Source organism: Zonotrichia leucophrys, chromosome 15, assembly GCF_028769735.1.
Source record: "Zonotrichia leucophrys gambelii isolate GWCS_2022_RI chromosome 15, RI_Zleu_2.0, whole genome shotgun sequence".
Lineage (NCBI taxonomy): Eukaryota > Metazoa > Chordata > Aves > Passeriformes > Passerellidae > Zonotrichia > Zonotrichia leucophrys.
Genome location: NC_088185.1, coordinates 8,988,361 through 9,060,449, shown reverse-complemented (window position 1 = coordinate 9,060,449; position 72,089 = coordinate 8,988,361). Strand labels below are relative to the sequence as shown.

Genomic DNA, 72,089 nt, shown 5'->3' with positions numbered 1-72,089 from the left:
TTGACACTGCTCTGAGGTCAGGACTGGTTCCAGCACAAAGAGGAAGCGAGTTGTCAGCATCAAAACATAAACCATCTTAACTTATCACAATCACAGCCTGCTGTTAAGTCTTCAGCAACTGTTTTTCGACTTCACACTGAAGTTGTGAAAGATATCTTCAGAATTCTGAAGTACTTTACAGGGACTCTGAAAGGGACTCTTGTCTACTTAGCTAAATATTTTCAGGTTCTGCCTTCAAACACAGATTTCTGTAAGACCTAAGCTCCTGCTAAAACATTCAAGACCATCTTTTTGACTTACATTCTCAAATACCACAGAGGTCCATCAGGTGTGTTAGCAGCACACAAAGCCAGGGACTTTAAAACCAGTCTGCCACAGATGTCATTGGAAAAAAAAAAAGGAGAGAGGCTACTGAGAAGCAAATTCCACTCCTGGCTTTCACAAACATTATTTTTATCTGTGGAGTGCTTTGCCTCAGCACTTTGCTTCTTCCTTCCTAGCTCAGTGACAGTCTTGGTTTCCAGGGAGAATCTCTTTTCCCAAAAAAGAGCCACATCATACCATGGCTTGAGCAGGAGAAATATTTCCTTCTCTCTGACAGAGCCAGTGACAGTCACAGCTCCCAGACACAGGCCAGGCTATGCACAAGTGATGGAAGAAGCATGTGGCTGTTCCAATTTGGAAATGGTGGCTTAGCAGGATCAGGGGTGTCATGGAACCACATGACTTTGAGCCCCACAAACAAGGCATGCAACACATTCAGCCAGTGGAAAACAAAGTGAAATAACTGGCAGTGCTTGGCTTAAATTATACTAATGCCACAATGTCAGGCTGACATTTTAAAATATCCACAGTCATCTGTTCTGTCCTGTCTTTGAGGGAAGCAGAACAAGTAGGAACAATACTGCACCAAGGTCAAGAGTTGAGATTGTTGTTCTTTATAGGACTGGGCCAGAAACCCCTGCAAGTCCCCATTCAGAGAGAGCACATCCCAAAGGGAAGGTGGGGAAAGAGAGGAGAGAACAAGGGCAGGACAGCAGGCGGTCTCAGGACCACTAACTCACAGCCTAGCTGTTGCACAGGTAAATGAGAGGAGGACACACCTTGCTCCCTTCCCAGATGAACCTGCTTCATTCTTTTTTTCTCTCATTCAAAATACACACAGATAGCCTTTGTGCTTTAATTGCATTTTTGGGGAAGGAAAAAAACCTAAATATTTTGTTTCCTGTACACTGCTGTGCCTTCCTCAGTTGGGAAAAAAAATATCCACCTTGAGAAAATAACACCTTGTTCCTGCACATATTGGCACTTGTGCTGCTTCCGTGTCATGTTTGCTCTGTCAAAACAAGTTTTCCTCGCCCCTCAGGGTCAACCCAGCTTTTGAAAACCAAGCTGTCGTCTCCAGGCATCATCACTAGCAGTAGCCAGATAACAGACTACAAGTTCACATTCCAGAATGGTTATGACTAGTGATGAATGAGCCAGCTCAGAGACAGCAGGAATTTCCTACAGGTTACACTGACCTTCCAAGGAACACGTTTGTCTGACTTGGGGAAGGCAGCAAAGAGGACATGTTAGGCCAGGGGGGTGAAGGAGGAAGGGAGAAAACCCTAATTACAAAGGAGGGGATAGTACAGCACAAATCACTGCTGCTCAGGGGATCTATCTGCTCCCAGAATGCTGCAGGTGCCTTGTCCAAGGGTAAACGAAATAATTATGTATTAAAACAAGGTAAAGAAACTAAAAGGGCTTTGCCATTGTTGACAGAGAAAAATTGAGGTAAATGTAGGTTACAGGAAGATAGGGAAAACCCATGCTAAATGTATAATGGTTTATGGATAAATGCTTGGTCTGAAGATCACCAGCAGCCAGCTGACAAAACATCACTCCAATCAAAGCCCCAAACCCAAGTGTTCACTCTACATTGTCATAATCCTAATTGTACAGCTTCAGAGACCCTTCCTCCCTGAGGCAGGAACCAGACTTTGGAGCATAAGAAAAGCCAGAACTCATTGCTTGGGCCGTGTTTGGTACCTTTGGTGTGTCTGAACACACAACGGGCCAAACTAGCAATGAAATCCACCCCAAATGTTGCATTTCAAACAGCCCAGTCCTACAGTGCTCGTATGAGATTATGACTAATCCATCAATTGATAGGATCTGCATTCCTAGGATTTCAGCTGCAGCTCTAAACCATTTAGCATAGCTAATAAGCATTAATTCACCATTTATCACTTGCACTTGTAAGAGTGAAAACCCAGCCTTCCTCCATCAGTCAGCCTGAAGAATATTCTGTCAGTCTCATCTCTATCCTCCTCCAGGTACAGCCAGTGCTTGCTGCCTGCTGTGAAGTTTTGAGGTGCTGAGAAAACCCCAGAAGATCCTCTGCAGAGCCATGATGAGGGAACCCCAGGAGAGAGAAGCTATCATATATCTCTAAGAGATACTACATGAAACTACAGATGCTGGAGTAAACCCATGACAAGATATTCCGAGGGTGTCAATCTGCAGAGTTTTCCTGATCCTGTATCAGCCATCAGCCTGAGCCTTCTCATTCATCAGCCATTTATTAGAGACAGTGTGGATGGAGCAGACACTGAAGAAGAAAAAATTATCTTCATGGCTGGTGAGTTTATAATGTTTGGTACAGGCTGAGTTTCTGCCAAATTAAATTTGCTTATTTAACTGGGGACAGAAATGGAGACTTCAGGGAACAGTACCTGCTTCAGTCAGCTGCCAGAGCTGTAGATAAAACACTGAAATTTGCAAATACCTTTAAAACTTCAGAGAAATTAGGAAGGAGAAAAATTAGGAAAATATATTCTCTTTAAAATTGCATTTTCCCACCCTTTATGACTCAATATAATTCTAATTCCTTGCTGAACCAGAAACATGCTGAGAAAAATGTTTTGACTGAGCTATTTTAGGATTTCCTTTCACAGCAAGAAAGAGGGAGTGAGGAAAAACCCCTTGAACTTCAATAAACATCTCTGAGGGAAAGTTCAGATCAGTTCTCATTGTTTGCTGACCTGATGCCTATAATGCCTGGGTTTAGTTTCATATTAAAGAAAAAAAAAAAAACAAAAACCACAAAAAACCCCAGAACAACAACTTGTTTTCAATCAAAAAAGACAACATTAGAAATAAACAGATTTGTTGCCATAAGCAAAGTTTGTCCTGAGATGCAACACAACACCTAGAATTCTTGAACTTCCTTCTGGAATGAATGAAAGCACTTTTTAAACTACTGATGTGCTTTTAATGGATATATATTCAGGCCATTCATTAATGACAGGGTGATATCTATTTGTGACCATTCCTGCTGAAGTCCAGGCATTACCCAGGTACCCCTCATGGGAATTTAGTGACCACCTTGCCCCCAGCCTGACACCAGGGCAGCTGCCTGTGGTGCTCCTGCTCCCAAGACACCTGGAAAACTCCCTTGGACACAGTGGCCATCCCAGAACCTTTCCTTAGGCTCTCACTGAGTGAGAGGAATCAATGTGTGGGATGAGCATTCTCTGCCTTGTTATCTCTTAAGTTTGTGCTTCATCACTTGCCATGGTCAACAAAGACCCCTTGAAGTCCCTCTGCACACGAGTGGAAAGTTCATTTGGAGTCCTGCTGCATGAGGAACACACAGTTTGAGAAGCCCCTGCTACAAATGGGAGGGAGCATCAGTTTGTGAAGGACAGATGTTTTGGAGCAGCAAAAGTCCTGCAGGGACCCCTGACTTGAGTCCCTGTGTGCTACAAACACTAAATATAGCCAGCTCTCAGGGACACTGAATAAGCTGTAAGGAATGAAACTATAAAACCCTGTCCCAAAGTGAGAAAGGGGAGAGGATGAAAGGCCAGGATGTTGTCCTTACCCCCAGAAGTCACACTGCAGCACAGCACTCAGGTCAGCTGTGGTAACATCCATTTTTCCAGCGCTGTAACTATTTCCACTCCTCTTAACCCTCCAAGCATCTCCCCCTCCCCACACTCTACATCCCATCATATGACAAATGAGTTTGACCCTTCTCCAACCCCTCTCTGCAGTCTCTCATGGCTCCAGCACCATTTGCTTCCTGCCTTTATTAAATCAGATGGGCTGTGTGTGCTCCGAGGCCCAGAGCCAGAGGAACACAGAGAGACAGGGAATTAAAGGCCATTCTCTCCCAGCCTCCAGGGCTGTGTGTCCTCCATTTCCTCACTCTGTTGCTTCATGAATATGCCATTCCATCATTTTTTTCTCACTCTCATGATAAAATCACTCCTTCCACCCACTAGAAGGAGAGAAATGCAGGGCTCTTTCCAGTGTCACTCTACACTCCAGGACCGCATTGTGGGCTTTCCAAGGTATTTATTATTGCAATGGCTTACTTTGACAAGGCTGATTTTCCTTCTGTCCCCTGCCACACTGCTTATTTCTCTCCTTTCTCTTTCATTTCCCTGCACCTTTGACCTTTTTTTCCTTCTTCCTACCCAACCCACTCTGACAATTTGCCCCTCTCCTAACACCAATTACCCATCTCTCAAAGTGAGACCATTACCAAATCTCTGGTATTACCCATCTCTCAAAGTGAGACCATTACCAAATCTCTGGTCACTAGAGATTTCTAAAATTTTATCTCTGACTTTTGAGAATCTTATTTGCTTCTTATCTCACTGTGTTGGGACACTTGGATCCCTCTGCTTTCTCACTTATGTTTGGATGGGATGAAGAAAGATTGAGAGAAGAATTCAAGCCAAATATTTCTTTTGGAAATTAATAAACAAAGATTCAGCAGGTATGGATTGGTCTGTCTCATTTCTCATTTCTCCTGGACAGCCTTGGCTGGGACTTCTGCAGCCATGAGGACCTGAACACTCCCAGCTGTGGTCTCTTAGGGAGCCCATCATTGGGGCTGTCCCTGCTGATGATCTCAATACCTGTTATACCAAAGGTGGGTGTTTCATTTCTAACTTGAACCAAACCAAATGCAAAAATATCAAGATCCTTCACAAAAGCTGAGTTCCTCCCTTCTCCAAGCCAGGCAGCCCAGTGCTCAGGGCATCGTGGTAGAACAGCACCAGACCCTCATACACCTGAAGACAGCACTCACCTCTTGCCAACTCTGACAATTTCTGACAGTTCAACATTCTGAAGTGACAGATTTGTGCCCCCCATTAGAGTAAGTGGGACTTGAAAGCAGATCCTGGAATTGAATTCCACACTTTCTAGGGTGGCGGATGTATAAATACTGCATGGAAGATCAATAAATGATTACTAGCTCTGTTAACAAGTGGCTAATGTCTTGTTACAGACTTTTACAGAGTCCAGTTGGTCAATAGGTTGCATTTAACCATGACTTATGATCACCTATATCACATAATAACCATGCCTGTAATATGCTTACACAGTCTATTCATCATGCATTAATCCTTTTAAATTTATTTATGAATATACTCTTACTCTAATGTTTCACCAAATGGAGTAATAACAACTGGCCAAAGAAGAAGAGCTGTGCATTTTGCAGCCATGTTTTACCTGGCCCAAGGAAATGATTTTGAATCACAGGTTGAGTTTAAACCCACTCCTGGGGATTACACCTAACTCCCTGAATGCAGTGGGAGAGAACACTATCAGCCATCTCAGAGGTGAACAACAAGGAAGGAAAAACACCAAGATGCCCAGAGAAGCTGTGGCTGCTGTGGCCCATCCCTGGAAGTTTCCAAGGCCAAGTTGTCAGGGACTTGGAGCAGCCTGGGATATTGGAAGGTGTCCCTACCCTGGCAGGGGATGGAATGAAATGGGCTTAAGGTCCCTCCCAACCCAACCTTTTCTAGGATTCTCCAGCTCAGTGATTCCTGGGAGGAAAACATCAACCATGAATGAATAAATGGAGGCACAGACTCCAGTAATAGAACAATATGTTGCAAATTCTCTGTTTAATGTCTGTGGACTAGAAACTCTAAGTGTCTGTGTGCCAACTCCAGCTCTGCCTAGAAAGTCCTTCACTGATGTACCCACCACTTGGTGAACCTTGTGATTCAATGGAAGTGTCTCCCTTATTCCCTTCTATCCTTACTCTTTCCCATTCTTACCCTTTTTCCATCCCCAACTTCCAGGTATATCATTTTAGGTTGATTTTAGTTTTAGGTTAATTGATTTAAATTTTAGTCTGATTTTTCTCTGTGTGCTTTCACCACCTAGTAAGTAGGAGAGTGAACCTAGCCAACAAGTTCTGCCGCACTTTCACTTTACTGTTAAACATGGTTTTGCTGATACCTTTGCTCTGAGTGACCCAAACCACTCATTTGTGACACACTGGTGACAGAGCTGTGGCTGTAGAGGAACAGGGAACCCCCTGGACTATCATCTCCAGCGATGGAGCCTTTTCCACACAAAATAGATCTTTGTTTTAAGAGCTCTAGCTCATACCTCTTGATTCATTGTTCCACCTGTAAGGGATCCTAAACTGACTCATCCCAGTGCATTTTCACGGAACAGAACAGCTTCAAAGCTTCAGTAATTTATATTAAAATCAGGGCCCTCCACACCCTCCACTCAGCAAAGCCATTAAAATACAAGACTCAGTATCTATTTTTTCCCCTTCACATCTCCAAACTGGTGAGTGCACGAGCTATTGTACATATAATTGTGAGGAGTGTTAAGTTTTGCCTATCATCTTAAAAATCAAGTAGTTAAAGGGTATTTCAGAAATACTTAATAGGATTTTCCCACCAGTAAACCCTGTGCTCAATGGTACATTTTAATAACAGCAGAATCAAAATCTCATTTATGGACTAAGAAGGTTGTACTGAGGGTAACATTAGGGGAGGCTTTGCCAGAGAAAACAGAAGACTTAATAAGAGAAAGGCTCAAGAGTATTAGTAAGAAAAGTTGTGAGCTGCCTACAGGCTTTTTCTCTTCTGGTATCAGAGGGGAAGAAAAGCCCCTGTGGTTGATTCATTATGCCATTTCATTTCTTCATATATAATTTACATGCAATGTAAATACTGTAAATTATTATTTCTGGATTGCATTCTTGGGCCCTGATCCAAAGCCCACTGAAACTGAGAGAATGACTTCTAGGTTACAAAAAATCAAACATTATTGAGAAACAGGCCCGTTCTTTGCCAACATTCATTAGAAAGGGGTCCCAGCAAGGGTTAAAGACTCAGGGCCCTGCTCAGCAAAATGTTAAGTACATGCTTAACTCTAAGGTTATGCTCAAATCCCAAGTGGATCTAAAGCACGTGGTTAATTGCTTTGCTGAATCAAAGCAAGTACAGATTTTTATCTGAATTTAACTGCTGTGTAATCTGGAATACAGTGTGGCTGACACCACAAGGAACTTTCTTGAAGAGATTTGGAACATTCTTATTCTGGATCCATTCAGCCACAAAATACCCCATAAGGAATAATCACAATGACTAGAACTGTTTTTCAAGTCAGGGGAAGAAAAAAACAAAAAAAGTTCTGTATCAGCTTAGTTCTTAGAGGAAGATTTGCATCTGTTTCTCTTTTACATTAACTTTTTTGCTGTTTGACTTTTCTCATCATGCTGCTCCAAGAGCTCAGTGGGTAAATCCTCCTACCTCAGGAGCAGCAAAAATTCTTTATTTGAGTGGCAAAGCAAAGCCAAGTCTCTGAAATCTCCACGCCTTCTGATCCAAATAATCCCATGTTGGAGCAGGATGACTTCAAAGGTCTTTTCAATTAAAATCTCACAGATGTAACAATTCTGCATAAAAGCAGTAATTCAGATGCTGCTCATGGCCTGTTCCCTCCCACCTTTGGCTTACTTTCACTGTCTTGCAGCAAGTGGAGAATATCCTCATGGATGGATGAAGGAGCTCCCTTCACTTCCTTAATTATGTGTGATATATCCAGTTTCTCTATAATTTCATTCTCCCCTCTCCTGAATTTAAGGGCAACTTCACAACTCTTCATCCTCTCAACACTTTTTGTCAGGTGACAAAAAAACAATTACTCCTGTTCCTGAGGTGAGGAACTCAATATCTGGCAAGTTTAACTATGGCTAAACCAGTTGCTGCTCAAGTTATTGTGCAAGTACCAACAGGCTGGCCTGCTCCAACAGTGGCCTTGATTTTTATTGGTCTTATAAAAAAACACATTTCAAAACTCACAATCCTAATCACAGGAACTTTTAGCATTTTGCATGAGATCATGCAGAAAGTTTGTGGCAAACAGTGACAATGACTTGGTCATAAATCCGCCAAGGTCTACATCTCAACCTTGAATTATCCAGCCCTACCACATCGCTTGGGCTCAAGCTGCTGCCAGCAGGGCCTCCTCAGAAGAACAGGAGCATGTCCTGTAGCCCAAGAGCTCCCAAATTCCTTGGTTTTCTCCCTAAAGTGCTCTCAGAGCAATTTCAAGGTTTTCTCCCCATTACTTTGTAAGTAAACAGCAACTTTGAAAAATCACAAAGGGCTGCAAATAAATGTTAAATAAATTTTCCATTTCACCTGTGAGCCCCAGGATTTCACTGCAGGCTCCCTGTTCAGGCTCTCCTGTCCCCCTGGGAACACACAGTGCCCTGATCCTTCAGCTCTCCTTGGATGGCCACGGCTGCCACTGCTTTGAAGAATCTCTGGAGAAATCCTCCAGAGCTGTGCAGGGATTTTGTAATGTCACCAGGAATGAGGAAAGATTATAAAGGAGAATTCACACATATTAAAACCAGAGAGACAACTCTGATATGGGTGCTGGAGGTCTTTCAAGGTTACCATATGCCACTGGATTAATCCCAACAAGCAGAGGTGAGAAATATTCAAATTATTTGATTAACTTCAAAAGGAAAGATTTTTACACCTCTACCTCTTGGCAGCCCACCTCTGCTCCCAAGCCAAGAAGAACTAGAAACCTCACAAGAAAGCCAGCTCCATACCTCTGACCAACAGATTCCAAAAGTGTTGCAATCTTGGCTCACTTAAATCAGCCAGTTTTGAGAAGGAAAAATCTGTGCCAGTGCTACAATAATTGCCTGTCAGGAAACTCTTTATTGAAAAGCCTATTTTTTTCTTTTTAAGTAGAAATTGGTACATCCATGGAGAAATATCAAAGTTCTATTTTGCACCACTGAGAGCTCCTGACAACAGACAACAACCAATTCCCTCCCAGTTTCACATTTGCTATAACAGCCTGTCAGAAACACACTGGGGCTGTCAATGGGCATCCACAGACAATTATTTGTACTGAACCACTGCAGCTGACCAGGAGTCAGCATTTGCCATGAGACTGGAGGATTGTATTCCAAGTATTCCCAGTGAATTTCCTCTCTCCCTTCTTGCCCAAGTGAAAGTGAAGCAGAAGCTGTCTCAGCTGCTGGACCCTCCTTCCTGCTGGCACTTGTCCTGGATGGAGCACCTCAGGGCAGGGCAAGTCTTCTTAATGGGGCAGAACTTCCAGCCTCAGGCAGCCACAGTATGAATAATTCTCCCTCCAAGTATTCCAGCAAACTGGGAGCCTGGAAGCACCAGCCACTGGATTAAAATTCCTCTTGGAAATATCTCTCCATTGTGGGGCAATCAGGGACTATAACAGCTCTAAATCCCCACTGCATCCCATGGCATCTTTTAGCAGTTCAAAAGGAGCAGCAATCCCAGTGCAGTTCAGTCTGTTCCCAGAGCTCTGCTCTGCCACCTTCCATAACCACAGGTTTTCCTCCAGCTGCCAATGAAGAAGTGAGCAAGAGCATTCCCCTTTTACAGGAACAGCAGATAATACTCCATCCCTGAAGGTGTAAGAAGCTCAAACCAATAAATCAGGGAAATTACACATAGAGGTTTGTGTGGGTGCATGGTTTATATCCCATAATCCCACTCCAAATGGAGCTTTCCTGCTGCCACTCCCTAGCAACCCAACAAGCAGCTTGTTTCAGGAGTGTCTGAGTGCCTTCAGGTGTGCAGGGCTGAGCAAGGGGCTGTGTGGGGCATGGCACGATGAACACTTGGGCTCTGAGGGGCTGCAGGTGAAGTCAGGGCACAGACACACCCTGGGGAATGTTCTCCATGGGCAGGAATCCCACATCACGGGGCACAGTCCAAGTAGTTTCCAACCTGAATGGCTGCCTCACGTTCCCAGGGAATGATGCAATGTAACACGCTTGTTTCCAATTTCAAAAAGCTGGAAAGGAACCTTCACTGATGTATTTGGAATTCAGCTGTCTATAGTGTAAATAACATTCCACCTAAATGTGCATTTTAATTCTCATGGCAGCTGATCAGTCTGTTCAGATGGTGTAATTCTCAAGTGTTCTGTGAAGCAATATACGTTATAAATTTGTTTTTTTAATGTAGCACAGTATTTTTTCCTACTGAATTAAAAAAACCCCACACAAGTTTAATCAGAGGTGTACAGAGGACTGAGCCAAAAGTTATTATTTAATTACTGGTGCACAACCTGCGGGTCCTTAGAAATAAACTCTCTCTTCGCAGGAAAGTATGAAGAGCATGAAAATGAGGGGATTACTGAACAGAACAAAGATTTCAAAACAAGGAGAAGTGCACACAACCTAGAAATTTAGCTTGGCAAAGCTCCTTCCAAACCCACCCTCCCCAGCTGCTCCTCCCAGGCCAGTCTTCCAATGCAAGTCACAAGAAACTGCTGTTCAAGAAACTGCTCAGAGGAGAAAATGCTGGGCTGATGCCATGTCCTAGTGCTATTTTGGCCATCAAAAGAGGCTGCTGTAAGCAGAAATTCCAGGATAACACTCACACCTGCTGCTCCCTGGTCTCGCCAAGAAGAGCTTTTAAAGTTCTTCAGAAAACCTTTCTACCCATGTGTAGACACATTGTCACACAGTGTGGTGTGTCAGACAATAAACCAGGTGCTTATTCGTAGGTGTTTTATGGATTCCAAGTTCTTTCTACAGAAGAACAGGAACCATCCACCTCTGGAGGATCCTGTGAGCAAACCCTGACCTGGAACATGCAGGCTCCAACTCACACTTTCCCTCCGTTCCATGCTTGGCTCACATCAAGCTGCTGGCCCCAGATCCATGCCAGCTGGGGAGGAAATCACACTGTACTTCTCTCGTGCCAGCTTTTAGGTGTTGCAGGCTTACTCATCCTCATACCATCATGCTGACACATTCCTGATTTGCCCAGACTAGAGCTGGCATGGCTTGGGGAAAGACTTTACTGGTCAGCTCTAGTTGACTCATTCCCAGTGGCTGTGAAGTCAACAGAACTGACACACAGACATCCTACACTGAACTTCAGCTTTGCTTTACCTCTGCTGGAACAAAAGTGTTTTTTCATCCCTGTAATTGTGCACACTCCAGTCATCCCTTCACACTGCTGGGAGACCTGGTTTCAAATATTACATATTTTAATCAGATTTCCTGTTATGAGAGACTCATTTTCCTTCAGTGTCCTGGCCTCTTAACAAGGGCCTTCATACAAGATATTTCCTGACTCCACTTTATTATGGAGGTGGTGGAGTCCCTATCCCTGGAGGCATTTAAGTAGAGACTGCATGTGGCACTCAGTGCTTTGGGCTGGTTGACATGGTGATGTTGGGTCATAGGTTGGACTTGAATCTCAGAGGTCTTTTCCAACCTAAGTGATTCTGGGATTCTCTCTAGACTGTCCCCATCCTCATTAAGCACAGATGTCTCAAGCTTCCCCCTCCATTTCATTCCCCACAGAGGTGTTATGCCCCTTCAAAATCCCTGTGGGTACACTAGCCAAGGACATTCCCAGTAACTATCCAAGCTCCAGTGGATGCTTGAAGTCCATTTGGACCTTTTGGCAATACCAGTCTCATGCTAATTGTGTCTTCCATACAGTACTAGAAATTCAGAGACCCTGAGCTCACAGAGAGGGGGGAGAGATGCCAGCAGTGCTTTCAACTATGCAGGCAACACCCTTGATGCCAAGGACGACATTTTTCTGGATGTGATTCCTAACACCCAACTAGTGAAAAAGGAAGCATATGCAGATCACTCCACTCATCATGCCCAAGGTGGAGACAAATGCCCTCACGCATCCACCCCTCTGCCAACTGAGACAGCAGAAAAGCCTCACTGGTGACAAGGAGAAGCTGGAGCCAGTGCTGACCTAGCAAGATCCATTCAACATCTGAAGATTCAAATTCTTGCTCAAACAGCAGTGCTCAGGAATACCGGCTAAAATTAATGGAAGGAAGAAAGGCTTTTTGTGTACAGTTTGCAGACCTTCATGATGGTGAATTCACATGCAATGCACATCTCCTTGGAGTGAACTCTCACTTACTGTTTCCTAGAACAGTATCAAACCCAGTGTAAAAGCTGGACTCAGCCAGACTCTCCAGCTCTGCAGGACAATGGATGACAGGGAGAAATAAATCCTCATCTGCACCACAAGTTAATAATAAAGCAAAAGCCAGGATCAATATCTCCAACACCCAACGCTGCATGAACCGAGACACCAAAAAGCAATTCAAGGTTAACATCTGTCACTCTGAACTCCATCCAAAACTGAAACATGGAGTCAGACTATTGAATGAGCTAAGGGTCAGGTTCTTAAAGGACTCAAACCCATCAAATCAGCACCAGACTTCCAATAACTAAACATCTACTGAATCCCTTAGAGAGCAGATTTCCAGAAGAGGGCTGGACACCTAACAGTCTGCTCATTTATTCAGATGGCTAAACAGGAATCAGGACTTCTAAAAGATCCCACTCCCATGTCTGGCAGTCATGAAGAGACGCCAAAGACAATCTAATGGGTGACAAGAATCAGTCAATGATGCAGCAATGGGTTTCATCAAATCAATCCAAGACTCATTTAACTATACCCAATGGAAACAAATAAAAAGTGATCCCTAACACCAGTACTGAATCCTTCTTCACCTGATACTTCTGAAAACAGCGAGGCACAGTGAGGCCTGAGTTTTAGATGCCCACCAATACCCTGTTGCTGGGATTTTAAGCCCAGTCATGTGCCTGAAGAAATTAATATTCCAACCATTTGCTTGCCAGCCCAGCCCAACAGCAGCTGTGAAGCCCCAGGGAGATGACACAGTGAGACTGTCAGTGGTGCTGAGCACAGTGAAAGGAAGCACCCCAAGAGGTGTAATCTCTGAGGAGCAGAAATTAATAAAGGCAACTGGAATTTTTCCAGTTCCCCATACTTGATTAAATCCAGTGATGCCAATGGTTACATGTAAGCAAGTGAACCGCACATTTATAGCGCATTTCTCCACAGGATGTACTTCTCTGAGACACGAGACTGTAGAGGAAGACTCCTTAAACATGTATTTAACAGTCAGGAATTCTGTGATGCAGGGATGGACCTTTCCACTGCTCTCTCCAGATTCCACCCAACTGCAGAGAAGGCCAGAGGGCCGAGGACCCTGTTCCAGGGATCTAAGCTGAAGGTGCAAAGTTAAAATCAATATATCTGCCTGTGGCAGAGCTTTCAGACAGGTTCAAATGCAGCAGGTGAGGAACCCTCTGTACTCAATCATCCTTAGGTGTGTAAATGCTTTTGGCTTTGCTATTACTCACCTGACTCCAAAGCTTTGTGCTCTCCCCACTACATCAATATATAAACAAAGGTCATGGACAGATGGGTGTTACACTGCTTCCTCAAATATTAGTGATTTATTCCCAGTCCCTCGGATATTATTTTAATACATCTTACTTTGTCAATATAATGGTGATGGAATGCCCCTCCAGGTGAAAAGCAAAGCACCTCTGTTCAAAGCAGCAGAGAAATGAGGAAAAGCAAATGAGCAAGATGTGTTGGATGCTGTCTCAGGAACACCTGTGCTGCAACAGGAGTTAAATGGATGTAGGTACAAGGTCTCTCAGGTTTGGATGTCACAGGGCTCTCTCACCACACTCCAACACACTGCACAGCCATGGCAGGTCATGCACAGGAACAGACACTGGGTCGTGCTTCCATGAGGAATAAAATCTACCCTCATTAAACTATTTGCCTTACACATTTTAGACCAATACCTGGAGAAATCCAGGAAGTGAAGGCTTCCTGCATGCTTTAGTTCTAAGGTGACACATATTAACCTAGATATTATAATATACATTTTATAAATGTGAACAAGAACATTAGGTAAAAAAATCCCAACCACCCAAAAAAGCAACTGATACAGTGATACAATTTCATCATTTTAAAAGATCCCAATGGAAGGAAATACAAACACTACTGGTAACTACAACATTCATTCTTTCCTACGGCATAAGTTGTCTTGCACATTCCTGCCTCTTCTGCTAAGTACAGGATTTAATATAGTATTCTCTCTATGAAAAGATGTTTATCAGAAGATAGACATGACACACAGTCAGCCTGAGTAAACATCAGGGTTCATAATTTGTATTTTTTGACATTTTGTGCAGCCTTAATGTTAAATTAATCTTGTTTTATTGCATTTAACTGAGCAGTAGTTGGAGCTGACAGCTAAGTTGCTACCACCATCAGAGCTCTGGGAACTGAATTTCTTTTCTCTTCATTTAAGCCAACCCTCTGCAAGCTTCACTGATTTTGGTAGAGGAACTACCAGATCATACCTTCAACGGTGACAGAAAATGAGGCTCAAAGTCTTTCTGAGATACTTTCACCAAGTGACAGCTCACTCATTTCATTAGAGAGAAGCAGAGTAAATACCTTAAAATCTCTGGGCTTCCCTTGTGGCTTCTCCCAGCTCCAAACCCTAAGGACTTCCTGAGCATCTCTGGATCCAAGTAATGGCCATCGAAGTCAACAGCATCTTATGGGAAGACAGCCCCGACTGCTTTGATCTGCAAATTGGGCCCCGAAGTTCACCTGCCCCAAGCACTGGGCTGCTTGGCCCAGGGCACAGCAGCACTGACCCTCTCACAAAGCCTTGTTTTGTTTTGATTCCCCATTCAGTGGATTGCTAATGGACAAGGATATGCAGGAAGAGATAAGAAGAAGAGTATAAAATATAAATGCACATATATAGTTTTTCTTTAGCTTCCCCCCTCTCTCCATTTCACCCTTTATAAACACTGCCTCCCTCTATATAAATATATAACCATGCATCTTTGTGTACTGGAGCCCAGGGCTAATGTTGAGCTGACAATAGTGGCACTAATGCTAATGAATTCTGATTATTCGGATCGGTCATTAAACTAATAAGCCCATCTCCAAATTAGCGTGGCTGCTTCAGCCAGCGAAAATTTAATCAAATCTGCTTCATTATTTCAGACGTGGTGCACTTGGCGAAAGTGACTGCAGGAAAGGAGAATGGGACCCTCATCTGATAATTTTATCACTTGACTGCCAGACCATGAAAAAATCGGTGTGATGAATTTTTTTTCTCTGGGGGGTGAGGGTGTGGAGCAGAGGGTGTGTGCATGCGTGTGCTCTTGGAGCTTTTGCTCATGTTCCCTCCTAATTAAATGGAACCATCCTCCCTTCTTCTGCCCTGGAACTGTTTTGTTTTTTCAACATCTTCCCCCACCCCCTTCAACATCTTTGCTCTCTTCTCTTCCTTCCCCCAGGTCCTCCTCTGCCTCCATCTCATCCCCTTTGCACGCATGACCAAGGAGCAGCGTTCAGCATGAGACAGAGGTTGATGAGACTTCCCTGAGCTGCACAGCCTCTGCCTTGCCCAGCTCCAGCCTCCTTAGGCACAGATTTGCTCCCCTTTGCCTCCTCAACTTTATTTTTCTCTTCATTTCTGAAGAAAACAAAAGCAGCAAACATCTATCCTCAGAAAACCCCCTAACCTTCTGTCTTGCTTCCCTCCCTTGTTTTTACTTGGACCATGAGCATTTCAAATGCAGGTTCACCATCACTCCAAAACCATGCCCACCTTTATCAAAGAATCCCAGAATGATTTGGACTGGAAGGGATCTCAAAGCTCATCCAGTTCCACCCCTTACCATGGGCAGGGACACCTTCCCCTATCCCAGGTTGCTCCAAGCCCCATCCAACCTGGCCTTGGGCACTTCCAGGGATGGGGCAGCCACAGTTTCTCTGGGCAACCTGTGCCAGGGCCTCCCTACCTTGGCAAAAAAGACTCACCCTCTACAGAAATCTATTCCCTATTATGTCCATAAGGCAGAGATCCATTAATTCCTCCAGTTACAAAAGCTAAACAAAACAACAAAGTATTCCTCAAACCAAATATGGATATAAAACCAACATTCCAAAGCCAGAATGTAAATAAATTATAAAAAAAAAGGATCAGGCCTCACAAATGCATGAGTTTCAGTATTGTGCAGCCACATTGAGTGCACTTTTCTCAGTAACTGTGTTTATAAAGACAAATCTCACAGTTTTAGTACTTGATGGCCCTGCTGGCAATGAAATAGGATAAGACATCTTGTCAGTACAAACATAATAAAGCAGTGGTCATCCCAATAGCCAAGAATATGAAAGGAACCAAGGCAAAACACATCCTTCTCCAACAATGAGCCAAAATCTGGGAGTACATGTGAAGAAAAGCAACTTCAAACAGCAGCAACTATTTCTGCTACAGCACATGGCAGATGTCTCAGGACTTTACTGGCAGGGGTCTGAAGGCACCTGAAGGTCTTGCATTATTCCCAGAGGTACTCAGTCTTCAACTTCTGGCACAGATTTCCTCACAAAAGTTGGGATTCATTTCCCATGACTAACAGCATCCCAGATCTAAATTAGTCACCTAGGTTCCCTTTATCTGCAAAAGACAGAACAGCTTCCAAAGGACTACTCCTTGATTTCAATCATGATCTTCCATTTCAAGACAGAAGGAATATTCCTTGCAGAACAGCCTGGTTTTCTCCCATGACTATATTAGAAACACAGACAGCTCCCTTTGATTTGACCGAAGTTATGTCTAAAATTAAGTATGATGAGCTCTGGACCAAGGAAACATTATCTGTGATATATCTTGGCCTGACAAAGTTTGTGAAGGTCTGAAGCAGCTAGGTACACATCTGATCTGCAGCAGAAATCCTTACAAGTGGAATCAGGCACTGAAGATAAAGTTGACTGGCAGCTGACCAGGCTGTCAACAGCATCAAACCCAACTGTGCAGATGCCTTCTAAGAAAGGTACCAGAATGATATCCTGCCATCAAGCAAATGAGCTCAAATGCTCAAGGAAAGCAGAAAGGAATACTTTGGCTCCAATGCCATCAGTTCAATGAGGCAAACAAAACATATGCTCTCTTAGAAGAATCTCCAGTAATCTCTTAGTTGACAACCAGCTCTGTTCACTGCTTACTGGATGCCAAGCTTCAGCCTGAGACATGTTCCACTGTGCTAAAGTGGTCTTCCTCCCCCCTTCCATCACCTCCTGCTTCCATGTCCCACCCACTCATCCCTCCTTAGGCAGAGCACTGCTTATGGACCTTCCCTGGACAGGCAGGTATCTCATCTAAAGGCTCTTTGATTTAGCACAGAGAGTTCCAGATAGACTGGGCTTATCCCAAACAGCAGTCAAAGCTCTCAAACAGGACCTGCCTGCAGTCTCCTTTCCCCAGCCTTGTTTAGAGTGTTTGAGTGTCTCAGAGTGATTCTGCTCCTCCTCACCCCCTCCAGAGCTCACTTATCCAGTAAAACACTCCATCTAATTTCAGACTTGAAGAACTGCAAAGCTAAAAGACAATTAATCTGAATGAAGCTAAAGAGGATGGTAGCTAGAAATGAACTGGGATCTTGTGACTGATAGTTTTAGCAATTAGACAGCTCTTCCTTCCAAAATTCAGGTTGATTTAGTTGATTACACTCAGAGAATATTTTTCCTTGCTGACCCTCCAGCGACAGGTACACACATCTAGGTGAGTTACGAGCAGAGGTGAAAATACTCAGCAGAATGCAAAATACAGATGTAATACGGGCTTTTGGATATTAGAGGAACGAAAGAACAGAACATTTGAAACCAAATTCAAGCACTGCAAAACGGCCTTGCTGGGCCAGAGAGACCAGCAGCACCTCAGCCTTTAACTCCCACTGCACCCCTCTGTGAGAGCCATGTCACAGAAAAGGAGCCAGAAACACTCCAAAAGCCAGGGCCATGGAAAAAGCATTTCAAAAAATATTTAAAAAACCATTGCTCTGAGCAAAGCTGGTGACCCCACTATCCTTTCAAACCAACACTGCAGAAACAATTCCTTTTCCTTTCTGCCCAGGAATTGGTGACAGTCAGGATATAGGTGCATACACAGAGAGACACAGAGCAGGTTTGCTATGAGAAAGGTTCAAGCTCTTGTGTCCTATCGCCTGGAGGAGCACAGGACATTTAGATCGTCCTCTGAGAGGGCCAGTGAGACCTTTAAAAATGACACACAGTTTGGGAGCTCTGAGATTCAAAGAGACAGGTACTCTGGTGGCCTTCTCAACTCTCCTTTCAGTCATCAGGACAAAAGTTGGCTGTAGCCATGAACTATCCCCTCCTGGAAAAGGCCTGCCCATGGATCTGTGTCAGCACTGATTAGCTGTTGCCTGGCACGTCATCCATTTGCCATTTGTTAGGCCAAACATGCCAACATTGGTAATCTAATCTTTGGCCGGCAACGGCCTCTTCCAGGTTAAATGTATTAAAGGAGTCGAGGAAACGGGGCTGACTTCACAGGCTGTGGCCTGCAGCTCTCCACCATGGCCTGACCCCCCTTCCCACCCCCTTCCCTGGAGATTGCCGGGGTCAGGACCTCCCCAGCATGGAGCTGAGTAAAACACTAACAGAGAGAGATGAGAGGATATTGGAAACATATTCTCAAGGTCTCAGTGCTTTGGAAATCTGAGAAGAACATGAGGCGTTAACTTAGAGCTTTCACTGCTGGGTTGTGTCTGTGTGTGTGTTTTTTTTAAAGAAAACATGTTTCCACAAGAATTTGATAAAGATATCAGTAAGACAAGGTTGAGGGGTTTTAATGCAGCAGCAGGAAAAAGCATAGGGCTCTATTCATGGAAGAATCCATGTTATAGGACACCTTAACACACAGCTGGAGCTGGGAAGAGGGATACTGTGTTTTTAAGGAAGTATTTCAAGTATATCAAGTACATCTTCCCCCCCCCCAGAAAAAAAAAAATCACTTTTATCTGCCATAGGTTCCAAGGTATTCAGAACAAACAGCACTGCTTGGTGCTCTGGCAGGGAGGGGAGCTCCTGAGAATCCTTAAAATTGAGAATTAGGGATCTGAAACTGAGGAAAACAACTATCAGGACTCCCAGAGTCAGTTTTTCCCCCAGAAGGTAAGGGAATTCTCCTACAGAAGTGCCACATAGCTGGGTGTGTGAGACCCCTTGAAGCCCTGTCAAGCAGATTGAGGTCCCTCATAAGATCATTTCACCAAAACTAGGGGTTAGAACACTAAATCCCAGAGACAGGCTCTGCTGCAGCTCAACATTGGATTACAGATGAAAACACTTAGGAAATATTTCCTAGAAAGTTCCCTTGCCTTGAAAACAATACTCAGGATGTTTCACAAATGACCCAAAACAAGAGAATTTTCTCTGGCTTTAGTCCATCATAGCAGTCAGGGTTGTGTTGGTTCCCAAAAAGCTCGTGGACACAAGCTGCCCGTTCTCATTATTATCACTGCTTTATTTGCATGTTTCTCTCTAAAGATTAGCTTGGGACACACATTTCCTCTGTCCTGTCAATACGCAAGTACTTGGAGAAAATTTCATATTTACATAATTGGAAAAAAAGATAAGTTTGCAATGACCATTCTGACTGAAAGAAAATCTGTGACTGATGGAAAACCTTTATTTTGAGTGCCACACCACTCAAAATAATATTTGTGTGTCTGAACGGGTTCTTTCCTTTGGGAAAAATTTTATTGAAGCTCAAATATTTGCGGCAAAATGTAGCCTGTCCCTGGACACTGAGAGTTCCCAGATGGTACTGAATGCTCACATCAGGAAGCCAATTCCTTCTTTGTAGTTTGCTTGGTGCTAATGTGTATTTTTATCAGTTATTTCTTCAGTGCTAATTCATTTGACTTCAAATAGGCTGCTGACACCAGGCAGTGGGGTAAGAAATGGATATAAAGGTGGAACCAATCTGGGAAGGGAGAATGATCAGGGCACTGGGCTGTACTGGCAACTCAGTGCTAGGCACAGAGAGAACCTGACACCCAAAAGAAAGCATTTAATCCCACTGATGCTGAGTGGAACGGACAGCACAGAGCAGCTGCAAGCAAACTTCACTTTCTTTAATCCTGTGCTCCTACTTAACATCCCCTTTAAGAGAAGGATGGGCTGGGGGAGATGTCTATGATCTGCCTGAAGAGATGACAGGCAAGAGGAGGCTGCAGGGGGTTGCTGAAGGACAAACACTGTGGGCAGGGAAACACAAGTGCCAGCCCATTCACCAGTTGTCCTCAGTATAACAGCTCTGGCATCCAAAAATCACCACAGAGATTTAATTCCCACTGTTCTGACCTGCCCTCCCAAATACCAATGTTGGGAGAACAAAGCATTCAAATGAGATCATCCTGAGATGCTCAAATTCTGCAAAACCCTATTCTCTGAGTTTTGTTATTTCTGATTCAGGCTTAGAAGTGGAAAAGCATCAAAAATCTGTGTCAAAAAGCACTTTACCTCACTTTTCCCAGTTGTTTGCCTCAAATTCATGAAAATCCCTCATGAATGAAGGACCTATTTCACCCAGTAAGTCAAACCCACACAGAGAGGCCAGAGGGTCCCCTGAGAAAGGTCACATTTGAGTGTGATACAGAGCCCTGGGACTCTGGGAAGCATCTCTGTTATAGGAGATGGGAGAGACTGCTGCAGAGTCCAGCTGAATTTTCCAACCAGAAACCCCTCAGGACAAGTCCTTCCTCAGGTCTGGAATCTGGAAAACACTTGCCTTATTCACATTCCCTTCAAATGACCTGCAAGATCTGGCTCCAAGGCTTACCTCTCCCCGAGATTTTATTTCTCCCCCAGAAAGAGAAGTTAAGTGAGTTCAGGAAATGTTTTTTTTTTTTTATTTTGAACATGGTTCTATTTTCCTATTTACTATGTGAATTCTCTATGCAAAGCCAGTGTTGTATATGTGAATATGTTTTCTTTACTGAATTTGATGGGATAACTCAACATTTCCTGAACTGGCCTAAGTCCATCCTTCAAAATATCATTTTCCTTGCAGCTCCCTGGGTTGGAGGTTTTTTTGCTATGTTTCTGTTTTCTAGAGGACAAGGGTGAAACACACTGAAACCTGAACCAGACACAATTCTGAGACCTGCTGGGGTGAAACAGGTTTGGCATCAGATTTGTACAGAGATTACTGCAATCAGTGTTTGCTGACTGCTGTGCATTTTGGATCAGGCACTTGAACTTAGGATGCTTTTTTCCAAAGGAAGCTGTTTAGGGTTCTTTACTGCTGGTAGGAAACAGAAAGGGAGCTGCAGTGATGAATTATTGGTATGGCATTACTCTTGGGACCCCAAAAAAGAAATCCTATTAAAGAGAGTCCTTGTGATCTCATCGCTGTGTATTTCACGACTCTTCAAGAGGCTCTGCTAAAGTCATTCCCAGAAAATTTCCCCTGGAAAGGCTCAGGGGAGAAAGGAACTGGATCACCCTCTGGTCTGTTTACCATTTACTGCTTCTGGAAGCAAAAGAGGGGGTTTTTTCTACAAGCAGCTCCACTGTGTAAAGAAGCCTGGAGATTCCAGGAGGAGAAAGCCAAGGCAGCCAGGATGCAATATTTCACAGCTCGGCCCTTCACGGGCAGCCCTCAGGGCACAGTGCACCTTCACGTGTTCCATGGACACTGCTGACACTGCCCACTGCAACAATTCTGTTCAACAGACACAGCGTGAACGAGGACACACCCCACTAAATGCCTGAAGCCTTAAATAATCATGAGAATCCTATGCAGAGGGTCAGACAGAGCCATCTATAAGACAAGGCAAATATTAATTTTTATGGATGAATCCAAAACCAATGCACTCCCTAACAATTAACAAAGAGGTTTTAATTAAGTTCTCCTTTACAAAGAGTTCCTTGGATAAGAACCCTGCTCAGTACTGCTCTAATCCCTCTGTATGTTTCCTGTCCATTACAGACCCTGCTTACTGATCACATTAATTCAGCAATTATAGGAAATTAATTCCTACCAAGATGCGATCTAGAGTCACTCATTCTTTCTTACTCCATTACCTTTTCTCACTTTTTAAAGTACATCAGTCAGGATAAAGTCAGAATTTTAAAACCACCCTACTTACTACTTGCACAGCCAAATTCAGGACCCTGGAAATAGTGGGGGGAAGAAAGAACAATAGCCTCACCTGAGCCTGCCCCAGTGCCCCTTTGAAGGCTCCATTTCAAATCCACAAACCCAATCCATGTGATAAGGGACAGGTTGGTCAGTTAGAACACAAAAATTTAAACAAGTAGCCAAGGATAAGTCTCAAAAGCACAGTAAGACAGAGCAGGATGGAAAAGCAAAGAGCTTTTCCAAAACAGTGAGTTCATTTCATTGCCAACTGCTCTGGTATCTTGATGAGAATACAGCAGAGAAATCACAAAAATTTTATCAAGCTTTATATTCTTTATATATGTTTATATATATCAAGCTTTATATTTAGATGAAGAAAATCACCCACTGAAGAGAAACTGTGCATACAAAGAGAAATGTTTAAAAGCTAAGATCGTTATTAAATTACATTCCATATAAATAATCAGCACTATGCTTCAGAGCTACACAAATGCTGCAGCTTTACAGATTGATATCAGCATAAGGGCTTGGGCTTTATTTCACTTTCACACAGTTACAAAGGTGAAAGCCAAGAGAACCATTTTCAGCTGCTCAGAACTGTTGGATCAGAGCACTATTTCACAGTTGTAGATGAAGTCCCCATTAGAAATAGTTTTTCTTCTACACATTTAAAAGTTACCTGCAATGTTCTGTTCAGAACCCTTGACAAGTAGAAGAATTTAATTTATTTCTGCCCAACTTTACTCTCCTCACAGTCCCAGGCTGAGGCTAAGCTGGGATGACCCCTCAGAGCAGATTTTAGCAAAGAGCTCCTTCCCCTTGACCTCTTATGTGGGGCTTCCCCTCCTGCCACAAGCAGAATTCCCTGACTGGCACTGAAGTGGCGACATCAAGTCAAGAAGAACTTGAAAAAATAAAGGAATTTAGCCACCAAACATTTAGTGTTTTCTGCTTTTGGGGTTGTTTTCTGTCAATACTTAACACTATTAATATCAACATATCAGACATAAAAAACTTTCCTTAAAAACTCCCTTGTCTCTCCAGTAAAGATTCCAGAGCACTGAGTATCTCTGGCAAACACAACCACACTTCCAGGAAAACAGAAATAAATTTGTATTTATGGTATTTTCAAGATGCAAGCAATATTTTTTTTTAAAAATTAAAAACAAGTGCAAACAGAAAACTTTTAGAGGCTTTCATAATAAAGAAGCAATGTGGGTCAATCTCAAAAAATAAGTAAACCAAATTAAGGAGCAGTCTTTTGCAGGTCATTTCAACCACAGGTCTGCTCTATGCTGTCACTATAGTAAAACTCCTCTTTTCATGGAATGGACACCAATTTTACAGAAATTGACTCACTGTGCTGGATTCCAGGTCCATCACCATCCTTTGCAGATGGTTAGTACAGGGAAGTGAGAGAAGTTCTCTTCATTTGAAAATCACCTTTTCTCTGCAATTTGTATTAAAAGAAGGGACAAAAATAAGTGTTTCATGCTGGGGAATAAAAAGCAACATATAAAATGTACTCAAACTGATAAAATCAGTTCCATCTCTAGCTGTGAAGTTGGTAGGTTCCCAGCTGGACCCAGTTCATACTGGATTTTGCCTTGTGGCTGCCATACAGAGCCCTCTAAGTGCACATCCCATAGCATGATTTGTGTGAGACATCAGGGTCAGGAAAATTGGGCTTTACCCCTTCCTTGGGATTGTTTTTCCTCTTCTTCTGTTCCTCTTTTTGTGAGGGGAGACAAATTTCTCAGTGCTGCTGGTCTTGGGGGACGGATGTGGGGAGAGGGAAAAGCAGGAAAGAAAGGATAAGGATATAGTTCACTGGGGTTAGAAAGTCCCACCAGGACAGAATATTCCTACTCCATAGGCATTGTCTAAAGGGTTTTTCCCTCTGGTAATCTGTTCCTTCCGGTGAGAGCGCTCCATACGTGAGCTTTGCCTGCAGCTCCCTTCCCATCCCATCAGGAAAGATGATATATCCTAAATACCTCCTTGATATATGGCAAAGAGCCGCTTTCAATTTCCAATCAGCATCCTCACTCCTGCCCAGATGCTGATTGGAAGCTCCTCTGAAGCTGTGCATTTTTATTTCCTGGGCTGGGTACAAAGGAGGAAAGCTCCCAGAAGTGAACTTTCAGGGGATTTAAGCAGTGGCTCTAAATTACAGCTGAATGGAGGGACCTTCCGATAGAAACCCGGCCCTAAATCACCTCCCTGACATCTCTGAGGCCGCTATGAGAGTGGAGGAAGTTGGGATTTCTTACCAGGAGCAAAAGTTACAAAATATTAAGCTAAGAAGTGAGGCAAAGGAGGATGACTAGGGAAATAAATAGAAAATTTCATCTGTACAGAACAAACCATTTGTGAAAATGTCAGGATTTGGGGAATGTCTGTATTTAGGAGAGGAAAAAGAGTGAGGAATCCCTCTACTTTTTAAAAGACAGAATTCTTAGCAAGGCTGTCTCATTGTGCTGGATTTTGTCTTGCCTTGCTACCCCACTTCTCATAGGAAAATACAACCAGTGGCAGCCATCACGCTACCTGTTTGCAGCCTGTGGAAGGTACAGAGGAATTTTTTCTTTCAACTTGTTGCAGTGTGAGGAGCACAATGCTCTCGGGATTATTTCAGCACAGTTCAGACTCTTTTTACTCCTGTAAATTCTTTTACAGCGTGGCAGGAATTTTCCCAGACTCCCAATGCTCAGACTGACACCATGATCCTGTATCCAAAGAGAAGGAACTACTGAGACATTTATTCCAGCTGGGGCTTCACATCACCTCAAATCTCAGCCTAACACTACCAAGGTGCACAGAGTCTCTGATTTTCTGTAAGAAAACACCTCAGCAGCTCCCAGTGCCCAGAGTCCCTGCTGGAATGAGCCTGAAGTGAAGGGCAAGGTCATCCCTGGGAAGGAGAGCAAGGCAGGCACAAACTAAAACACCAGACCTGAACGCGCGGATGTGACGAATGTGATCCCAAACACTGTTTCATTTCAGCTTCACATCCTTTCTTCTTCCACTGACTCCTGCTCACAGCTGCTCTTATTAGAAACAGTCAAGAGATGTTATTTAAAAAATATATACCTTGAAAAAGGCACTGGTTTTCTTTCCCCTTTGTTTCTTTCACATAATGTGCATGCCTTAAAAGATTACAATCAGAATTCTCAGTCACTTCCATCCAATTCCAATTAAACCATCATTAAAAAATGTTCATTTTCTCATTCACTGTTTTCTTGAGAAGCGAGAACAACAGAGTTTAACTTACAATACACATCCAAAATCCATATTTATACAAGAAATATAATCCATCCTTCCTGACCTGCAATAATTTTGCAATATTGCAAATATTGAAACACCTTAAAATTTGGGAAGACATCCATTTGTTAATTTATTATTTAAAATTAGCCAAGCAATTTTTATAACCCTTTTCATGACCTCTAGCTAACAAATGACTTGTTATTAACCCTTCAAACTTTCCACACAATTAAAAAATGATTAACAGCTGATGAATGGGCTACAATTGAAGAAATTAGGTTGCAATTAAGAAGACATTTAAATGAATGTTTAAAACTAGTTGGATTATAATTAGAACCAGATCAACTACGAAGGTCACTTTTGAGTGGTGTTTTCATGGCATCAGAGATAATTCAGTCAATAAAGCTGAATTTAGTGGTCACTATTGGCACTGTTGGTGCATGGCTAAAACCCTCCCAAAGGACTGACTGAGTCTACCAAAGCCAGAGGCTAAGCCTAAAACTGAACCCAGGCTCAGCCCTTAACCTCAGCCTTGTCAGTATGGACCTTTCAGAAGCAAAATTGCAGCTTTTCTCTTCAGACCATCTCAGTGTTTCACCCAGAAAGGACCTAAGAAATATGATGATATGGGAATAGAAGAGACACCGGAATCCATGGATTTTTCTAGGACACAGCACCACAGCCTCTGCTCAGCCAATGCCACCAAGTCCTTGAGCCACCAAAGTGGGATTTTTAGTCATGGTCACAGAGCCCTTCAATGTGAGGTTAAAAGCAAGGGACTTGCAATTTAAGTGCTAGGAATATAATATTATTATTGTTGTTGTTATCTCTGCCAATCTCAGCCCTATCTCAAGGCACTCAAAGGAAAGGATTTCCAATCTTTTGAGGGGTTGGACACCAACTCTAAATGGCTTTAGGCAGTTTTGAAAAATCTCAGGCAGGAGTTAAAACTTAACTGACTCTGCACATTTAAAGCTGTCCCTCACTCTAAAAAAATTACCATCAGTATTCATTCACTTTATCATCTATGCACACAAAGCCAGTAATTACTAAATTCAAGGCAAGCAAATGTAAAGATTCATGACCTTTGGGCTCAAACAGGAAACTACACAACACAACTAAGAAACACTAAGAAAAACAACAATTTTGATAATGTTCTTCAAAAAAGTAACCAACTGCTGTTAGCAGACACAAGAATGTGATCTGTGTTTGGCTTTGTGGCTATTCCTTGTGGATGTTCCACCTGGCCCATTGCCACTGACCAAACATCACCTTTTCCAGCACTCATGTTTCCATCATGATTGCTTCTCCCTCCTTCACCCTCAAAAAGAAAGGCATCCCATTTTTAATGAAATTATTACTCCCCAAGACATCCTCTCCTGTGACTCCTCTCCCTTTTCCTGCTCTGGTGGAGCAGCTGAGCCTTTCTTTTGTTTTTTGCCCAGCTCCCAGCACCCAGCCAGGGCTCACCGAGCAGCAGGACACCCAGCTGCCTGTTCCCACAGCAGCCACCCAAACCCAGCTCCTCATGAGCTACCCAACAGCTCAGGAGGAGTAGCACAAGTGATATTAAGGATTTGTTGTCACCTCAGGATCCTCAGACAGAAGAGCTGAGGAAACAAAACACCACCAGAGCCAGCTGCCCACAGGCACTGACCCAGAAGTGGGCAACCAACCCACAGCTGCCTCTGGAGCTGCCTTTCCACAGCCTCTGGGAAAGAACTGATTCATGTAATTCCTTGTGTCTCACTTGCTTCTTGGTTTGGTTTTTGTCTCCTCAAGACACAGGATAAAGGCTCTTTCATACATTCCAAACTGAAACATTAATTAGCTTATTACAATGCTTGGTGAGAAAGGAGACAAGTGTTGAGGTGATTTCCAGTCACTTGGAGCATGTGCTGGAACTGCACACCCAACACAACTCTCAGGGCATTCTGCATCCATTCACTGAAAACTGAGGCCTGAATATACACACAATGTGTCCAGGGAACTCTGCAGTCTCACCTGCACTGAACAACAGAGAAGGCTCTATAAAGGCGTTGCAAATCAGACTGAGGTTTGATCTAGGGAAGGTGAATCTTAAAATCAAATAAAGCATAGGGTGATCTACAAACTAGCACAAATAGGCATTTCCAGAGGAAGTGGAAACCAGTCAGGACAGGAATAATTATGGATTAATTAATTCATGCAGTGGAGGAAGAAAAAAGTTACTTTACTAGACAGAAAGAGATGAGAATCTCAAACTCTCTGTTGTCCCAGACCTCCCAGAAATAGCATCAGCAGCCAGTCTCTTCCCAGAGACTTCAATATTCATCAAATTCATTATTAAACTGCAAAGGGTAAGTGGGAAAACAAAACAGTGCGACCCTCTGAGACCAAATCCAGTGCTGATGCAAAGCCTGTGGAGTGGTTCCAGCTTGCCCTGGGCCTGAGCTGAGCTCCCACCATGCACTGTCCCTTCTGATGTCAAGTTGATGGATTACAACTTCCTAATGCAGGACTGATGCATTATGACATCCTAATGTTGGGACGATTGATTGTGACTCTTTTTTAAGTATGGCTTACTAGGCAATTATTGACACCATCCATGCATTAGAGCCCTAATTCAGCACAAACGGGCTGAGAGGCCAGTGCTGGGGGAAAAGATTAACCTGTTCCAAATTTTATAGATCAGGGTGAGACAGGGCTTGTTCTGGGACAGGGCCACCCTCTCATTACAGGCCTTTGGAGACAGCAAAACCTAAACAGTTTATGCCACATCTCGAAGAAAATTGCTTTATCCCTTCACCTCTAAGTGGATTCAGACGCTGCCAGTTGACTTGGGAGTGCTTTGGGGTCAGTGCACACACGCCGGAACACAGAGAAGGAAAAAAATCCAAGGAAAGGAAAGGAAAGAGAGAGGTAAAAGCCAACACTGTCAGCTCCTACCCTCCAACATCTGTGAATAATGGAAGTGCAGAACCCAGGCTGGGAGTGGGGAGGTGAAGGGAGAAAAGGATGGTTGTAACAGTGACAAACAAGTCTAAGGGGACTTTTCTGCTCTCAAATGTCACTGGGGGAAGCAGACAGGAGACGGGGGAGGTAAGGAAGAGAGAAGGTCACGGCTGTAATACCCAGAGCGAGTGGACAATCAAATGTTTGCAGCTGGGCTAGGAAATGGCAATCCAGTTGCAGAGCACATCTGGCTCCCTTGCTGCACCATGGGGCCACCTGGTTTTAATCATGCTGGGATCACCTTTGAAAAACAGAACTTAATCATAGGCCTAGTCCTAGCAATAGTGTTACATCCAGACTTCTCTCCAGGGGAGCAGAGGGCAGGAAGGGGGAGAAGATGAGTTAAAAAAAAAAATTTGCTCAATCAAGCCTGAAACTTTGTCAACAATTTCCTCTTTGTCAGGTTAAAGGGAGTCACTTTTGATTTTCTCCCTCCTTGCATTTGATTCCTGCTTAGCTTACACTTTCTTTATTCTTATTTGGATAGGTCACATATGTGGGTGCTAACAAGCACAGCAAGCAGAGAAGCAGCGATTCAAGGAGTCACTGCCTTTCCCCCACCTCCTCCCGCCACAGAAATGGACTTTGGATTGCAAGGCCCTATACCTTTCCTGAATGGTCTTCAAGAGCCCAGCTGGGGGTGCCAGGGGGACAAGCCTCCCTTGGATCAGGAAAGGCCCAAACATCCTTCACCATAACCATGAAAACAAAAGTCTGCCCAGTCCACACTCAGATGGAGGTAGCAGACATCAGGCTCAGAGCAGCAAAACCAGCATCTCTTTACCCAGACCCCGGTAAATGGTGGAAGTCTTTGCCATGAGTTTGATGGACACTGAAAGTGTACATGGATTCAAATGAGATCAGAAAAGAGGGAGAGGAGGAAGGGATCAATCTTGATACCAGAGCATCTAGGAGGCAGAGACAAAGGTACTGGAACTACAAAGCCCATTACCAAAAATCAAACTTTGAATTCATGCTGATGAGTTGCTGGAGATTAAAAGCAGCTTCATGAACAGCAGGTTCATCGAGCCAAGGTTTCAGCCTGATTTTCATCCCTTTATGTAGAGGGAAAACTGAAGTTATTTCTAGTTAACTCTTGCTTGAGGAAGGAGATGATCTGGAAGATCCCTTCAAACCCAACCCAAACCCATTCTACCACTGTAGTTTAAAAAAAAAAAATATATATATATAAATGCAAATAAAGATTCTTCAAGCTTGCAGATATCCTCTGAACTGCAGGACTGAAGGTCCAAGTGTGCAGCAAGACTACACCTTCTGCTAATGCAAAGGAAACCTCAAATCTTCAGCCCCACTTACCAAATACTTCAAATAAGTAACCTTTCTGTTAGGGGTAAGATCAGATCATGGATAATCTTCAGTGCATCTAGTTCATTTTGTCACACATACTGGGGTTAGATTCCCTGCAATGCTTCAGCTACTTCACACCGTTGTCATGCTGTAAATGAGCTTTAAACTCAGCTTAACCACACCAACCACAAGTTGTTTTATATCTTATTAGAAAAATGACTTAATTTCCGGTGTAATCTTGTACAGGAGCTCAAATATGCAACAGCAACAGCGTCACTATTGTAATATAATCTGGAAGTATTATAATAAAAATACACATAGTCAAAGAACATTTTACAAATGTTAATTATTACTAGGGGAGAAAATCCTGTCAGACAGGTATGTGATAGTAATAGTTATCTTATTATACAGGCAGAGAAACTGAGCCAGAGATTAAGAAGTTAAGTGACTTGCCCAAGGCCATGAAGAGAAGCAAAGTGAGAATAAGGACTAACAAGCAGGAATTCCCAGCAGCCCTGCAGGCTACGAGGCTCTGTTCTATCCACCTTTTCCACAATTCCCAAATCAGTTCCACTTGATTCCAATGGCTTCAGAAGAGATAATCTGATAAGGAGACCTGCCTGACAGAGAATACATTCAGAGTGTGCAACCAAGATTTCAAGAGTTATCTTGATTTTTAGGAGCTTGGCTGCACTCTCTTTTTCAGATTTATCTTGGAAGTAGCATACGGGCCTTCAAAACATCTTGATGGAGTAGAAAAAAAAAATTTAGTTTCTCTGTGCCTGTTAAAGCAAAGCCCTGGAAACAGCCCGGGAACAGCCAGGATGTTTCAGCAGCCAACGTATCACGCCAGTCTCTGTTATATATTGAAGGTCTCCCCATCCCAGCTGCTGCTGCTGCACTGTGAACCGACAGGAAGGGAAGCCAGGGACTGCTCCCGTGGCTTGGAAAGACAAGGCTCGCTGTGCCACCTGCAGGGCTGGCTGGAAAAGATGCCTCTCGCAGGGATTAGCACCGGCTCCAAGGCAGGGGCGGCTGCTTCCACCCAGGATGGAGCAGCCTCGCAGCAGCTAATTAGTGTGGTGAGCAAGAACAGAACACGGATAGAGAATGACCCTGTCTCGTTCCATTGGGTGGTTTCACTCCATTCCTGCCTGCGCTCACCTACCTGGAAAAGTTATGTTCTGTTGAACGGGGGAAACTGAAAAATAAACACAAATGAGAATCAAATCCAAGTTATGCAGTTTACACACAAGTTCTGTGGAACTTCTCCTACCTGTACCTAGCCATTTCCTCCTGCACTGAGCTGCAGTTCTTTAACAGGACTCTCTTGTTTTATTTTACTTCTGATTTAATGGAATTATGTCCCCATAATTAGTTACTAATGCATCTTCAAATGCACACCTTTACTTTTGACTTTTGCTGGAGCAAATGACCTGAACAAAGGAATTGGCCTAAATATACCTAAAACTAATCCAGAAAAATATCAAAGGTTGGTGGGAAGGTTAAAAATACATGTTCCATTTTGGCTGAGGCCTTATTTGCCTTCTTATTGGTTGTGAGCTCTTGCAGTGAAGGAGAGCAGCAGTCAGAAGCTGAGAGAGATCTGTTAAGTCATTGTGCCTTCACTCATGGTGATCTCTGCTGGACAGGCACTCCCGAATAATGAAGTCCTCTTTATTTGATCCTTCTGCCAACATATGTTTATTCCCCACCGCACTGGTTGCTCCTGCTTTCTGCAGCATGCTTTAAATGTCCCAAGAGATGGGGGTTCTACCACTTTCACTAAAAAATCGTTTACACAGCCTGGTAGATTCGGCCCCTGGGGAGGCTTTTTTATTGTGTTTGGTTTCAGTGAGAGCCTCGGAGGTGTCGGTCAGTGATTGATTATTGTTTGTATTGTGGTAGCACCTACAGGCACCCGCTGAAACTGCAGACCTGCTCGGAGGTGCTGGCGGGCCCAAATTCCTGCAGGAAGGACAGCTCAGCCAAGCAGAGGCACAGGGAGAGAAACTGATTTCCCACACCCAAGCAGTGGCACATAAATGCAGTGAGGAGTGGATACAAGCTGCTCTAAACTTGATTCCTGTGCTCCCACCTGGGCACAACAGCCAGAACAGCACCTCAAGCACCCAGGTGATGTGTACATGCCCACAGGAGTTACTCTGATGAAAGGAGCACAAAAAATAATTACACTATAGAGTGAAACAATAATCCCATAACAACCTAACCCCATTAGGGCTGAGGGTGGTTTTACAGGGCTCCAGTGCTGCAGCACAAGCCACATTCACACACGGTAAAACTCCATTGTTGCAGGGTTTTCTCTCAAGCCATGGGGAAAACAGGGAGAATTCTGAGGACAGCAACAGAAATTAAGAAAAATAAAGTAGGCATCAAAGGTTAAGCCACCAGATGAGATTGCAGGAGGTGGTAGATCATGTGATCTTCTTGTGTTTTAATTCAGTTCTTTCCTTCCCACATTAAACAAATCCCCTTTTTTGGACACCAATGGCCTCTTCCCATTTATCCTCAGACAAAGTTTGCTGTGAGAAGTAGCACCTGGACTAAACCGTCATTCCAGAGGTAAAACAAATCATTTGCTGACTCCTCAAATGGTGAAGGGGACATTGGTATTAAGATCAAGGTTAACACCTTCATTCAACCAGGCTCTTCATTCAGTTGGGCAATCACTCAACAGCCCAGCAAACAGAGCCCAACATCCCATTGGACTTTCTTCCTTCACTGGGCAACTCTTACAAGCACAGAAATATAGTTCTGTGTCTGAAGAATAAAAAAAAATTACTATGCTGTGGTATCTGTTAATCTGAGGGATGGTTAAAACAGAAGCTAAAACGTGAGATGCATAAATAACTGATTTTGTATTTTGCTTGCATTATAGAAAAAATAAAGGAAGAAAGATTAGTTGGGCAGCAGCCCAAAATAAACACTATTTTTTCAAAAATTTTTTTTCAGTGAACTGAAAAACAGAATGACATAATATTTTGGCCTCAAACAAAACATTTAATTGACCCAATGAAAAACACTTAAAAATAACACTAAGTTCTTCATTTGAAACAGAAATACCGAACTGCTTTTACCCCCCGTGTTCTGATTAGTTTCAAAAACTGGCAGTAGGGCATATGGTGTCTGCTTTAACCAATGGATTTCAGCTCCTGTTTTGGAGATACTTCATTTGACCAAAACCTGTATTTCCTGAGTGAGAAAACAACAGAAGTGATTTGGGCCAACGAGTGACTGGGCTTTGGTCAGTACAAACTGCACCAGAAGTTTTCTATTCATGAGATCCCCTATTTCCCAAGAGCATTCACAGTATCCCTCAGAGCATGGACAACCAGAGAGCACGAGAATCTCATCAAAAGATTAAAGCTCCATTTCTTGTGCCAATAGTACATCACACTGGAGAGGACACAGACACACGCTGTAATTTAGCCTAAAAGTTCAGACAGGATGGAATGTGAGGAAAGGGATGCTTTTACCCCAGAAGCACCTTGGGAGAATGTCCACAGTCCCAGCATATGGGGCACCATCCTTGGATTCTCCCATCTCATTCCTGAGGCGTGTTTATGAGGCTGAGAAAAGCCCACCATAATCCACAGGCTGTCTAAAATATCCACAAGAGCCCTCCTGAGTCACGAAGATGACAAATGTGTGTCCAGCCAGGACTGCTCTCCACTGCTTCAGTTTCAGCAACTCCAAATGAACTTTCAGAGCATTGTGACCCGGTGAAGCCAAATCGCGCGTCCCTTGAGACCTTCTCATTCCTTTCTCGCTCCCCCTCGGCCCCCTCATCAAATAAAGCCCAGAGTACGTGCGTCATTCTGACACATTCCCTTCAGGAAGTGATGGGAAGAGGATAGATTTTCTTCCTCCTAATGCCCCGGCTGTGTCCCTGCAGCACGAGGTCCCTCATTCCCACACTAACAGGCCTCCTGTGCGACGGGGCCGCGGGTAACCCGAGGAGCCATGACCAATGCGATGTCGGATTAGCATCGCCCGGGGACACTGTCAGCAGCCTTCTGCTGGGCTCTTTAAGAGAATATCCTGCTGTGATTCACAACAAGTCCTGTGTTCCAGAGACCAGAGATCTCATCCAGCAAATTAAAAGCGCTACAGTGAATTGCAGTATTCCTGCTCGGAGCTCTCCTGGGGACTGACCTAAATGGTGTGTGCTCTATCAAGGGTAAAAGCCACCTGCTACACAGAGCCTGGGCTGCAGAGCACCGAGACCCACCTGTGACCACGAGGGACACAAGGGACTGGGACTGCAGGGCTGCTGCTCAACTTCTCCGTGGTTTGGCAAAGTTTGGTTCAGCACAGCAATTTGTCTCAAGCATGTTGAGTCACGTATTGGTAACTCTTCAATATGTTCTGCAGTATTCACTGACACATATTTGTTATCTTAATTACTGATTACAAAAAGCAGGGTGACTCACTCACAACATGGGCTGGAGAGACCACTGGTTTGACCAGCCTTGCTGGCTGTGTTAGGCTGGGAGTTGTGTGCATGGCTGGCTGGGAAGGAACTGCAGCAAAAATCTGTTCTGCAGCTGTGACAGAGCACCAAGGATCTAGCCAGGGACAAAGCAGTGACCTGAAACTCACAGAAATATTCAGAGTCACAGAATAGGTCAGGTTGGAAGGGACCATGGTGGGTCACCTGGTGCGACCTCCACAGCCTCTCTGGACAATCTGTTCAGGGCTCAGTCACTGCCCAGGGAAGAAGTTCTGCCTCCTGTGCAGAGGGAATTGCTGGGATCAGTCCCTGCCTGTTCCTCTGGTGCCATTGCTGGGTCCCCAGAGCAGAGCCTGGACCCTGCTCTATCCTTCCCTGCAGACAGGGACATCCAGGGCTGAGGGCCCCTCTCAGCCACCTCTTCTCAAGGCTGAGCTGCCCCAGCTCCCTGGGCCCTTCCTCATAAGAGAAATGCTCCAACAACATTCCACATGTAAAACCACTCAGCAGAGTATGAAGGAGTGCAGGAGTGATTTGCATTTCTGCCTGATGAATACCATAATGCCAGAGAAAAAAGCTGTCTCCCTTGCAAGCAACAGCACAAGGAAAAAGGGCAAGGCAAAACAAGGAAGAGGTAACTGCTTTCATGGAAATACACCAAGAACATAGGGCTTAACTCCTTTTCTTGTTAAATGAGGTTTGTATGTCCTCAAATGTCAGAACTGTAAGTTTGCATCTCTTTGGGAAGTAAACACTGAATGCAACACTGGCAATTCCTTTCCTTTTAGCCGAAAGCATGGAATGCATCAGCTGCAACACTGGGTGTTTGCTGTAAATGCAGCAAACCCAATGAACTTGCCACTAAAGCAGGCCCTGCCCAGTCTGAGGGAGCCAACAATATCCCAAGGTAATGTGCCTCCAAACACGTTTGATTACACCAAAAGAACAGGAACACTCAGCTGTGCTGCGTCTCCTCCTTTTTTCTCCCTCCGGCCTCCCACGTTACAGATTAAAACAAGAACAACAAGAACGCATCTGGCATTTACGGAGCGTCAAAAACTTCTCTGAGACCTCCTGGAACAAACAGCCCCTCAGAGCTGCTGATAGGTCCCCAGCTCTGTGCAAGGGGTCAGACTTAGGAACTGTCAACAGCTTCCTAATGTATGCTCTTTCTCCAGGAAAGGGGGTCCCAGGTTTTATAGCCTAATAGATTCGTTAATCGGAACACACACAGGCTGGGACAGCCACTGTTTGTTTTCTCTGACAAGTTTGGCATTTTCCTCCTGGGAGCCAGGAAGCTTTAAAGATGTAAGACTCTCCCACTTTAACTGGACAAGAAAACCAGTCTGGACAAACTGAGACATGTCATCATGGCTACTTAATTCTGAGCCAGAAGGTGCCATTTCAGAGAGTTTACAATAACATCGATGTCAGGGCAAAGGAAATTAAATTCCCCTCCCTCTCCTGCCCCAGGTGTCTCCATTTTCTCCAGCTTTCACACCAGTACCTCAGGACAGTCTGGCCTATCAGAGGCCCAATACACGTGCCCATGCTGATAATGATGCTCCCATCAGGAAGCTGTTCCAGAGGGAGTGCCCAAGCAAAGTAAGCCTGCCCTGTGTGTGGTGGCAATGTGCCACAAACTGCTTCTGTTCACTCATGACAGCAGCTTAAAAACCAGAAACACGAAATGGCAAACACAGCAAGCAAAACTTCTAAATGAAACTACACCCCCTTCAAATCAGCAGCTCTGTGATGTAGACTCTGCGATCAGAGTAAGGACTTTCTATAAATAACTCCCAGACAATCACAAAGGGGAATTCCAAGTGTTTCCAAGGTGATGTAGCCCAGCCGCTTAAAAAAGTACCTTAAATCCTAGAAGCTGCTATAATTTATTACACTTTAATGGCCTGGATGAGACAAGAAAATTGTACTCTTAAAATTTTATGCCATCAAGAAGGAATCAAAAGGAGGATTTCAGCCTCTTTTCCTGATGTCTTGCTCAACAGTAAAGCTCTCTCCTATGAAATCATTCTAGCACCAGGAGGGCTGCAGGGATCCTTGCTGTGTTCCTGGCAGAAAATAACCATCACAGTCCATGTGTAGTGTCCAGCTCAGCATGTCCCCAGGACATTGAGTCCCACCAAGGAAGGGAGTATTCAGCATTTCTCCTATTTCTTAAAACTCTTCCTAAGCACCTGCAGTAAGGCATTGCCAGAGATGGTTTCTGGGGACAGATGAACCTTCTGGCAGTTACAGCAGTCAGAGGCCCTGCCCCATGGGCACATTCCCATTCTTCCTTCATGGTATTTCCCTGTCCTTCCTCCCTTTGACTGGAATTCTTGGTTTCCACAGCCTCCTCTGGCTCTAGTACAGACTCTGGCTCTAGCACAGTTATTAAAACACTCCACAATGGGAATGGCCAAGATTAAGGAAGGCAAAGGTGTGCTTAGTCCAACAGTGATACCTTGCAGGAAGAGGGCTCCATTATGCTTCTTTAGAATGGGAACTCACTTTACCTTAGAGTTTTAAGCACAGCACACACACCCACGCCAAGTCACACAGGCATTTCTCCTGTCACTGGCTGGAGCAGCGCTTATATCTTGCTGAAGTCAAAGCATGTCCCATTGAAGTTACAATGAAACACTGCTTAAGTGCTTTGCTGAATCAGAGCCATCATAACTATCCATTAGGCTTTGATCTGGTTAATGTTTGTCCAAATATGGCCCCACAACGGGAAAGCAATGAACCATTATTAAAAGAAGGAAGAACAGCTGGAATTATTTTAGTGTACAACTACATGCACAAACTCACAGCAAGTAACAGATTGAAAGCTGTTCTTGTTATTCCTCGAATTATTCTCCTCTCATTCCCTTAGTTACAAAACTATTAATTAGGGTCTTATTTTTGTTCCACCCCCTCCCCCTTAATGTACTCAATGCTCATCCAATTTACACACAGAGTTTATCTTGGCAAAAAAAGAAAGGGAAGGAGAAGAATCTCTGCACAGGGGTGGAGGGGGGAGAGGTGTTTGTTTGAGGGGAGTCACCATAGTCATCACTCAGTCACAGTACAAGAGAAGAAGGAGAAATACTAAGGAGGGCTTAACTCTTCATGCTATTTATACACCAGAGACATGTGCTGTGTATAACTGAAAGGTAGTTGCGAACTTGCCTCTTTTTCACTTACACAATTTATACTGTCTTTCTTGACCAAAAAAAACCCCAAACAACGTGGCCTGTTCCAGTCTAGTTTCTTGAAAAGCAGGTTCATTGCCAGAATATGTAGAAAGCAGACAAAATTAGAAAGAATTGACTCCACCCACGCCAACAAGCTCACCCTAATGCAGGGTCTGAGCTCAGTGAAGTTGGTGACTATTCCTCTTTCTAATCTAAACATTTCCTGCTGTACCCCAGGGTACACAAGTCTCACAGTCTCACATCATTTGCCTCTGAGCTGCTCAGGATAAGCTGGGGTCACCCAGCACTGCACACCCCATCTCCTGCAGGCCAGTGCTACCTAAGAGAGGAGCCAGACCCACTCTCAACGAGGGCAGCCCCAGCACTCCCAGCTGCTGGACTGCAGCACAACAACACCATTATTTTCTGCATCTTCCAGAGCTCTCCCTCTGATGACAGGGCTTGAGGACTTCAACTTTGCCATTGCAAAGATACCACGTGTTCTGTTTGGACAGCAGAGGTTTAAGAGATAAGCAAACAGACTTGGTGGCATGTTCTGATTAGAAAACACAGGTAAAAGGCTCTCTTGAAATGTCTGATTAGGCCATTATAAATAAGACAGACAATCTGTTTCCAAACCAGTTTTCCATTCATCCACAGCTGATAAAGAGCAGTTTTGCAGAGGAGCAGAGGACTGGCCATTTCTCCTGACATCAGTGAGGGCTGTGTGTCTGTGAGTGAAGGTGTGTGTGCACCCACATGTGAGGATGTGTACTCGTCCCCCCAACAAACTCCTTTTCCAAATGGAGACTCCCAACACTGCTCCAGCTCAAAGAAAGATAAATATCAAAGGCAAGGTTAGAGTTAGTGTGAATAAAGGAGCCGCTTGCCCTAAGTCTGGCATGGACAGGAGGCACCACCCTGCACATTTCCTGTTTTCCACTCAAAGCAGAGCAAGGAGCTGCTGTGCCCTTGCCCACATCCCATCCCAGCAGCCATGTTTCACACATACTGCCCTCCCTGGGATCGGAACCTTAGCACAGGCAAGCCAGGACCATCCCTCTGCACAAAACCAGGAGGGACACAGGGACTTCCCAAAGCTCAGGACCTGTGGCCAGTGCTCCTGAGTGGGGCTGATGTGGCTCCAGCTACTCTGGTGACATATGGTGGGACACTGGGCCCTGACAGCTGTAAAGGCAGCACAGCACCTCCTGTTTCCCAGACTCTGAACCCCACTCCCAGACTGTGGGAGCAGCACTATGTGTAGCACCTCTGAAAAGGCTCCCAAAGCCAGAGGTACAAAGGGCTGAACATCCACATTATCTCACTCAAAGTTTGGACCCTGTCTCACCCTTTCAGGCACAATCACCCAAGAAATGCTGGTAGAGCAGAGCCCAAACCATTCCATGATCCATCATCTCCTGCCTGTACTGAAGGGAAAACAACCCTTGGGACTGCTGGGTTTGACACAGCTCTGGCTAAAGATGGAAAGACCAGCAGTCATTTCAGATGGAAAGAACAGCAGTCATTTCCAGAGGAACACAATGCATTTCCTTATGGAACAGTCCCACAATCTTAGTTTCACTTAACTCAGTCTAATCTGTATCATTTTCTGTCACAGGTTTTGAAAAAAAAATATTTTCCCATTTAGACTACAAATTGTCATTTGCAAAACAGAACAATAAAACAAATTGGGAAGTCCTCTTCCTCTTTTCTAACACTATGGTTTATTCCAGTAACGTATTTTTAGACCTCTGACATGTATATAAAAATATATGCTCCCAGAGGAATTTCATACCACTATGCAATGGGAACTTGTTAGAGCATTTACTACTGACACACCCAGATTTATTGTTTCCTATGCTTGTCTATAGTTTATTTTTTGATGTAAAAAGAAAACAACCAAAACAAACACATAAAAATTAAAAGGCAGGTATTTGTATGTTTGGCTAAAAATAATGACATTTCTTAAGCTGTGCACTGACATAAGATTTATCTTCTCTGTATACAGTTTTTAGGCCAAACCCTCTTCTTTTTATGGAGACTTGATAAAAATCTAGATATGCCAGTATTTTTAAAACAATATATTTCTAGCTTCTTTTTGTGCTGCTGAAAACCTAGTGTGCATAGAAAATGAAGAATTTTCCCACAGAAATAGTCAGGATTCTCAAATCCACAAGATCTGATTACATGTGGACAGCTCTGAAGACCTTGATAAAAGATTTATATATGAAAGTCCAAAGTTTTGTGACATCTGTTCTGCCTTCATCCAAGCATTTTCAAACTTTCCCTCCTGATTTAGAGGGCTAAGCACATCTGAAGGATAAACTGTAGTTCTCAGTGAACACTTGGTAACTAATCTGATTTCAGTGGAAAAAATGGACAAACATTTTGAAGGACACGTACCAAGATGTGATCTTGGGTCTTGACCAGATTCAGCAAGAGGGGATGGACAGAGGATGAAAGAAGGCAGGGAAGAAAGGAGGCAAGGCAGGAATTCACCATGAACACAAGGCTAAAACTAAGCCACGCTGCAAATCATGCAGCTTTTCTATCTGTAAAAACACAGGTGTGGAGCTCCTCTCAAAACCACATCCTTCATTCATTTGAACCCTCTCCCACAGAGGGGGAATAGTCTCTGTAACTCTGATTACCCCTTAAGGCCTTCAGAACAGAAAACTGGAGGTGCCCAGCTTCCCATCCACTTTCCCTTAGTTCCAGTATTTCCCTGATAATATCTGTGAGTAGGAAGAGCATCTTTCTAGGATGCACAAATTCCATATGCAAGATCTTAACTCAAAGGGAATATGGCACCCTATTGAATGTCTCCTCCTGGCCAGAGCACCAGGTCAAGTACTGCAAGCTGTGATAATGAGGCTTGATTCTGACAATTCTGACCAGTAGCTGTTGCCATCCTGACTGCTTCTAAACCATCAAAAAGACACTGAATGACTTAGGCAGGGTTTATTTTTGGTATACAAATGTAAAGGAAAATGAAATTCAATGTCACAGTTTCTGCCCTGGTCTCCAAGGAAATGTGATTTCAGAAGAACATGAAGAATCTCCCCAGCCCAGAGCATGCCTTCTCTAACCAGATTTCTCAGTCACTCACATAGGAATTTTTTGGCTTTTCTTTTTCTTTCTTTTAAATTTTTTTTTTGCAGTCCAGAACCCTTAAAATTCCACCTTTCCTGCTAAAGTCTTTCTGCCCTGAGGGAAAATCCTGTCCATCCCATTTCAGTAAGCAACTATCGACAACAAGAAGCTGCCTCTGATGTCCCAACAGAGGGGACAGAAGGGAAGTGGGCAGTAAGAGACACAAGGGAGTGGGAATACTGACTGCAGCCCTTTTCCTCTGGCCCCCAGCATGTAAATCACATGAACATGCCCTCGCTTCAGATCAGTTACACCCTGTTTGCATCCCTTTGCAACACTCCCAAGCAGTGCCACTAGGAACCAGCAGAGCTGTCACTGCCAGCCTCCAGGAGGGATGAGCTTCCAAAGGCTCCAAGCCTGGGAGGCTTTTAAAAGCAGCACACAGTATTCTGTCAGAAAGAGTCAAATGAGAGATAGCCTGGGCTAAGCTAGAGTGGTGTGTAAGGCACCAGCAGTTCCAAGAAGGAATAAGCCAGGAAGAGGAGAAATACATGGCATTAAGGCCTTAAACTGGACGTGCAGACCAATTTCAGCTCTGTCCCTGTGACATCAAGCACACAACTCACTGATCTTCAGGTTTCCCATCTGTGAAATGGCAGCAAGAATATTACCTATCTCTTTTTAAAATGTGATTTTTCCATTCTTGAGGCCATCACTTGTTCTAGATGCATAAAACAAGGACTTGATCTTTGTTATGGCTTCTAGTTGCTATTGTAGTAACTTCACATTGTGGTGTGATTTAAGCCACTGAAGAGACATTTGCCCACACTTACCCAAGTTTGTATGGGCAGCTGATGGCTGCAATTCAGAGAGCTTTCCACAGGTAAGAATAGACTCTGACTGTATGAATCCCTCTGTCACCTCAGCAGTAAGAGCTGCACCTTAAAACACTGAAAATAATGTCAACTGTGCTATTCAGCATGGCATTGTACAGCAGCAGCAAGGACATACACAGAAAGAGGGCAAAGCATAAACATGCCAAGTGCAAAAACTACAGTGTGGATTCACGTTCCTGTCATTTATCTCTTATTTATGTTCTTGCTAAAGTATTTGACAGAGGGATTTTTTTAAAAGTCTTGGAGAAAGAAAATTGCCCATTTATTTCCCTAGGTTATCTACATATTTATCTATTAGCCTTGAACTGAAAAGCTTGCTCACTGCATTCCTGTTAAATCTGCAGAAACATTTCAAAACATCAGGAGTATCACCACTGAATATCTGATTTAATCTTCTTAGCTCTAATGGCTTTAGACCAGCAGAAGATGAGGCTCAGGTAAGTCAGACCTCTCCTACTGCTCTGCCACAATATGTCACTTATCTGTGGCAGTGTGACAATGCCACATTGTTCCCAAGGGCACCACTAACAGAATCATGACTGCAGGTCCATCCTGCCTCACCAACTGCATCCCTAGAGAGGCTGTGACACCCGAAGTATCATGGGCAATAAGCATGAATCTGAAAATTATGGGTAAAGTCCAGCAAGATATTCAGCATGGCTGCTTCAACTGAATTAAGGGGCTGAAACTTAGGTTTTGCAGCAAAGGCTGCAGCAGAATGGGAGCCCTATACTGCACTGATCTTACCCAAAAATCAATCAAGTGTAAGGCTTTATAAACTGTGACTAAAACCTTGGGCCATCTCTGGTGCAAGGCAGTTGAACTTCCTCGGGGCAATGCGGTAACATTTATTTTCACTTCTCCCAGCAGCATTGGAAAGCCAGGCAGCAACACAAGACCCCAGGACCAGACATCCAAACAAATTCAGGGACAGAGATTCAAGTGTTCTTCACCCAAAATCTGAGTTGATGTTAGAGTTCAGATCCTTTGGAGCAGTGAAGACACTGCATTATCCATGTGAAAATAACTCACCGACACTGAGAATATTACCAGACTGCTCTCAAGTGCTCCAAGTAGGATGCTAAAATACCAGCTGCATTACTTGTCTTGTCACATTTCTTCAGGATCCAAATAAGACATAACGGATTCAAAGAATACATCAAAGGAACAAGAACTGCAAGAACAGCCCATACAACCCCCAGTAGATGTGTTTTACTACCAGAACTATTTATGATTCAGAACAGTGGAACAAATGAGGCATAGGAAGTAAAAGAGAAAGAACCCAGGGGAATAAAAGGGCAAAGAGATAGAGAACATAGTTTCTCTGCACTGAATTCCACAGAAATGTTGCCAGAAGGAGAAGGCTCTGGGGTGGCAGAACAGTTGCGGGCTTTTTTTCAACCAGTCATCAGGATTATTATTCCTAACTTCAGAGGGAACAGCACCAGACTCATATCCTAGAGCCTGTGCTGCCCTTGGTTACACCATTCTACATCTCACCATAAATCAACTGTCACCAAATTCAAAACAACTCTGAGTGCTGAGTGTGGAGCAACACTGCACAAGCGTGCAAGGAAACACAGGCACAATCCACTGAGGCAACCTCTGCTCCGTGCAAATGCCAGACATAGGACACATCCAAAAATATGGAAAAAGGCCCCAGTGTGATCAACAATGCTTTTCTGTCACTGGGATGACATCTACTCCCAACCAGCCTTTATGATGGCACCAACAGCTTCTTTTGCCATAGGGTGAGAAGGAAACATCTATTTAAGCAGTCTAAAAAGTCTGGCTGTCAGGACTTTAACCATGCTTTACACTGGGCAGACAAAACTGCCCTTCACAGGAACTTGAACAAGACTAGACTAGAGAGGGGTCCTAAAACAGCAGAAGTGGAAGATATCAAAAGAGAAACAACAGGAAAATGGCTCTGTTAAACTGTTCTCTTTCTTTCCTCACCAAAATCTCTGCTTAGCTGCTCTTTTCCCCACTCCCTCTAAGTTCATTCTGATTCAATACTTTCTGAAGCTAAACTTGCTTCAGGTTTTGCAATCTGCATCCTTAATTCTTCCTTGGGATTTGTCACCTGAGAGATGGATTCTCTGGGGGTTGGCATAGTGACCAGAATGTCACAACCTGTGTGATAACAAGCAGTGTGAGACCAGAAACAGGGAGAACTTTTTTTCTTCTAAAGGTGTCAGATTGATTTTCCTCCTGCCTCTACTGAAACCTCCATAGATCCAAAAGCAAAGCCCACAGCTACCATCAACCCTCTGCATATACTCAGTATTATTAAGGGCTTTTGCAATACAACCACTTGTAACTCTGTTTCTCCCTATGAAAGGCAGATCCTTGAAGATCCAAGACAAGATAGCCACAAACATCTCAGTAATATCCAAGACTATCATAAAAGTTTATGGGCCACACCCACATAAGGCATGGTTGTGATCTCCATCCAGATTGGCTGCAGTTATTTAACCTCCTTGTTATCTCCAGATCAGAAGCAAAGGGCTGAGGCACTAAATGGTGTTTAAACTCTCACCCAGCTGGTGGGTTAAATCATGACTCCACAATATAGCCCTGTATCTTTAACTAGGTTACAGGAGAGAATGATATCAAACCTTGGAGATGTTATCCCACAGGTTGCATATTTGGCCTAGGCATAAATCAGCTGTCTTAAGTGGAGTCCCAAGCAGAGCAAAAATAAAAATAGCAAGAAAATAAAAAAAGTAGCAGAGGTTTATTCGAGATGCTGTTAAAAGGAAAACACAATGGTTTAAAGAGGAAGGAAAACACTTCAAACACCTGGAGCATCAACTACCCTCACAACCAGGTCTAGTTTGATTAAATTAATTTTACACTACTTAGGCCATTGCTATGTGCATTTAAGCACAGGACTTTGAACTCTTCTGATGCCTTGGGTACCCACATGGGGGAGGAAGGATGGACCAGTTATAATTGTCTTTATATTGTCTCCCAAAAGACCCATGATTAGATACTAGGCTAGTATCTCCCAATATGGGAAACTCTTATCACTCCAGATCACAGATGCATGAAGGGTAGGGGGTGAGTGTTAGACACTGGAGAGCCCTTCACAGCACTGCCTGCCTAATGAAAGCTCCTGAGAATTGGACCTGCTTGTACCAGAGGAGCAGCATAGCTCACACACTGCCAGGCACCTCTGTTCTCTTGCCTTAGGCCACCCTGTTCCTGACACAATACCAAGCCAGCAAAGCAACACAGCTCTGGCCAAGACCAATTGGTCCACCCTGTATTTCCTCTTCTGCTCATCACTCTTTGATCTCATATCTACACACAGAAAAACTCCTCCATTGCCAGGTCATGGGCAGGGTCTCCAAGAACACGCCACTGCTGGAACAGCCATCCATGTGGTGTTGATTGGGTTCCTCAGAGAAATTCCTCAGGTATTTCCTGTAAAGGAGGCTGACCTTCCCTGTGGACTCCAAACAAGCAAAGCCTATCTCCTGGACTGGCCCTGACACTCAAAGTCACATGAAGCCAAAGGTGCTGTTAGCTGAGGACTAAAGCTATACAGCAAATAGTTTATAAAGTTAATCAGGAAGCAGTAGGGTGGCATTTATGTGGTTGTCATGTGGACTTACCCAGAAAGGTCACTGTCACTGAGCAATTAGCTAATGGAGCATTGCTAGTTACTGAAGATTGTCAGAACTCAGTATCTCAGATCTATGCAGAATTCCTGAGAACAAAGATTATCTAGAGCCTACAGAGAAATCAGAAAGTATATTTAGAAACCCCATTTAGTAAAGCACCTCCTACAACAAGAGGAAGGGCCATTGGTGTCCGAGTTAAGCATTGCTTTTCCTTTTGAATCATCTGGGATTTCTGTCTCCTACAGTATTGTCACACAGTAACACCCCTGGGATGAAGAAATGCTCTGATTGCTGGTCAGAACGAGAGTCAGGCTTTCCCAGATTGCACAAGAAGGTTTTGCATTTCCAGGGGCTCAGATCATACCCCCATGGCCCTTCTGTCTGAACATCTCTCACTTCATCACTGCTACAAGATTCTTCATTCCTTTCTGAGGACAATTCCTTCTTTATTTCAATCTTCTCCATAAACTTAATTCTGAACATGTATCAGTTGACAGTATTAAAAGATGGTTCCTGAAACTGTAAAATTGCCATCTTTAATTAGCATTAAAAATCTAAAGTGTGGTGTTTTAATTGAAAAGAGATGACTTTCAAGAAAAGGTTGTCAAAGAAACTGAGAATTCAGTCATCTAATGATGATCTTTAGATATATTCCCACAAGATCAAACAACCCAATTCTGCTTCCAGACCTGCCATTAACCCTCTGCACTTCTTGATATCACAACACATGAAAAAAGTGGAACACAACAACTTGATATATTACAGCCCCTTGTTTCTCATGTCCCCATGATTATTGTACTGCAAGACACTTCACTTGACTTAGAACCACAGTTTGAACAGCTGGAGTGGCAAAGACAGCCTAGACTTGAAGCTGAATTGTCAAGGGAGACAAATCTGGTAGCACAGGTTCTGGTTTTCAGAGGAGTGCTGGTCTGTGAGCAGGACAGTGAATTTCTGCACAGAGCCTTGAAAAGCCAGCACACAGACAGATGCTCCTGAACTGCTTGGGAATCACAATGGAAATACTTTGGGGGGGATGCACAGGCTGTGAAGATGAACACTTCTGAATAACTCTTCCCTTGCTTTGGTTTTGACAGGGCCAATAAAAAAGGAAGACCTGGCAAACTGAGGCAAGGTGAAAGTTCACCTTCCCCCATAAAGGAGGGCAGGTGACAGCAAGGGCTGGCTCCGGATGTCACGTTGGGTGTTTACTCATCACTGAGCGGGTGAGGAGCCATCTGAGCATGGCCCTCCCTCGCAGGCCACCGAGCCACCCGCGCCAGCCCCGCCGGCGCCAGCCGAGCTGCAATAACCTGCTCATTGCCACAGTGCCCAGCCCAGCCCCTATCTCCATTCACACTCCTCCTCATTGCTCACCTGATAACCACGGCCTGCCGGAATTGCCGGGCTGTGCTGTGCACTGGCGGGGAAGCGGATAAGGAGTATCTATCCCTTCTCTCAGCACAAATGTGTAAAAGTTTGTTCAGGGCTTTATGAGGCGTGGAGCAGAGCAGCTGCTTTCACTGTGAGCTGAAGTGTTAACTGCTGAGGTATTGTGGGGTGGCTCCTGCCAGCTCACCCTGTCTCCCTGGACAGGCCAACACAGAGACTTCTGCGTCAGCCTCAAACAGGTGTTAGGAAGGAAACTATTTCATGGTAGAAGGTGGAACAGAGGGACAGATTTCTTCAAGTTTTAAAGGGCTGGAAAAAGTTGCTTTCATTTCAGGCTTCAAACACAACATACATCCCTGGAAAGGCAAAGCTTTCCCCGCCAAGTCTCTGGTTCTCCACCTCTGCTTGGCGTTGCAGGCCTGTTTCCAAAACTCCAAGAGGAATTAATCCAACTCCAGATCTACAGCATGTCCTTCCAGGCTGTCAAGCTGTGAGAGTGATTCTGTGATGCACTTGCAAGTCCTGGAATGATCAAATTGAGATTTCAGACTCATTTTGTATATAGGCCACAGAGCAGCTGTCAAGCAGTGAAGTGTCTCGGGTGTAGGAGCCAGGCCCTAAACTGCTGAGAAAGCTGGAATTTGGAGCACAGGTTCATAGTAGTGGGCTTTTAATAGTGCCTGAATGTATACACAGAAGGATATTTCTCATGTTTACTGAACACTTAATCCTGTCACCTGGGGAAGGCAGGTGTTGCAAACTCTGTTAAGAAAAGCCAGAAGAAGGATTTTCACCTCATTTTGTCTGTACTTCAAGCTTATGCAAAGTTAATCCTTGGTCTCTGCTGAGGCTGGCCACAGAGCTGAAGGGATGGTGTGGTTTTGACAGCAAGGCCAGGCCCTGGTTGAGATCTGAGAGGCACCTCACCAAAGCTACCAAACGTGTCAGGCAGTAGAACATTATAAATGGAGGAATCATGCTGGCTACAGCAGGTTTCCAGCTGTGCAAATAGACTCCTAGAAGCTTGCACTACAAATCCTAAACCATTTGGAGAAATAGAGAAAAGAACTGTTTTTCAAGCAGTTCATCAGGTCTCTTTGCCCAAAACTTTGTGTCCTCCTACTGTAGGACTGAGCATTGACATGGGATGGTACAGCCCAGCATCTCAGTGTCTGGGTAAAAGGGATTTGGGGGTCTTAGTTTTCTCCCTTAGATTTAAAGAAGTTATGTATCACATAAGATACTGTGCCCTTAAATCACAGCCAGCTGGTGACTCAGATTGGTTTTTTGCTAGCTCCCAGAATATGACCAGACATAAATTTGCTGTGCAGGACAAATGGGGTTATAAAAACTTGGGACTGTAAGGAAAGTGAAAAGAGAGAGGCTGAGGAAGGAGTCGACTGCAGAGGCAGAATAGGTGAAGAAAAGCTGGAATTTCCAGGCGCTCCAAGGGTAGGAGATCAGCTGGAAAAGATGGTGCAAAAGGGACTCTTGAAAGTTTGCGAGAGAAAGTGTCAGGTGAGAGAAAATCAAAAAAAGTAAAGGGAAAAAGAAGAGGAGGAGGAGCAGCACCAGAACTACCTCATAGTGGGAGCATGTAACACCCTAAGACAGGTGCCTCAAACCTCAAACAAGCACCAAGACTGTGAGCCTCTGAAAACTCTGCCCCTACCCTGTCGTAAACGAGACCGGTTCTGGACCAAGGCTGGAAAATACCACCTCAGGGCAATAAATCTCCCATTGATAGGGTCTGGCAAACACAGGCCTCGAGAAAGGTTGAAGTCAGCTCTGAAGTCTGTAATGACTCACTGAGGATTGAAGGAATTAGAAGGAAAGGTGACACTCAATATAACAGCAGCATTAATAAGTAATCGTTGCCTGCAAACGTCTGGGCAGTTATAAAACATTGGCAAGACAAACCTTAATCTTACAAGTTTGGCTCAACTACATACGGCAAAATGTTCTTTATCGAGTAACCCTGGGGAAAGTCCTTCCAAGGATCCATGCTGATAGAGGATCACAGGTATCTGTAACACTTCAGCACACACCTCCATAAAATCCTGTCACCCAGTGAAGTTAGGACCTTCCCAGGTTCTCCCTCAGAGTCTTTCCGGAGATGTTTTGTCAGTTCTCCCCCACTCACACGTTTGGTCCCATAAGGGAAAATTATTTCTGGACAACTCCTGCATTTTGCACTGTGTTTAAACAAACCAAGGTGCTGGGAAGTAACACACAGCATTGGTGTAATCTGAGAAATGAGCTTTTTGGTCATTAGAAACGCAGCTAAAACAAACAATAAATACAGTGCAGTGACATTTATGGTGAAAGCCACCAGAGCTTCGGAGATTTCCCCGCCTGGTGCTGTAAAGGCCTACCCAGCACCAAAGGCATTTAAAGCTAAATTAAAATCCTCATTAGCTGCTCTTGAGTGTATTTGCATTGATGAGGTCCCTGGTGGATGTGGTTTTATGGGCATGGAGGTAAACCTGTGTGGCATAACTACAGAGAGAGCTTTCAGCTGCACTGATGTAACCTGTATGTGATATGCCAGCAATTGAGATATTCCATCACAAGCCAAGCTCGTATGAGTGCTCCACAACACAAAATCAAAATAAACAAAAAAGCCCCCCCACACAATTGTCACTCCACTATCTGATTGAGAGAGGAAGATGGACATTTAAATACAAGCAAGGATGTTTATCCTCATGCCCAATACATGATGACCTCAATGTTTATGTTTATGGGGAAAAGACTGCCCAGGACATTTTGTCCAGCTCCAAAACAACAGAGATACAGCCTGTTTGGAAGAAAAACAAGTGGCCACAGTCACTTGACCTCCTCAGAGTTTTTCACATCATACATTTTTGAGCATCAGCTGGATTTGATATGTAACTTTAACACCATCACATGACAGTGATGGCGTTGAAGTTAGATATCAAATCACAAAACACAAAATCCTCAAAAAGACAGACTTGGCATATAAAACAGAGCCAACCAGCTATGATTAAAAGACAATGGAAGTTCAAGAGGAGCTCCGGGAGCATCTTTCCAACCAAAGAACTGTACGTGTGAGTTGAGATGAAAGGAGAAAAACACTGAGAGACATTGCAGGAACTGTGGGAAAACAAGCCCTTTGGGGACTCCTAGATGTGTGGTTTGATACAAAACCCCAGACAGCTGTTTAACTGGGGGTGTCTAATTTCATATGAGAAAAGCACTGTATCTTGCACATGTATCTCCATTACCATGATAAAATAACCCTCTCAACATCTGGGCCAGGTACTGGAGATGGAACTCCCTCAAGGGGGAATATCCACTTGAGGTTGTGCTGCTTTGTCTAGCAAAGACGGACTCAAATTAAAACAGGCAACTTGCAAGAGAAGCTGATGTTAAAATACAATTCAGAATAATTACATTCTAGTTATCCTTCTCCAGCTCTTGGGATACAGGGCTCTGCCCTCTGGCTAAATAGTTTTTGTACATTTTTGTAACTCCTGCCAGTTTCTGTCCCAAAGGTGGCTGCCTCTGTGCACAGGGCAAGCACCTCTGTGTGTGCATGTTTTACATCTACAATTCTTTATACTGCCCTAAATGGGCTCATGGTTTTCAAAATGGGCTCCATAAATCATTAATTAATGATAATACAAATATAAATAATGTAGGAGACAGAAGGGCAAGAGTCACCACTCCATCTTCAACACCATTGTGGATGCTTGGATAAGCACTGTACCCACAAGAGCCATCCCTGCCAAGAGCACCATTACTCTAGAAATGCTGAAGAATCACAAAAGATTGCAGTGTGTACCATGGGAAATGAAAGGACTTAATCAATAGTATGCTTATGCAGGATTTTAACCCTTGAAATCTTACTGTCCAGTACAGTGAAAGCAAGATATTCTCATTTCCCAATTCCCGTTCCCTCGGCAGTAGTTCCTTCTAGCTCATGGAATTACAAGATACTGCTGCATCCTGCTGTTACAAACTGAACTGCAACTTGTGAGCTATTCACAAGTTCACAAAGGGAGTTTTCCAGCCTTATCTTTATTAACTGTGAATTTATCTCCCTTCCCAGATACAATGTTGAGAGAGAAGGTGAGTTGGAAGGGGTCATTCCTGCTGTACAAGGATCAAATGCCATAAACGGCCCGGAGTGTGACTGTGTTCACTTGTGCCCTTTTAATTGCTCCCGTTAAAGCTCACATTAAACACGCAATCTCTGTGACCAAAGGTAACAGGGAGTTTGGCTATAAGCAAGCAGTCACTCGATAAGACAACAGCATTTCAAAACACCATAAATTAATTCCCTGGGCTAATTTCCCTAAGAGCAATGGAGATAATAAATCTCATTGTTGGCGTTAAGGGTGACTGGAGAATCTGCTTCATGTGCCTGCCAACACGCTACCGGAGCAGTGCCACGGATCTGCAGCTCCCCAGCTTCTCCCAGGCAGGGAGAGAACAGCAGACACGTAAAAACGTGCTGCTGCCTGTGCTGCTGGGGCAGGTCACTTGCCAGGGAGCGAGGGTGGAACAGGAAAAGGAATGTTCCACCAAATGAAATCAAGCTGAAACATTTCACATGGCAGATGGCACAAGATGCCCAAAGAACAGGGGCTGAAAATAATTTTTGAAGGCACAGGACATAAATTTAAATTATCATGGATTAACGAGTCAGGAGGAACAGGTCAGAAGGGAAATTTAGAGACACAGCCTGTCCTTGATCAGTGTCTGGAACTCCCCTTGAAGTTTAACAACAGACCCTTTGCCCATCAAAATTACAAGAGGTCCATCCGTATAGCCACACTTACTCACACACTCACCACCTCCTTTCTACAAGTGTAAAATATCTCCCAGGTCTCTCTTCCTTCTAGTACATGTCTGCACTCACAGACAGACAAAGTGAAGCAAGGGTGGATATTGCAATTTAGCAATTTGTTATAGCATTGTGGAATATCCTGAGCTGGGAGGGACACACAAGGATCATCCAGTCCAACCTCTGGCCCCACAAGCAGACATCCAATAATGGTACCCTGTCCCTGAGAGCATTGTTCAAATATTCCTGGAGCTCTGGCAGCCTTGGAGCCATGACCAACCCCTGGCGAGCCTGGTCAGTGCCCAACTGCTTCTTCTGGGGTTATGCTGAATCCATTTTTTCCCCACAAAAGTGGTTCAGCAAAACTGAAAATGCTTTGCCCAGTAAATACAAGGGCTTCTACATAAATTTGCAGTATGAAAAACATACACCACTTAGTTAAAGGCTAATTCTAATCCCCCTTCTAATATCTTAGATTAAAACTAATTTAGTGCTAAAATGCCCTCATGTTGGCAGGATGGGATCAGCCTACTGAGTTTCCTACTGTTAGAGTTGATCAGAAATCCACTGGAGTCTCCTCAGAACTGGAAGGCTGGAAGGAGGGGCAGAGGCACAAAAGGAAAACACAATTTGGAGGCACAACTTGAACACTTTTCTTTCACAGATGGGTCTCCAAATGCCTGAAGACTGATATTCTACTTGCTAAATCTCCAGAAGTCATATTGAAAAAGCTGGGAACTGACAGTGTTCGTGGCCTGGGCCAGGAAGTGTTCATGTCCTGGCCCAGGACATGAACAAGCAGAGCTGTGCTGCTTCCAACCATATCAGCAATGACTTTTGATTTTAAAATTCAGGGGTTTTTAACTTACATTATTAACATCATTATTTAGGGCTAAACAACGGTGGATTTCTGGCATGCATCTGGAGGGTCAGCTGTGTGTTAAGAAAATAAATAAAGGAACTCAAAAGAAAAAACTATATATATTCCATTTATATACACATATATATATAATACATACACACATTTATGGGTATGCATTTCCCTAACCATACAGCATAAATACATATTTATTAGGCATACTATGGTATGTATATATCAAAATGCACTGAAGATGTAGAAATAATTTAGAAAATTGACCAGTTTCTTTGCAATTTAGCTTATATGGTACAACATAATATATTTTAAATACCATGGAAAATGGCCAATTTTCCAATATTTATATATTTGTGTTATATCATTACAAACATTTTACAAAGGAAACATATGGCAAATTTTGAATTCTTTCCAGATTAATGATGTCCAGACCCTCTGATATATGAATGACCTCCAGAGCCTCCTGCATTTTCCCTGCTTTGAATGCTTTGCTTCTGGTTTGGAGTCTGCAATAGAAACTTTGTCAATTAGAATGAAATGTTGGGTCTCTAAAATGAAAAAGCTGTAGGAGTGACAAGTGAGTAGTTCAGAGGGGTGTTTATGCAACCCATTCATTCAGTCTAGCCCAAAGTACAGTAGCAATTACCCTCAGCCAGGCAGGGGACTGTATTCCTGCCTCCAACAGCAATTCCCAAACCATTGTGCCCATCCAATGCCTGTTTGAACAGGGAAGTACAGGACCCCCAAAACACTCAGGTCCTCTTCTTTCATGCAAACAAGCAGCAAGGGAAAAAAGGGAATTGTACTGTTGCCTCACTTGGAAAGACCAGAGCACAGCTTGCCCTCATCAGAGGAGCTGTGAAATAGAGCTTTTCATCTACAGGCTCAGGGAATGACCTGTGGTGCTCCAGGGGCACAGGGAATGCACAGGGTGGGGCAGCACCAGGGACAGATGTCACAGGAAAAGGGTTATCTGAACACAGACACAGCTGCAGAACAACTGGGCAAAGCATTCCACAAAACCTCACGTACTACAGGTACAACAGAGAGCAAAGTCACCATCCAGAAAAGAAGAGATGCACTTCCCTGGGGAGAGAGCTGCAAAAATAACACACATCACAAATGCTACACAGTATGTTCAACCAGGGAGTGGGAAACCCCAAACTGAAAGCTTGAAGATTTTACTCCATGCTTTAAAATTTGCTTTTCAACAAAGATATTTGAAGGAAGGAGATACCTTCTAGAAAAATGCTTATTTTGAATGAGATTAATTTTCCTTTGAGGGTGATTTTGATACAGTTCTATTGTTTTGTCAATAGGTCTGGTACTTCCAATACCCTAATGGCAGGCCCTGACTCCAGTCTGCAACATCCAGGTAACATTAAGTCACAAACAGGGACATAAACGAAGGCAGGATTGTGTCCTTTATTTATACTCCCACCTCTTTGCCATCTCCACCTGGCAACTCCTTCTAAAGAAAGAGAGCACTTATGCACAAAAGACAGTGGAAAAGATGCTCTTCCAAAGAGCTCTCTCAGTTCACACACACACACACACACAAACCCTGACAACCACACAGACTGGGTTTTTCACATGATCTCTGTTTGAGGAGCTTTTGAATCTTTTACCTTCCCTACAGACCTGAATCCAGGCTTACCCAACACCGGTAAAAGTAAGACTCTGGCCAAAATCACGCTGACCGGAGTCTACATGACAAGGTGTGAATCAAGTAGTGGATGTGACAGAAGGTAGGTGTGAGAGAGGTCAGCAATTTAAAGATATTGAGGAACTAAGGTAGGAAAATGGGCCTGGAAAAGGAATTCTGTGTCATTTTGGAATTTCCACGAAGACCAAGATGCCAATGAAACAGGAGGAGCCACACACTTGGCCCCAGTAGCTTCTCCTGAGCACAGGAAGGAAGGACGTATTTGAAGATGTAAACCAGTGTCAGACAATAGTCAGGCGAGTCCAGCACTGGAACCTCACCAAGGTCACCCGGAGGGCATCAGTGCAATAGAATGTTAATTATATCCACGTGCAGGATGAACAACACAGAGATGCCAATCTCCCTCACAGAGATAGGTTTTCCCTGATACAGGCAGAACCAGGCATCCAATTACAGAAGTTCACAGGATTTGTATCTGTTTCTCTCCACATCTTTTGTTTAGAATTTTCACTCATCTAAATGGCAACGACAATGAAACTGTTTCATAACAACAATAGAGTTCCAAGCAAAGTTCTGGGTCTTCCACAAACCCACAGTGAGGTGCAAAGGACAGCAATGGAAACAGAGGAACAACAGTGGAAGGTTTGTTGAAGATCACAGTGGAGATAGGTATGGACAGCCTGTTCCCCACATTCATCCCAGATTAAATACCTCAATGGGATTGTAGTTGTGCACTAGTACTGCCTTGATGATAGATCTACCCCTAACAGGTTTGAGTGGCAGCAGGCAGAAGGTAGCACTGCACAAGTTGTAGGAATATCGTTATCTATGAAGTCCTCCAGAACTGATTCAAAAGAAATGAAATTTTAAATGTATGATAATGATGTCAAAACACAAGTTATCATGTCATGGCTCTGCTGAATCAGACTGAACTCACACACACATACAAACCAAGAGACGTGGAGAACAAACCCTGGCACAGAGAAGCTGTGGCTTCTCCATCCCTGGAAGTGCTCAAAGCCAGGTTGGGCATGGCTTGGAGCAACCAGGGGTGCTGGAAGGTGTCTCTGCCATGGCAGGGGGCTGGAATGGGATGAGCTGTAAGGTTCCTTTAAGGTCAGGAGTTGTGGTCAGAGACCACAAGCCATGCTGGGTTCTCTCACTGCAAGTAGCACCTGTATCTCTGTTTTCATTAATTCTGCAGCTTTCAATATCTTCCTACCCAAACAGCTGCACAGGAGCATCTGGACAAATAGAAATCTCCCTGATGAATGCTTATGTATTTCCACATTTCCTTCAGACATAAAACAATAATAGAATGGTCAGCCCCATCCTGTAATGTTGAACAGAGATTACCTTTTTGTACTATTTAAGCCTTACATGCATTATAACTTTCCAATTCTTTCCAAAGGGTCAGTTTGATTTCCTGAAGTGCCTCAGTATCACAGGCCAACTTCACCAACTGCTCAAGAAATTAGGCAAGTTTCAATGTTTTTGTTGTTTTCCCAGAGAGGTATTTTCACTGACCAAGCGGCCCCTCCACCCCACTCCCACCCACTCCACCCCAAACTCTTTGGGATCCTGGGAATTCGACTGTAAATGACACTACCAGCTGAGATGTAATGGGTGTTGGAGCAGCAGCCGTTTCCTGTCCAGCAGGAACCCGAAGGTACAGGAATGTGGGAAGACTCCAGTGAGCCTCCTTAAGCAGCCAGAGTGCGCTGGGAACTAGAGAAGAGATAAGGGATGCCCTTTCCTCCTCCACCCACTGCAGCAGATAAGCATCATATGCCTCAGACATCTTGTCCACTGATCTGGGCTTTTCTCCCGTGTCTCAGTATCTGTGACTCTACCTTCCTTCCTCTGCGGAACGGGCCAGCCCGGCCCCGCTGATAACGGGCCTGGTGCCTGCCGGGGATGCAGCGGGGCTGTAAAGGCTCGGCAGCCAGGAGCCACCTGGCTGTTCCGGGGAAGGGACACGGATAAGGCACCAGGGCTCCACAGAGAGCAAACCCCTGTGTTTGAGGAGACAGGTGTGCTCCAGCAGACGGAGTCAGAGCCTATTTGCTCAGGCAACATCCACAGGCCTGGCTCCAAAAGCAATTAATTTATAGTTTGTTTGGACACCAACTCAATCACAAAATTGCAACACCTTGCTCTGCAAACTGCAGCAAAGTACCATGGCCCTGTCAGGGGAGTGACACACAAACAGCAAAGGAGCTGAGAGGCAAAAACTGGGGTTTAAGAGCTGTGTACAGGGGCAGAGACACCAGTGCTGGGACAATACAGGAGCAGGCCATGGGTTAAACAGGAAAGCACCACATTAGGACGATCCAAGAGGTACCAGAAAAGACTGATCAGAGATTCTAGCTCTCCCATCTCTGGGAGGAAGGCACTAAATAACTGACTGCTCTGCCTCACAAGCTTGCAGGCTTCAGGCCAAGATAATGACAGTAACACAGGCTGCATGTCATTCCAGAGCATCCCACGGTGCTGAGACAGAAGGCAGCAGCCAGTTAGGCAGTAGGGGAATTTAGGGCCAGGAGAAACACAAGATAAAGAAGGAAAATCCCTAGAAAATAGATCTGGGGAATTTAGATCCTGTGACAAACAGAAATAACCTTTCCACACAGTCACCTCCCCCTGCAGCCTCCCTGAGTAATACAATTCCAAAATTAGCCCAGTTAAAACAAACCTGAATTTATCTCTCTGAAGATTCAGAGGATCAGAAAGCCTGAGCCTTTTACACCCTTTCAGGTTTTCTTGTTACTCATCTAAGTGTTTGTCAGGGAGATTGTGCAAAGAAAGAATTCTGAGTCCTGGCTTATTGTTAGCCCTGCTGCAGGAGCCAGAAGATAAGAGCAGGCAGGACTGGTCCAAGGAAAAAACTCAGCTCTGGCACTGAAGTTTTCTTTTTGGGTGAAGAATTGTGTGAAACTAAGGAATGATGCATTGATATGAAGGAGCAAAAACAAAACAGCACTCATGCAAAAGCAAAAACCAATCAGATTGAGCAACATTATAAGGTTTTCCTTTGGAAAATGGGAGAATATAAATTTTAAATCATCTTTCCACATCATCCCTTGCTATAAGCCTTCCTAGAAGAGAAGGAATGGTATTTCAGCCCGAGCCTTGAGCTACTTTATCTTCAAAGTTTCATTATTACTGCAAAATTCCAGCAATCCTCCAGACCTTGCTGCCTTCTTACTAAGCCTTGGCCTGCTTAAACATCCCTTGTCTGAACTGACTGCCCACTTCAGGAATTCTTCCTCTTCAGTGTTTCACCGGACATAAAACTGGAAAAGCTGAGATAAAGAGGTGGGGCCCAAGAGCTTTCAATTTCAGTTTTGTGCAGCCAGCTTCAAAGATAGTAAAAGACAGTAAAGGACAATCCTTATCTGAGCAACTTTTTCCATGTGCTGCAGAAGCTCATGCTGAGCTTCTCTCTGATGATAAAGCAAATGATTCAGCCCTGCACATGCACAAGTGTGTCACTGAACACACAGTGCCCAGCCCCTGCACTGAACTGGGACCCACAGGCAGCACCTGAACCCTTCCAGGAGCAGCCTGCACCTACCATGAATTCAAGAATTTAATTAATTTCTTTTAATTCCCACAGAGGGGGTCACTTGCTCTTGCCTATCCATATGCAGTAATATCCTGAGAATCAGGACTGGCAGCAGTCTGGAGGACAGTGGTATTTGCTGTCTCTGCTGCCCCCAGCCCTCCCACACAGACTCACACATCCTCCTCTCCTTTGGGGCTCTGATTGACAGACTCCTGAATTATGAAAAGGTAGAAAGAGCCTTGGTGAAGCTCAGAGGTATTTTATCGCAGTTTGTGGCCCCCTACCCCCATCATATATATCAGCATAAGAATGCTTTTACACAGGGAAAAAAACCCTAAAATCTATAGAGTCCTCAAAGGAACAGTTTTTCTACTCCTCTCAGCAGCCTGTCCTCAGTCTGGTTCCCTTTTCAATGGGCTGCTGGCTCCTAGCTGTCTGCTGATAGGAAGGATTAGCTACAGAAATGGCACAGGGAAAGAATCAAAACTTGAGGGGAGCACAGCCCTCCAGCCCACGGGGCCATCTGTGTGCATTCAGCCACAGTTTGTTAAAAGAACAAACTGCAGGTGCTGCAATATTTCCGTTCCTTCTGGCTGGGCCATCCCTATAAAAAGCAGGAGTCAATCAAGTCTGCTTAAAAATGCTGAGAAAGGTTATAATTAAACAGGAAAATTTAAAGTTATTAATGTAGTCATGCTTTCTCCCTTTCCCATCATTTTTTTGGTTTAGGGATTAATATTTCACGTTGCTCTTTACAAACATGGACAGATACTCTAATCTGTTTTCACACTGAATGCTGAGAGGCAGTTTCCAAACCCAGATGCCAGACTTCAAAATCTGAGTGAGTCATTATTCCTGAAGTGTTGAGCATTCCCCCTCTCTGCCTTCCACAGGAATCTTGGGAATCTTAGAAGCCAGGTTTCCTTCTCTGAGACGCGCAAACATAATTTAGGAGGTTACATTTTAGGCACCAACCTCTCCAATGAGACCCTGCACAAGGCTTTGGAAGAGCTCTTCTCCAAATGCAGGCAGGAGCTGCAAGCCCTGGGAACCAGCCTCACTGCACCAATGGCACTCTCCATTACATCCCAACAGCCAGCACTGCTGGATCTGCTGCCCTCCATACCACACAGAACAAGACTTTTTCATGTGCCAGAATTGTTTTGGGGACAAACTTTCCAAAAAGGCACTATGTACCTAATTCCTGTTCAGAACATGAGGCCTAAAGAGTTTCAACCTTTGAAATTGTCTCTTGGCTCCAGCAGGACAGTGGTTGTATATACACAGTGCACTTTTATATTTATTTCCCAGCAGTGTAAAAAGTCGTCTTCTCACCCTTTTTAAGTACATGAGCACAAGTAGGCCAAGGCCTGCCTTCCTGTTTTAAGAAGTGAAAGCGCTGGGGCAGACTGCCAGAGGACTTAATATAGTCTCAGATCTAAATTTAACAACAATAACATGGCTCCAGTCTGACCCTACAAAGAAAAGTTTGGAGAGACAAAAAAAAAAAAAAAAGGTAATTCTTCACAAATTAAGAAAACAATAAAGGTCCCTTTCAAGTGTCAAGGAATATTCTTAGCCAGCCTGCAACACCTAAATCAAGAGAGAGGTTGTTAAAATGGCATAATACCAGGAAATTCGCCTACAGGGTCTACTTCCTCCTTGGAGACTCCAGCCTGGAGTGCCGGAGTCAGTGTGCTCGCCATGGGGGAGGTGGGAGGGAGGAACAGGGAGCTGACTAAAGCGACTCTATAAAAAAAGCCCAGGCTGGGTATCAACACCACCGTCCCTAGATCTAAGATGATACAAGCAGCCTTCCTGGCCCGAGATTCCGAGTCACATCAATAGGCTCTTTAATCCTTTCCCACCCAACATTTCCTGACAGCGACCGCAGAAGTCAACAAGTTCAAGCCCAGCACAGAAATTAGCACTCGCACACAATACAGCCGGGTGATAACGCGCCTGTATTTATAGCTCAGAGCCAGCCCCCTCCGAGCAGTCATTAAAGATCCTGGTGGGAAGAAAACACAACTAGAAGAAAGTTATTCAAGTAAGTTAAAGATACACCTGAACCCTCCCTTCCTCTCCCACCCCTCTCTGAGGTCATAACATCACAATATAGTCTCCTAAGCAAGGACGTTCCTCCGGGACACTCTGATAGGGAAAGTGTGAACAACAAAAGCCCATTGTTAGCAGGGAACGGTGGTGCCACTTAGACCCTCGTTAAGCTCCCCAGGGGCTGTGGTTTGCGTTATGCAGGCTTAAAAATAAAAGGCACTAGGACAAGGGACAAACAAATAATGAAGTCATTTCCATTTACCTAGACCAGCATGGGGGTTGCCAAGCAGGGTAACCGGTTATTGCTGGGTGTTAGCAGCATCTCCACCCTGGGACTCCCACTCCTCTCCTCCACTTCTCCCAGCAAGTTTGTCACACTGAGTGCAACTCCATCCCACAATTAGATATGGATGACGCCCACAGACCACTAGCACATCTTACAAATCCCATGTATTGGGAGAGTCTTCCTTGTACAACATCTACTCATCATCCAAAGAACAGGAACATGCCTTTTAAAAGAGCTGCAAGGTTGTCAGTGTACATTACTCTTGAGTTCAAGGAAGATTTCAAAAAGAGTACCTCAGCTGCATGGCACAGTTAATTAGCTCGTCCTCAGATTACTACCCCTGAGCCATAAGTTTGAGCAGTTACATCACTTAATAACATTCCAGCTACTGAATCTGAAATTTGCTCGCATGACAAACACAAACTCTGGGCATTGCTGAGCTGCTCCACTGAATCCTTTCCAGTCACCCACTGGAGAATTTTCCATCACACTCAAAGAGGAAGGGCTCAAATGGAGTCCCCTTGAGTCAAGATTACAGGGGAGGTGTTAGTGGTTTGAAGGTGCATTAACCAAACACCAGCAGCTCCTTCTGGACCCAACCCTGTGGATAACAGGACTGTGTGGAGTCCTCCTGTGTGAGAGGAGCTTGTGCTGGGGACAGCACACAAGGTGTGAGCCAATACTGCAGTGAAGACTAACCTTTAGGGCTTCATGGGCCCAGTACTGTTCCCATCCCTTGTCTGTGATCCTCAAGAGCTGTTCCAAGAATCCCAACAGTCTGTTGGAGAGTCCTCCCAAAAGGGTAACTTTGGCTAGTACTGAATCCTGGCACTCACCTCCACATCACAGAAACCTCTTCCATCCTAGAAAGAAGCTGTTCTGCATTTTCAGGGTTAGTAAATGCCTGGAAATCAGGATGGTACAGAAGCCCTTTACCAAGTGCTGGAGCTGCTCTGAGAACTGCTCCAGATCACAGCAGAAGCACTCTCACCCAGGACACAACATGAGCTGCCTCCTGCTCCTGTCTCTGTGCAGCTGTGAGCTCTAATTTAAATTAATGCTTTGCACCTGGGGATGCTACAGGCATCAGGAGAGTGTCGTTTGTTTCCTTCATCTTTGCCAACTGCAATCCTCCCTCAAGCCTTGCTTCTCTAACAGCCTTTTTAGCTAAATGCAAAAAATTGGGGGGAAAATAAATATAGAGTAAGGATAAAGTGTGTCTCTTTGAAGTCTGTAAGCTGAATACTTGTGAAGTTAACATTTGAGTTCATTCCAGTCAAGCCACAGAAGAACTCCATTTGCCGTTTCTGTCATTTGATCTAGGATTGCATATTTTAACATGTAAGTAGTTATAGCCATAATTATTATCAGTAATCAAAAGAAAGTTGCCCACTTTAATCCTCAAAGAAAATAATAGAAAGTAGCTGTTCTACCCAAAGCTAGTCCTCTTTTTTCCCAGCAGCATGGATCCTCCACAAGAAATAACAATACTTAGACTTACAGTGCCCTGGTAGGAAGGATTGCCAAAAAGCCAGAGTGCAGCCTCTAGCCTCAGCTCTAACATGATTTGTGACAATGATGCACTTTTTTCCTTTCCTCTGGCTTCTCAGTATTTATTTTCACCTTGGGTGGGCTGGAAAATACAGTTTTAAGATGCTCCAGCATGCAAATAAAATATTTATCCATGCTAAGTATTATTTTATTTACTCTTGCAGTAGTACAAGCAGCTGTGGCCAGATTAAGGCTGCACAGCAATCTCTCCTCATGTGAGAACACCACACTGGGTAATCAAACCTTTACACAACCCAGGACTACAACCAAGACTGAAAGCTTGTTTCACATTTACACTAAAGTTCTTTTATACTGTTCTGGAAGAAAAATAAATGAGATTTCAAGTGTATGTAATACTTCAAGTCTCTTTGGTACTACTTGTAGCAGGGATTTAGTAGTAAGGCACATTGGACTCTGAATATTTGAGTAGTTCACAATAAGCCTGCTGAGAAGATGCAAAAATATAAGAGTTTTAAACTAAATGGGACTTGACCTTACCCTCTAAGTCTCTTTTAGGTACCAAGTGGCTCTACCCACAAGAGGAAGACCCTAAACACTGAATCAAAATCTCAGACAGGAGCTGTTCTTTTAATAAAACAGTCTTAGCCAAGTTCTTGTACATGAGAAACATTTTCTGCCCAGGCTTAGCATTGCTGACCTCCACAGCCAGGCCTTCCAAACTCCCAGGCTGACACCTAGATGTGTTTCCAAAGCTCAAACTTTGAGTGCAGAAGCCTCAAATTTTCTGATCATAATTTTCAAATCACTGCTGAGCCTTCTCTGAACCCCGAGTAAAAGGAAAGATGGTTCTCTACAGACAACTGTCAAACACCTGAGAGGAGACTTCGTGAAAACCTCTGCACAGACCCACTGAGGGTGACAGACACAGCCACAGGAGCAGCTCCACAGGGGAAATCACACATGAGCCTGAAGGAGCTGCATTGTTTTATCTTTATTTATATTCTCATTTATTTAGAAGTAGGCCTCTGAATTCTAAGGTCACTTTCTAAGTCAGTGGAGCCTTGTGCAGTCAGTACCATGGCAGCTGGAGAGGCAGCTCAGGGGTGGTTCAGGATTCACACACAGTTCCGGATATGAGGATCAAATGCACCACACAATGAAATACATTTGTTAAGGAAATTGGCACTGCTAAAAAAGAAACACTCTGCGGAGAGCCAAGGAACATCTAAGGCTCCTTAACCCAATTAGCTAAACACTCTTCTGCCACTGAAAAAAAAGAAAACAAAAACCACCTCATGAAATTGAGCTGAGTTTGGAGTAGAAAGTGAATATCTTGATAAACTGTTGGTATCTTTGCCTGCCAGAGCTATTAGCCAAGAGTCTGCTGAGTCTAGACAAAGGTTTGATTTTGAATTGAAAGGAGAATCATTTGCAGAGAATAAAGCAATTTAGGTTTTGAAAAACAACCATGAATTTTTAACTATTAACCCAAAAGAGAGACAAGGAGCCTCTGCAGGCACATAAGGCTTTTAAATATTATCTGCTGCCACAGAAGGTCATTGAGAGTGGAGTGATTTTAAGATCAGAGAGCTTCATTAGGCCAAACCATTTAATGTACCCAAGGGCTGGGAGGAAAAGATGAAATTGGTGGAGCTAGAGATGCTGAGGGAGAATTCTGTATTTGTCTCATTTACTGAAATCACTGGTTCTGCTCCATATGATACCAGCAACAAGCAGCTGTTGACAGCCAGGAACTGCAGAGAGGACAAGCACAAGGTACCAGATTGTCCCCGTCCATTTCATGAATGCACAGAAGACATGGACCTAAAGCTTGTTTCTTTATTTAAGTCTCAGAGTGGACTCTAGGCATGGAATTATCTCCCTCTTCATGAACACAGACAGCACTCAGGCTGCAGCTGGGTGGACAGGTTGGTGGGCAGTCACACATTGCTCCTGCAAAGCAGAGTATTCCAGTAGAAACTGGGACTCTTCTCAAATAATTTCTTTAGATCATTCTATGAACAGTAGAGGAAACCACTTTCTACCACATAGAGCTTTGCAAACAAAGCAAATGGAGGGAAAAGGCCTGTCTGAGGAGATGCTTATGAGACCCAGAGAAGCACCAAGGTGTCTCAGCATCAGTACATTATGGAGGTAGCCTGATTGCTGTTAGATCCCCCCATGATCAATCAGCAGATTGTCTAATCATTGCTGCAAAAAGAGCTCTCTGGCTGGTATCAAACTGCCAGCTGGGATTAGCAGTGAGGCTGCTGTGCCAGGCTGTGAGTCTGAGGAAGACCCTGCCCCGACCCCACGTGTTGTTTGCTGCAGCCATGGCAGCTTGTAAAATTAGCACATGAGCACTTGTTTTCCTTCAGGCCCCATGGCAAAATGTTCCAGGAGGCTGGAGATGAGAGCAGGGCACAGAACAATGGGAAACCAATGAAATAATGAAGGAACAGTTTCTTCACCTTCTGTGGCTCGGTGTCATGCAGAGGAGCCTGGAGGCATCTGGTTTGATCTCGGTTTTCTAAAGCACGGATGTGGTTTGACCAACTCCTTTGGTGACTTAATGGCATCCAGTTGCTCTGTGTCACATTGGTCACTATTTCTCAGAACACTGGGAAATGGGGAAACTGAGGCACTGGGAGGGGACTCTGGTGATGTCACCCCGGTGCGTGGTGGCACCCCCGGGCTGTGCCCTGTCCAACAGCGCATTCTGGTGGAGAGAGAACGTCTGTGCACGACCGAGGGTGTGGGCACCAAAACACCACCAAAATATTTCTTTAGGGCCGGGGCTCTGGGCACGGGACTACACTCCTGTCCTCTAGGAATTCTTCTTCACTTGGCAACTTCACTTTACATACTCAAGCCAGGCTGTTTGAGACAGCAAGGAGTCATTCTGGCCTTTGCGGATCTCTGGTAATCAAGAATCAGGAAGTCTTTGCTTTAGTAGCCATCAGCACATGGCACCCTGAAAGTCACAACAGTGCAATGGGATAAATATATTCTTCGGAAGGCACAGGGCATTCAGTCTCTGCTTTTGTGTTCTCATGACAATGATTGTGATGACGCAGCTGGAGTGGGAAATGGCCCAGCATAAATCCATCCTGGCAACAATACTGTGCAACAAAAACGGTAAAAGGAGGCAGGCATGTTTAGGACAAGCTGGAGATAGTAATCTGGTTATTTTTCCAAGGCCCCAGTCAAACACTACACTGAGGAGATCCTGATTGTGTCACCTGAGCCCCATACCACACATATCCTTTGCAGAAGAACAATGTAGACAGGAGTCTCTTGGCCCATCTGAAAATGCTTGAGATAATTCTGCAAACAGGAAACGACACTAGGCAGCATGTCTGCCACAGCCCCTTCAGCCAGGAGGCACAATCCCCTCTCCTCTGCCATGAGGAGCACAGGCAGCAGTGCCAGAGTCAACTGAGACACCAAGATTTGCATCCATGGAAGAGAAAAACAAAAGAAACTGCCATGAACAAGGCCAGGACTAAAAAGTACAGCTTGAAATGGTTTAACTACTGAGGAGGATGTATCTCGTCCAACGGAAGCTCTCTGGGCTGCTGTATAAGCAGCTCATGTTCACATCTAAGAAAACTGAGAAAGTGGGTAGAAGCAAAACAGCTGGTCAGAGGGGAGCTGGTCAGGAATTTATTGATGAGATCTTCTATTGGAAAATTCAGTTATTCAAACCAGAAACTTTCCCCTTTCCAAGAATGAAATATCATCAGGAAAAAAAAAGTAATGAGAGCAGCATTCTCAGGTTCATGAGTGAACTTCCACTCGGGAAAAAACGCCCAAACTCAGAATGGCTGTAAGCTGCTGCCCAGGAGAGGTTCTTGAGCTCCAGAAGACTCTGTTTTGCAGCTTGTCTTCTCTCCTTCAGGAAAGTCCTGGGCTGTCACCTGTTTTACAGGACAGTTGTGCCAGGTTGCTCCCAAGGAGGCTTGTGCTTCTCTGCTCCAGTCTCATCCAGTACCTGGCAGCAAAGGCTTTCATTTCACACCTTCCAGGTGGATGCAGGTGGCCACCAGACTGAGCTGTTCCACACCTCAGAAATTCCTTCCCTTGAGCCAAGTTCCCTTTGGTGTTTGGAAACAGCTTAAGTTACTCCCTTTTACCATAAGTATTTCCTGCCAAAAATACAAACACTAATACAAAGCCTCATGCAAATATAACCATGCCTTATACAATTTCCCATCTCATACACCATCAAAGAGGTGAAAATCTCCACATAAAGACCACCGCAGCCACCACAGAAAGACCTTATCCATTCGATGTGACAAATACAGGCACTGAAGCTTGTGAGATCATCTCACACAGCCTGACAGGACAGATCACACATCTCTGCAGGGCTTCCTTTGCAAGCACTAATTCCTACAGTTTTCATTCCAGCTTATCACTGAGCCACTGGATGCGGTGCAACAGGGATGGTGTTTCTACACAGACGCGGATACATAAAGATACTTCTGCAGGTGCAATTAATTTTTAATAAGCCCTTTTTCATATTGCTGTCACTGCAGCCACACTGAAAGTATGATCTCTGTTAAACTGTGAAGTAAAATTAAAAAAAGCTGAATATTTGCCTACCATGAAGGGGGCGGAGGGGAGATTCCTTTCCTGCCTAACTCCTCCAAAAGGCAGTAACTTAGTTCGTTTCTCTGACAACAGGTTGAACTCACAACGGAGAAGGTTTCTCTGTTCTTAACTTTGGGACTTGTCTCTTGCCCTTGGACTAATTCTTCTGGATTTGCATTTTGTGCTGAGTGTTGTCACCTCCTGTTCCTTGGCTGAGTGCATTGTGATACAGAAGAGGTGCTAATCCTCTAGTAATTAGCACCTCATTGGGAGGTCAAGAAGGGGTCATGGAAATGGGCTTGTTTATTTTTCAGGAGAATTCTGGTTTGCTCCTTGTTTTCATTAGGGATGTTGAGGTGTTCCAGCTCTCAGCAGGCTGATGCAGTTCAGAACACAAGCGCACTACTCAGAGCAGCTCATCTTCAGGCACAAGGGATCTCGGAAGTGTAAAACAACCATGATTCCCATTTTGACATTTCTAAACCTCCTCAGTCACCTCATGACAGGACCCCTGATGTACCTGACATTCAGTGTCAGTTCTGTCTGGGGCTGGTCTCTCTCCAACTTTCTGCATGCAGATAAATGTTTGCACAAACTTTGTATGGTGTAGTTGGCAGAAGTACATTCACCTGGTCAACAGGATCATAGGATTCATGATTCTGGCTTGAGACATCCACGATTCATTCACACAGTGAGCCAGATTTAGGACTCCAAATTGGCTTAGATGCTTTTTCCTAACAGAGGATTTGGACAATTTTAAAAAATCAGTCTCTGTTCACCTCCAAATCAGGCACGAAGACCATCTCAGGGGACAGTGGTCTTCCTTTAAAAGCTGCTCTCTGGGTGAGATCTCCTCCCTCAGCTGCTGACCTGGTGTAACCTTGGATGAGGAAGCCAAGCCCTTGCTGATTCTACCAACCAACTCTCAAACAGAACCAGTTCTCCTCACAGGTCTTCAAATGGCCTTTTTACCTTCTCTAAAATACTCATCTCTAACTTAGTGAGGTCACTAGATTGTCTTCAATTGCAGTCACCAGAAATACATTCCCTGGCAACACAATAGGTCTATCAGCACAGCAGACCATCCTAACCCCAACCAGAAGCACATCCAAAGGCTTCCATCTCCAGTGGGGATCTCACTCCTACAACATGCAGGGAGAGAAAGCTCTGGATCCTCCATGGCAAAACACCAGGATCTCCTGCCCTACACCTTTCAGAGGTATAACAAAACCGACAAAAACTCAAAAGGTAACTCTGTGTAATGCTGCAAAAGGACACTTTCCAGAGGATCCAGGGTATCCAGACATCTCTGGACTTACCTAGAGAATGCTTAGGAATGCCAGCAGGAGCTAACAATAAATGGAGATCCCTGTTTTCATGCAAAGGCCAGCATAATTGCATTGTCTACGGGGTCATATCACTGTTAGAATCCTCAGCCTCCAGAAATTTCTCATTTCTCTAGAAATTGCAAGCTCCTCCAACTAAGAGCTGTCACAACTGCTCTCACTCCCATTCTCCCTTCCATTCCCAGGCTAATCCAAAGAGACTGCAGGGGAAGAAATGCTCAGACTTAAATCAGCACCAGCAATGCCGAGGGAGCTGTTACTGTTGGAATTCCCCGTTCTTGAGTGGTCTCTATTAAGATCAATGGACCCCTGTGCTGGGCCCGGCACAAATTATGAGCCAGCAGCCAGGTTAACTCTTACCACAGTGTCTGTAATGACACAGCATCCATGATCACTGGTTCTCATCAGGAAAAAATAAAGCCTGATTAGTATTTCCCACATCTTTGTAGCAAGGTTCCTTGCTATCTATTTGTGAAAATGATTTTTAAATATATAACATATAAAACACAGACTTAAATTTTTTACAGATTTGGCCAGTTTTCAGTATTTCAGTCTATGTGGAATGGTCCAAATATGTTTTCAATATATTTCAACACATACAGTTGTCATATTCAGACCAGTATATTTTACTTATTAGCAAAACTGGCCAAGTATGTGCTATTTTTCAATATAGTTGCTCTATCGCCTCATATATTTTAGAGACATGATTGTACAGCACATTTTAGGAAAGATATTACAAATGAAGAAAGATCATTTTTCTCTTAGAGAAAGGATGTGGTTTGCTAAACCATTTGGAAGACAGAACTGGATTGCTTTGTCACTGGGAATGGACTCTGTACACATTGCCTGGGGGCAGAACCAGGGCAGAGGTTTCTGTGGTGCCCACACCAACCTGGGCATGTGCTGCCCAAAAGGTCTGGATGCAAGGAGAAGAATAACCTGGTATATCTCCCCAAAGCAGACTTTTGATTCAAGAAGCAGGAAAAAGTCTGCTATAGAGGGCATAACCCAACACTCTAAAGTTAAGTTGGCATCACAGCGTGAGTGATCCCACACGGACACCTGATCCCAGCACTGCTCACTGACTTCACACTGCCCAGAGGCCCCACAGTCATCATATAGGAAAAAACCCACTGACTTGCTCACTAGAGGAGACCTAAAAGGAAAGTTGGAAGAAGGCCTCTAGACCGCCCAAAAAACACCTTTGAATCCTAAACTGAGTCCAAAGAAAGCTTCAAAGTCTGTGAAACTATTAAGTCTTTTCACTAAATTCCAAGGACTCAGCTACAATTTTTCTGTAAGACTTGTAGAGGAGGTGGATAATTAGATTTGTGCACATCTGTAGATGTGAAATGAGCATAACCAACCTGACTTGCATGGGATTAATGATGCTGCAGCAGAGGGTCTCCAGATGGCCCTGAGCTGAATTGTGGACACCAGCAATCTTGAAATCATAAAAATGGGCAACAGAGAGAGTTAAAACTGGTGGTCTCCAGGAAAAGAAAAAAAGAAAAACAAACTAAGAAGCATAAAAACTACCCAAACCAAGCAAACAAACAACCCAAAGAATTTTGTGTGCTGCTGATTCTTGTGTCACCCTGAGGAACTTGACAAGAGTTACATTCTGAGAGACAGAATCCCTTCTTTCTCTTCACCCAGCAGCATTTCACAGCACACATCAGACAAGCTCAAGATTTATGCCTTGCATGGAAAGGTGCCATCCCAAGAGCTTTGCCCGGCTTCTGACCTTCTCTCTCTTGTTACTTATCTTGCAGTAGATTGGTGACTTTGGTGCAGTAGATTAGTCTTGGTACCACATGCTCATGTTTTCTCTTGTCTCCTACATGTCTGCAGATGTTTCAGTCACTTACCTGGATCCCTAAGCTGTCCTCCAGATGACTTGTAATGCTCATTTTGAAAGAAGTCCTTATGGTCAGAGCACAGCAACAACAAGGAGAGGTTGAACTTTGCCACCACAGGAACAGAAGCATGAAACTGGAAGACATCCCCAGGTATTTAGATTTGAAATGAAGCCCCCAAAAAAGCCCAGACTTGTTTAACTTGCAAATTTTATACCATACTAAGATGAAAAAATCAACATTAAAATGAGGCAAAAACCATTTTGCTCAATACAAAATATCTTTGCTTGATTTATTTTCTTTTACCATGAACTAAAGAGTCATGCATTGGTTTTCCTTAACCAATGTTTTGCCTTATGTGATTATGAGGCTTATGCAGATCTTTAAGTCACTTTCCAGTCACTCCTATAAGGCTATTGATGGCTACAGTAAAAACAAGGGGTTTTTCCTAGCCTTGTAAGTTCCTCCTTCAGCTGTTTCCCTGTTTTAATCTCAGAGGGTACAGATGAGGTCCTGATGCCTACACCAACATCCAGCTTAACTGATGACAAACCTCCGTCTCCCTGCAATGAGCCCCTGCAGCCTAAATCTCAGGGAAGGGGGAGGGGATTGTCCCCAGCAACACCTTGGCAGCCTCCTGTGTTTGCTGGTGGGTCTCCCATGTTCTGGGATGCCATCAGCACATTACAGCTGATCACAGCTGCTGGGATTATCCTGCAGCTGCCAACCTGAGTGTCTGTACTCACTTACCTGAAATCAGGTGGCAGATGCAGAAGCTGCAGAGCTGGCAGCCTGTTCCTCCATCACTGGCAGCCCAGCATTCGCAGTGTGCCAGGCTCCCACACTCTCTCTGCTGCATTTTCTGAGCCTTGTTTTCTTCTCAAATATTCTCACCACAGGGCTCATTGAAATGATATTTCATGTACTGTTTTCTGGGTTACAGCCCTCCTTGTAAACTCCAACTAGCTCTTTAGAATGAAAAGTATTTTCAGAAATGCTGCTTTAAGCAAAGCACTGAATTCTCATTTCAGTAATGAATGAGCCTTTGACCTTACTTTGATATAAGCTCACATCCACAAAGTAAATTTTAATAGCTGCCTAAGCATAAGGAAAAAAAAATTCTCAGGTACTATGTAAGCTTCTTTGTTATAACAAGTGAAAATAAATGAAGAGTTACAACTCAGAGACGTGTCCTGAAGGCATGCTACTCTATTCTGGAGTGCCTCTTTTTTTAAGGCACAACTTAGTAAGGTACTAGGGCAGTCACTAATTCTGTGACTTGAAAGATAATTTTAAAAATGAGAGCTCATTTCCTGAGAACACTTAGCTGGATAAAGCCTGGGAAAAACTAGTTAAGGAGAAGTTATGTTGGCTACATACAGAAAAGTGCTGCTTGACCTTCCACTGTTGATGAATTTCACCAAGGATCTAAAAACTCAAAAGCCCACAAAATCATCCATGAGCCTACTCAAGAGGGGAAACAGAGAGATAAAGGCACGAACAGGATATAGGGGAAGAGAGATGTCCTATTTCCATCCTATCTTTTAGCAACAGTCACCTTCAGGATCTGAATCAACTGAGTAAAACAGACAGAAAATAAACATAAGCCACAAAACCTCAACCCTCACAGAGACCATTTAGAAGGAGAAACTCACAGGGCTTCTCCATTCCACCTCACCCTACTCATCAAATATTGATAAGGAACAGCAGTGGCAGTTGTTAGCAGGAGCTGGTAACGGAAGCATGAAAAGTAAAAATCAATGGGATTTCTTATTTTGATGAAGAAAGGCAAAACTGTGTGTGCTGTGACAGGGTGTGCTGCACGTGGCCATCTGCACTTGTGTGGGGAAGTACAGGGACAGACACACTGGGACAGGATTTGATGCACACAGACACGAGGAAATTTCTGTGAAGTCACATTTCTACAACCAGTGCTGAAACTGAGGAATGTAAGTGCCACACTTTGAACCTTTGTGTCTGTGCCTTCAGAAGGACAAATTTCTGTGTGGTCAGGAGGGACTGTCCATCAATCAGCTGGGTTGACTGGCCTTGAATGTAGGGTTGTGTTTGTTGTGTTGTTTCTTGCTCTGAGTACAGAGATGCGTTTTCGCTTTATGGGTTTGCAGAGACACTCAGGAAACTTCAGTTGTTCCATCCTTGCAAGTGTAACTAATGAGCTCCTCAGTCATTAATATGCGCCCACATTTAGCACTCTAGCTAGCTACCCAGCTTTCAAGGAGAGTGTTTTTATGCACAAACACTCCAGCAGCAGTAATTAATAGCTATTTACCATGTAAAAATCTGATTGCAATGCAGTGCAAGCGAGCCCTCACAGCAGTGACATCACCAGAGGCACCACATACTCTGCGCAGCTCAGTGAGAACTGGTGTGTCCAAAAGGGAACCCAGAGGTGACACCAGAACACATTTTGAGGTCTAGGTTCAATGTCTCACCAGTATCACACACAGGGTGCAAATTCTTCCACTGCCTAATGGAAGAGCGAGGTCTTGGATTCAGATACTTCCTAGCCAGTCAGAATTACAGTAATCACAGCCTTACATTAAAGCTGTTGACCTCTCCTCTTTTCAGCTGAAGTAGGAAGCTGAATAGAAGGTGTGAATCATCAGGCCTGTCAAACCAATCTCTTTCAGCACCAATGAGTTCACTTAAAATGTGTCCAGAGAAAAGGCTTGGGATTGAGGGAGAGGCTTTAAAGGAAAAACATTCCACAATTTAAGACAGTGGAATTCAGTTCCTCCCTTTATTTTTTGGTCACAGTTGCCTTTCAAAGCAGTACTGCAATATAAAATACAGGAATCCTCTGAAGGAAGAAAAACAGGATCCATATTGATAGAATGGTTCCTTTTGCTACCTTTGGCACTGATTTATTGAAGACAATACACAAAGAAGAAACCACCTTGTCCTCTGCTTAAAGCCTTGGGTTCAGACCCTCTGAAATGGGCAGAGACTGCAATAGTTTCTTCTGGGATATTAACCCACTGAAAGTGAGGAAGCAGCTGCTGTACGTACATTCCAGTAGAATGGCAGCTTTTCTTGGTTTCCCAATTCAGAGAAAATCAAATGCATCATCTGTTTTGTCACACAAATAAGCCCCACACACATCCCTAGGCTGACCTAGAAGAAACTCCTAGAATAT

At 44.0% G+C, this 72,089-nt stretch overlaps 1 long non-coding RNA gene across 1 annotated transcript; it reads right to left on the bottom strand.

Moving 5' to 3' along the window:
• Positions 1–24,615: 24,615 nt before the first annotated feature.
• Positions 24,616–60,629, bottom strand: LOC135454690 (uncharacterized). Its single transcript, XR_010442173.1, has 3 exons — positions 60,322–60,629; positions 25,082–25,170; positions 24,616–24,854 (listed from the first exon to the last, which is right to left on the bottom strand). It is a non-coding gene; the product is annotated as an uncharacterized LOC135454690 (long non-coding RNA).
• Between the last annotated feature and the right edge of the window lie 11,460 nt (positions 60,630–72,089).